General features: G+C 40.8%; 8 protein-coding genes across 9 annotated transcripts; 2 read left to right on the top strand and 6 right to left on the bottom strand.

The window, feature by feature from the left end:
• Positions 1-246: 246 nt before the first annotated feature.
• Positions 247-4,369, top strand: LOC133002421 (sia-alpha-2,3-Gal-beta-1,4-GlcNAc-R:alpha 2,8-sialyltransferase-like). The gene is made up of 4 exons (XM_061072239.1): positions 247-404; positions 1,575-1,697; positions 2,808-3,365; positions 4,084-4,369. The coding sequence occupies exons 1-4, from the start codon at positions 247-249 to the stop codon at positions 4,367-4,369; spliced, it is 1,125 nt and encodes a 374-aa protein (XP_060928222.1).
• Positions 4,370-8,827: 4,458 nt separating this feature from the next.
• LOC133002436 (ras-related protein Rab-27B-like) lies at positions 8,828-10,966 on the bottom strand. The gene is made up of 5 exons (XM_061072252.1): positions 10,814-10,966; positions 10,619-10,704; positions 10,017-10,120; positions 9,680-9,803; positions 8,828-9,017 (listed from the first exon to the last, which is right to left on the bottom strand). The coding sequence occupies exons 1-5, from the start codon at positions 10,964-10,966 to the stop codon at positions 8,828-8,830; spliced, it is 657 nt and encodes a 218-aa protein (XP_060928235.1).
• Positions 10,967-13,594: 2,628 nt separating this feature from the next.
• poli (polymerase (DNA directed) iota) lies at positions 13,595-19,384 on the bottom strand. 2 transcript variants are annotated; one of them, XM_061071351.1, is made up of 10 exons: positions 19,173-19,384; positions 17,997-18,122; positions 17,752-17,916; positions 17,260-17,406; positions 16,841-17,077; positions 16,293-16,471; positions 15,861-15,952; positions 15,636-15,769; positions 15,347-15,561; positions 13,595-14,515 (listed from the first exon to the last, which is right to left on the bottom strand). In XM_061071351.1, exons 1-10 carry the CDS (start codon positions 19,258-19,260, stop codon positions 13,748-13,750), a joined length of 2,151 nt encoding a protein of 716 aa, XP_060927334.1. In that variant the 5' UTR covers positions 19,261-19,384; the 3' UTR covers positions 13,595-13,747. The 2 variants fall into 2 exon arrangements, with proteins under 2 accessions (XP_060927334.1, XP_060927333.1); XM_061071350.1 differs by having other exon boundaries at positions 13,596-14,518.
• Positions 19,385-20,299: 915 nt separating this feature from the next.
• LOC133002022 (RNA exonuclease 1 homolog) lies at positions 20,300-29,176 on the top strand. Its single transcript, XM_061071751.1, has 16 exons — positions 20,300-20,455; positions 21,288-22,754; positions 22,843-22,938; positions 23,457-23,712; positions 24,264-24,580; positions 24,689-24,832; positions 24,913-25,027; positions 25,096-25,167; positions 25,248-25,388; positions 25,555-25,668; positions 25,836-25,909; positions 26,455-26,559; positions 26,913-27,028; positions 27,157-27,295; positions 28,474-28,594; positions 28,805-29,176. The coding sequence occupies exons 1-16, from the start codon at positions 20,300-20,302 to the stop codon at positions 28,891-28,893; spliced, it is 3,522 nt and encodes a 1,173-aa protein (XP_060927734.1). The 3' UTR covers positions 28,894-29,176.
• A 286-nt stretch (positions 29,177-29,462) lies between these two features.
• LOC133002023 (UDP-glucuronosyltransferase 2A2-like) lies at positions 29,463-33,815 on the bottom strand. Its single transcript, XM_061071752.1, has 6 exons — positions 32,868-33,815; positions 32,605-32,753; positions 32,337-32,468; positions 31,901-31,988; positions 30,159-30,381; positions 29,463-29,962 (listed from the first exon to the last, which is right to left on the bottom strand). The coding sequence occupies exons 1-6, from the start codon at positions 33,589-33,591 to the stop codon at positions 29,683-29,685; spliced, it is 1,596 nt and encodes a 531-aa protein (XP_060927735.1). The 5' UTR covers positions 33,592-33,815; the 3' UTR covers positions 29,463-29,682.
• A 4,246-nt stretch (positions 33,816-38,061) lies between these two features.
• On the bottom strand, positions 38,062-43,842 carry LOC133002024 (UDP-glucuronosyltransferase 2A2-like). The gene is made up of 6 exons (XM_061071754.1): positions 42,885-43,842; positions 42,622-42,770; positions 42,354-42,485; positions 40,465-40,552; positions 38,756-38,975; positions 38,062-38,559 (listed from the first exon to the last, which is right to left on the bottom strand). Exons 1-6 carry the CDS (start codon positions 43,606-43,608, stop codon positions 38,280-38,282), a joined length of 1,593 nt encoding a protein of 530 aa, XP_060927737.1. The 5' UTR covers positions 43,609-43,842; the 3' UTR covers positions 38,062-38,279.
• A 5,216-nt stretch (positions 43,843-49,058) lies between these two features.
• Positions 49,059-49,397, bottom strand: tal2 (T-cell acute lymphocytic leukemia 2). Its single transcript, XM_061072404.1, has one exon. The coding sequence runs from the start codon at positions 49,395-49,397 to the stop codon at positions 49,059-49,061; it is 339 nt and encodes a 112-aa protein (XP_060928387.1).
• Positions 49,398-54,124: 4,727 nt separating this feature from the next.
• LOC133002160 (protein shortage in chiasmata 1 ortholog) lies at positions 54,125-66,456 on the bottom strand. The gene is made up of 27 exons (XM_061071922.1): positions 66,367-66,456; positions 65,892-66,018; positions 65,222-65,312; positions 64,905-65,089; positions 64,656-64,818; positions 64,416-64,521; positions 64,070-64,211; positions 63,880-63,990; positions 63,585-63,714; positions 63,231-63,325; positions 62,699-62,944; positions 61,735-62,247; positions 61,161-61,352; positions 60,756-60,950; positions 60,554-60,646; positions 59,866-60,047; positions 59,504-59,576; positions 59,329-59,398; positions 58,572-58,747; positions 58,375-58,480; positions 57,921-58,032; positions 57,201-57,322; positions 57,006-57,093; positions 56,503-56,634; positions 55,723-55,872; positions 54,636-55,377; positions 54,125-54,210 (listed from the first exon to the last, which is right to left on the bottom strand). The coding sequence occupies exons 1-27, from the start codon at positions 66,454-66,456 to the stop codon at positions 54,125-54,127; spliced, it is 4,518 nt and encodes a 1,505-aa protein (XP_060927905.1).
• Positions 66,457-68,686: the final 2,230 nt, after the last annotated feature.

Here is a 68,686-nt window from a genome sequence, read left to right as displayed (position 1 = left end):
AGCAGCAGCAGCAGCAGCGGAGGAGAGCAGCAGCATCAGCCTGGGTACCGGGGAGCAGGCGGAGGAATGAGAGAGGACCGAGCATCGTCCCCGCCATGCAGCAGCAGCAGCAGCCGAAAGAAGCAGCAGCAGGAACACACCAGCACCAGCTCCAGCACCAGCACCAGCACCAGCCGTCCATTTCATCAACCAACATAGGCCCACGCCTCGCTGCAGCTGCGTGCAGGGAATGAAAACGCTCCCAAGATGGTCCGCATCGCCAAGGCCCTGGGGTTGGTTATCCTGTGCGTCGCCGTGCTCATCCTGTCCCTCATCAGCTACGTGTCCCTGAGGAAAGACAGCCTCTTCGCCTCCTCCAAATACTACATGGGAGGCCCGCGGATCATGTTTCACGCAGGATTTCGGTGAGTGGTGATCTGGTGGCCTGGATCCGACGCAGGAGCTTTACGCGGCACTTTCCCTTGAATCTGGGCTGCATCGTGATGCTGGAGCCCTGGACTCAGACTGCAGAATATACATAAAGATACACCTCAATAAATTATGATTTGATGAGAATAACCTGTGTAGAGACATCACGAGATCTACAGCACAGTATCTGAGCTGTCCGCAGCAGCTGCAGCAGCATCACATCCAGCTTCTGGATCAACAGTGGTGGAGAGTAACGGAGTACTTTACTCACTGGAGTATTTCCATTTTATGCTGCTTAATACCTCATTGGGAAATATTCAACCTTTTGGGTTACTACGTTTATATTTACATTTATATTTAAAAACCAATATTCATCAATAATGATGCTGTGCTATGAATTAAATTGGTTTATTTACATAATTGTATTTGATATTATTAATAGATATGAATTGCTACTGATCATTTGTAGATTAAGACACACGTGATCAGCTTTTAAACAGAAAATAATTAAGTATATTTGCCTTTGTATCGTTTGTACTTTAGTATATCCTTTACTTGTACTTTTACTTCATTTAACTTATATATAATTTTTCTCAAAGAGATTCACAGGTTTATTGTACAGTACAGTTTATTAAGTAATTAAACTGAGCTCCACCTTTGCCTGCTGCAACATTAAAGTGATGAGCACACGAACGCATCAATAATTATAACACAGTTGTATTTTGAAACGGGTCACTTTGCATAGTAAATATGTACTTTTACTACATTTAATGATCGGATAAATACCTAACCTTTACTTCAAACTGTGGTATTCCTAAAACAGGTCTTCTTTCATCACTGAACAAACTAAAGAACACAACTGAGGCTAAATGCAGTTTGATGCCAATACTAGAATTCTGAATGCATGACTTTCATTTTTCAACAGACTTGTATCTAAACATTGACACTTGGGCAAAACATCAGTTGTTCCTCCACCACTGTCAGATTTTTGAATTCGATGCAGTCATTAAATTCCCATTTAAATACAAAGAGAGTGGGTTATAAAAAGTTGTGTAGGGTTTATGAATTGTTGCCAAATTTTAACTTAACCTATCAGATCTGCTACAATAAATTTTGATGATGTGTGTTTTAAATTTGTCAAATAAACATGACATTGTTGTTTTCAGGTCTCAGTTCGCCTTGAATTTCCTGGACCCGTCCTTCATACCATTAACCAATGCACTAAACGAAGAGCTGCAAGGAAAATCTGCCAAGTGGAAGTTCAACAAGACGGCTTTTTCTCAGTTGAGGCAAGAGACTTTTAATTTTTTTTTTTTTACTATTTGTTCTCTAGAGTGTTGTTTTTTGGGTTTTCTCTGTCGAAGCTTGACAAACTTTAGCACTGTAGCTGTCAGCAAGTTTAAGGGTTTTTATTTTATAACGCCTCAGGATCGTCTCACTACTTAAACTATTAAGAAAGAAAATACATTTGTTCAACTTCATAATTTCGCTTCTCAAGAAGTTGTCATGTTTCACGTGGACTGTTACTGGTGATTATGAAACCATAAAGGCAAATGAAAAGAACTGATGTAGAATACAATCAGATAGTTTAACTAAAGAAAATAACCAGAATAAACAGATTAGCGCTGCAGCGATTAGCCTGTCAACTATTTTTAATTTGAAAAATCAATGTTTCTCAAGCAAAAATTTAAAACATGGTGAGATTTGATGCTTGTTGTTGTTCACAGGTTTTGTATATTTTATAGACAAAGCAAATAATTGATTAATAGAGACAGTAATTGGAGGATAAATGTGTAATGTAAAATAGTCTTAGCAGTCTTAATATATAATGTATCAGTGTACAGTCATCAAATATTAATAGATTTTGCAGCTTGTTCATTTAAACAAAGGAAAAAGCACACAACTTGAGCCTGGACATCAAATCAAATCAAAGCAAATATGATTTATTGTCCCTATAGGGACATTTTTCTGGGCCAAAGCAGAACAGTACATTGTGTAATAAACAACAAAATACAGTACACAAGGAAATATCAAATAAACTTAATCACACAAAATTACTAGTTGCAGCAGCACTAAGCCTAATCTACATGTTATTTGATAAATTAATCAAAAATCCTTCTGATCTGTCAAATACAAAATGTTAGTTTTTAAAAGATCCATGTTCATATTGCTATGCTCTTTTGCAAATAAGCAAATAAATCCCACACCCAAAAATTACATTTTCTTCAAATCATTTGAAAAGATGATAAATTATTTACAATTTTACAATTGAAAACTATATTGTTCGTGCAGATTGTCGCAATTTTAGATTTTCACTAAGGTTCAGAAATAAGACATATAATAGGCCCACAATATAAAGCTGTGTCTCTTTACTTCTAGAGTGTTTTTCTTTTTTTCAGGAAAGATATCTTCAGCTACATCGACATTCCCAACAACTTCTCCCTCACGAAGAACAGCGTGCGTGTCGGACAGCTGATGCACTTTGACTACTCCAGCCACAAGTACGTCTTCTCCATCAGCAATAACTTCAAATCCCTGCTCCCAGATGCCTCTCCCGTCCTCAACAAGCACTACAGTGTGTGTGCGGTGGTGGGAAACAGCGGCATCCTGACGGGCAGCCACTGCGGCCCAGAAATCGACCAGGCCGACTTCGTCTTCCGCTGCAACTTCGCCCCCACAGAGGTCTACTCCAAGGACGTGGGCAGGAAGACCAACCTGACCACCTTTAACCCCAGCATCCTGGAGAGGTACTACAACAACCTGCTGACCATCCAAGACAGGAATAACTTCTTTCTCAACCTGAAGAAGCTAGAGAGCGCCATCCTGTGGATCCCGGCCTTCTTCCTCCATACCTCAGCCACAGTGACCAGGACCTTGGTGGACTTCTTTGTGGAGCACAAGGGTCAACTGAAGGTCAAACTGGCCTGGCCTGGAAACATCATGCACGATGTCAATAAGTAAGAGCTTTGGTCCGATCGACCATTTGTGCACAATTGAAGTGGCATAAGAATCTAAATTGAAAGTATTTTCAAGGCTGATGTCACAGTATCATTCGTTTACATGCAGCAATGAAAAAACATTTACAGGCTGATTTCAGTACTTTAAGGATCATTATATCACATTTGACTAATTTTATGACAACAACAATGGAAATGCTGTAAAACAGTAAAGTTTTCAGCCAGAAAAGAAGCTAAAGAAGAATTTGAAAGATGTATGTTGCACAGTTGGTTGATAATTAACTTTGGGTTTATTGCTACAAATTACCAGTTTCAGGTACACAAGGCTATTTCAGTTATTTTAAGATATTGAGTTAGAAGTTTTACTTTACAGTTAGGCTCTTAATGTTGGCAATTGTGGAGAAAAAAACAGTGGAACCTGAGTTTCTCGAAGCACCATTTTCTATTTAATAAATTAAATAACTGGGGTTCACAAACCTGAAAATGTATTTTGAACAGAGTTAAGGTTGTTAGTAGGATATGAAGCCAGCTTTCTCAAAAATAAGGGAATTAAACTGAGAATCAGTCGCGTTATTAACTTCCCTAAGCTACTGTAACATTTGCTTCATGGTGAGCTTTTGTTAAAAGGTGATGAATTAATGAGGATAATCTGCACTTTGTAAAAGTGTCAGAATGTAATTTCTTCTTGTGACCAACTAACTTGTCTGTTCCTTCACAGATACTGGAAGACTAAAAACCTCTCTCCCAAACGTCTCAGCACTGGAATCCTCATGTACACGCTGGCTTACGCCATGTGCGACGAGATCCACCTCTACGGCTTCTGGCCCTTCGGCTGGGACCCCAACACGGGCAACGATCTGCCTTACCACTACTACGACAAGAAAGGGACCAAATTCACCACCAAGTGGCAGGAGACCCACCAGCTGCCCAGCGAGTTCAAGCTGCTCTACAAGCTTCACAGGGAAGGTGTGACCAAACTCAGCCTGACACACTGCGCAGCGTAGACACGGTGTTGGATGTTCCTCGAGTCGACTCCAGAGGCCGAACCCAGATACATCAGCTCAGTTCACACTTCTGTTGTGTCCCACAGTGCATGATCAGTGTTGACGTCACGTATGACAACTTCATCCTACAAACACAAATCACGTTGTAGCTTCACATGACGATGTCAGACTCACTTCGGATGTAGATCCCACATCTCATTCAGGATATGGTTGTGTTCGGTACACATAGGATTTTTTTTTTATGCTGCTCTCTTGCCTTCATCACTCTCCTCTGCATGTCTGCTTAACGGCTCGAACAGAGCAGATGTCTGTTTTTGACTGGAGTCTGCAGGGGATTTAGCTGTAGAGTCGGAAGTAGTCAAACCATCCAGTTGTGTTTATTTCAGTATTGACTGATTAATCGCCTATTACAACAGTTCTGAAAATCAATACACTGAAATCACTGCCTAATCTCAGGGAAGGAGTTAGATCAGTGTTTTTTTGTAATCAGATTCAACGCCTCAGAGAGGTGCCGTTCCTTTTTTCAGGCCTTTCCCCTATGAGGTGTGAAGATTTGTTTACAAGACTACGCACACACTTACAAACACACACACACACACACACACACACAAGTGTGTACTTTATTCTCTGCAGAAAGTTTGACCGTCCACACCAATTTTTGGAATAATAATCAACATTCCAACAAAAAGCCATAAATTCATGGACAGAAAGTATGTTGTCATCACAATACAGAATTAAAGAAAGTGGTATCAACCTACATTAGGTTCTGAGAACAAAGATTTTAAGAGTTGAAATATATGTTCTAACAGCTGAATAGCCACGCTAGCGGTTACATTAAAGTCACACGAGTTAGATTTTAGAACAAATCAATAACTAGCAACTTGTGAAAAACCTAAAATGTAATTTAAGAACACTTGCTGCCCTGAAAGTATTTCCAGACACTGTAGCACAGTAAAAATATTAACAATAATAATATTTTTTCCAGTTTCCAAAGTTGCTACTCTTATTTAATGCCTTCATAGTTTGACAATTTATAATAATAATAATAAAAAAACTATCAATAATGTTGAATTCTTCAAATTTGGTTCATGTTACACAAATATGAATTCATGTATTTATTGAGTGTTTGAGGAGTCTGGATTAACTTTCTTCACAGCAGTAAATAAGTTGCATTAAATTACCTTCACGTTTTTTAAAAGTCTGTAATGTAATGGCAAAACATTGGAGCTACAAACTGGGGCTGAGCTTTTTCTGGCTATTTTTAAATCTGCTCCTAAGTTTTTGTGTCCAATCTTTACTAAACTCCAACGAACTTCTAACAACTTTCAAACTAAATCAGGTTGTGACTTCATGGTGTTGACAAAACTTCAGGGAGTCGCTGATTCTCTCCAACAAATTAACACAATCCTAATTCCACTAATTGTCGCTTTTGAACACGTTTTAGTTTTTTGTATAGAGGAAACAAACGAGATTTAAAATGTTGGCGAGCTTTAGCGCTGCTGATCTTGCGACTTTTGGTCTCCGGGCTTCACACTGAATGTACAGACATGATTTTCTCAGATGACTCTCGCAAGAAGAAATGTTTTTCCCTTTAAAACCCAACATCTTCACTAGTAAAGACTTCAATAACGAAGCATAATGCAACGTAAGCAATATATCCCCCAAATGCAATCAACTGTCTTTGTAAAAGTAGTTTGTTCTATCTCTATATGCATACATAGAGACGTTTGCATGTTCTGTAGCATTCATGCACATTAGTTGCAAATCTAATTATGTTAACCTGACTGCTTTAGCTATTTAGTGTAACGGTACGCACATAAAATTCCATAATTTGAACTAATTGCCTAATTTCTTTGTGAAACGCAATTCACATGTTTAAGTTTAATAGTTTGATGAGCAACATGTCAACCAAATTTTCTCGGGCAATCATCTCATCATGCTTAACAGGTTCTCTTCTAGTTGCTCGTTCCGTTATCTAAGCAACCTGTACAACCAGTAAATTCAAGTAACTTTCCAAGGAAACAGGTGCAATTTGGCAGTTTATCCCAAAAATGAGGCAAAAGTGTGAGGTTTGAGGGGAAGGCGACTATAATACGAGCATCTTGTGACCTGTGACCCTGCGCTAGCGTGGCTGAAACACCATTAACATTTTGGACACAATCTATTAAGTCATCTACTACTAACTGATCTTGAGGTTTACCACTATTTCAATAATACTCTATTTAATATTGAGCTTTTTTTGACTGGGGAAAGCTGTCAACTCATTATATAACCATATAGATCCCAATATAAAAGGATTGAAATGCTGCATCTTTAAAAAAAACAAATAAAAAAAAGCATGATCCATTTAAACGACATTGCATGCGAGGCACTAACGAATCTTTTAGGCTAGTTTTATACAACCTTTTCGAGGCTTGTTTTGAGGGCAAGTTTGAGTTCTTTGCGATTGTTTGTATTCCTGATGGTGTTTTCAAATATCACCAGTGTCTTTGTATGACAGACATTTGAAAGCCAAAAAAAAAGAAACCTACTGCTCTATTCCACATGGGACCAAAACCTCTAAAGATCGACTTAAAAATTAACAGTTTTATTTTTTATAAGTGTAGATAATCTAGGGTCTTGAAAGAAAAGCTCCACCCCATCACACCAGAATGAGGCAGACTGGTGTCGGGGGGTTTAGGAGGAGCAGGGCCCGAGCGCCTGAAGCTGGCCCACATGACCGTCTCATGGCTCTGCTGCATTGTGCTTGATCCTCGTCGCTAATTCAGGCTTAGGTTTAACACACAGAGCGATGCAGTCATCGACACTTTTGAAGATGAAGTGTGCGCTTCTGTGCTCGCTCAGATTTGGCGTGGCGAGCATTTTCCCGCCACCCTGTCCCACACAGAGCGCTTATTCTGTCTGTCTCCTGAGGCAAGACGAACACATCAGATAGTAAACTTCCGTGTCTCATCTCTGAATCACAGTGCAGTCGCCACAACCACCACCAACACACCCAAGGTACCAATAGCTGAATTTAGGCCATTTAATTGATGTCATAGTTTCAAATTAATTTTGTCCCCTCATTAGGAATGTTATATATGCACACCAAAGACCATGTGTTTAGACAACTCACACCGAGTATTGTTGTAGAATAAATCGATTGTTTCGTTTTTCAAAGTATTGAATTTCTGCTTATTGTGGCACGGAAAAATTATTTGAAAATTTTATTTTCTGTATCAGCCAAAGTAACGTATAGTGGAATTTATATGTGACTTGAATGAATGTTCTCTTGTAGCTTGACTCGTTTGAAAAATCCACTGCCGCTGACGTGAATGCTAGAACGTTTTCCTTCTCCTTCTTAAGTTTCTTTTAAATTTCAAAGAATGTGTGTCAACAGATGGGGATTGTAATTCCAGTCGGAGCATCTTTCTGTGCGTTACTTTTAAAAATGACCAGACAGTGACAGACATAATCTTAACATAAACTGTCTTTATTCCAAATGCAGCACTATACAGGACTCCAACAACAACCCTTTAACATTATTGTAGTTGTGTTCAATCTGCATGGCGACTTTCTTCCATAACGCATAAAAAAGCTTGGCTGCTTATGTACATGTTGTTTCAAAGTCATAACTCATGTAAGGGACTGTGCTATCTTGGTCGTTCATATATGAAATGTAAACATGTCTTCAATGTTTTTCGATTATACTCCATGGTAAATATACATTATGTGCCTGCATTACTCCTTCCATCAATGCCTCAATGTGTCAAATAAAAACGGTATTTTTCTCTGATATGACTCATTTGAAGATGATTTTGATTTTCTTGCTGAATCACAATCACCGGGTGTTTTTAAACATGGTTCACACAGTTGAGTCTATTCAATACTTTTTAAATATGATACAGTCCAATTTAATACACGGAAAACCAGTGGGGATATATAAATTATATTTCTTTACATCCTAGCAGAATATAACAATAAATACAATGATATTCTCACGTTACTTAATGAGACCTGGATGAACATAATAAATGGATGAATTAACCAATAACAAGTGATTCATTTATTCAGGTTAATTGAAGTTTTATAGTGAATGTTAATGCCAGGCAATTGAAAATATTAAATACCTTTTTTGATTAAATCTGAAAGTGGAATTTATTGCTTCTTAAGACCTGATGATACCCTGGTAAAACATCCCATCATAAGCAGTACTCGTCCCCTCCTTCCTCATCATCACTTAACGTTGCATAGGCTGCAAAAAGATAATATTACAGGGAGGATTAACACCGTCCTAACTGTATTGCTTTCAGTGAAATGGGATATTTTTAATAGTATGACTCATATTTTTGTAGAATTACAGCTGATCTCCTATCTTACCAAAGCAGGCACCTTAGTGAAGCCCCATAAACCAGCAGCCTCTCAAACTACAGTGTCACTCGGAGCAGACGTGAAAACAGTGACTGCTGGGGTTTGAGATCAACAAGCACACGTCCTCCTGACACGAGCCTGCTGCACATCCAGGCTGAGGGCGGGGCCGCCGTTGGGTTCAGAGCTGGGGCCCACGTACGTGCTCTGCTCCATCCTCTTCATCACCAGGCCGAGCAGGGTGATCACTGCCTGGTCCACGTCAACACCCGTCACTGCACTCGTCTCAAAGTAGGGGATGCTGAGGGAAACGGAGAGAGAGAGGAGTCGTTTAGGGAGTGGTGCAGGAAGCTTAAGGTGCTAATACCAGACGCCATTAAGGCCAGCACTGGAAATGTTATAGTTAGGAACATTTACAACTAATATCTTCACATGTTCAAGAGGGTCTGTTACTGATGAAGCTAGAACCACAAAGTTATGTCACAAATATTCAGATTTGTATTAATCTCACCTAATGCTCCATTGAGATTACTGAAGATTAATAGCAGCACATAATTTCCCTGGGTTTGTCAAGACTGTATGTTGATCTCACTACATTTGTTTCAGCTCACCAGCACCATCCTGTGGTGAACTGGTGATTGAAATAAAGTAGGATTTTAGCAAACCAATTTTTCAGGGTTTGTGCGAAGTTCATCAAATTACAAGACTTTTATGATGAAAAAAAAGGGGGGCGGGGGGGTGTTTAGGCCTTAAATATTCCGTGAGCTCATTAAAGTGGCCATATTTTTTGTATTAAGTACATGTTCATAATTCTGATGTTGGAGTTTACTAGAATAGCAGTTCAGTCAGGTTTATTAAATAACTTATAAATTTAACCATAATAAGTCCTTCCTCTGTGAAATAAGTGTGAGTGTAAATCAGGTGTCTGTGGCTCAGATGAGGAGTAAATAAGTGACGCCTCACCCGTATCTGTCGGCCAGCTCTCTGGCCTGTCTGGCATGAACATCCCGTAAATCTCGCTGGTCGGCCTTGGTGCCCACCAACACGATGTCTGGACTATCACAGTACGCGTTGGCCTGTAGCTGACCTGCCCCAACGCAGAGAAGTCATTTAGACCCATCTAGTGCCAATAACAATCTGGCAGGAGGAGTAAACTCAACTCTCAAGTTCAGAAGAGTCAACATTTTAACACTGGAAACAGGCGACTTTGCATCTGGCTCAGAGCGGCAACAGGAGAGGAGACATTGATGGAAAAGAAGTATTGATCTGAAGCAGAGGAAGCTGATGAGATGACACATACTCATCCAGTTCCTGACGTTGAGGAAACTTTGCTGATTGGTCAAGTCAAACATCAGCAGGAAGCCCATGGCGTCTCGGAAGAAAGCTGTAGTGAGGCTGCGGAATCTGAAAAAACACACACACACACACAACACACACACAACCTCTATTCAGTATAAAGCTTTTATGTGCGATATATCACTATGCTGAGGTGGCTCAGTCCAACATCTGGTCCGGACTGAAATGTCTCAGCAACTAATTGATGTGTTGGCATTATATTTTGTAAAGTACTTAATTACTCATCGAAAGTAATTAAGTACTTTAAAAATACTTTAGGTACTTGGGAAATGTTGTGCTTTATACTGCCCTTTTCCATAAAAGAAGAACTAATAACAGGATGTTCCTCTCTGCGCTACATCACATGTGTTTTGCTTGTTGGTCTGTTCTGTAACCGCTCTTTCCCTGGAAGTCGAACAGGCTACAGACCTTTACACAAATTCAATTTGTCTATTCAGCAACATTACCACTAGATGTCACCAAAGGGCATGTTCAACTCCTCCATGAAGAGTTTAAATCAACATGTTTATCATGTAAAATTGAACTTGAACATAGAATAAAATGTACCTTTCTTGTCCTGCTGTGTCCCATAGCTGAAGGTGGACTCTGAAGTTCCTCTCAGTCGTCCCATCAGCACCCGTCCCTGTGTATATCTGAACAAAACCACAAAGGATATTAATCCAAAAGCTATGATAACCTTTATTAATGCACTGGTGATGCGACAATGAAGACCTTGGTCGGATCACGTTAGGCATCACTCACCACTCTCTTTTCCTTGAAGTCGATGCCCACTGTGGTTGTGAACTTGCGGTTGAACTCGTCGTCGGTGTACCGGTAGAGGAAAGTGGTCTTCCCCACACCAGAGTCGCCGAGAGCCAGCAGCTTGATCAGATAGTCGTAGTCCCAGTCAGCCATCGTGCAGATGAGTGCTCAACCTGCCACAGAATTGAACAAAAATTTGCAAACTCAGAACTTTCACGTTTGTTAGGCTTTATAGGCTTTTAGGCAGGGCCTGATTTACCTCAGAGGGGGTCCTAGGGCAAGTGTTTGCTGTTGGGCCCCAAAATGATCACCCACTGTACATGACCCTGTAATTATTCCCTCAGGCACCAAGACTACAACAAATACTTTGGAGCAGAAAATATCAGGTGATTAATCAATTCATCAACTTAGTGAAATAAATTGGCAACTGCTTTGATATCGAATTAATTATGAAAGTCGGTTTTTAATCAAGATGCCAAAAAAACACTTGAACATGCTCCTCAAGAGTGAATATTTGCTAGTTTCTATGAAAGTATATGTTTGATTTTGCACTATTGGTGAAACAGAACTAAAATCTGAATGTTTTTACTTTTGCTTTGGGGAACAATGTGGTTATAAATAGCCTAAACAAATTTTAGAAAATAACTAATATAACATGGTGCTAACAATAGACCATGTATCAGAAACTCAATATTTCATAGATTTTGTAATGATGTTTTTTGAAGTTGCAACTAAATGCTGACATTTCTCCAAGCAAGTAGACTTCAGAGTGATTTTGCTTGAAACAGGAAACAAAGGGTGGATTCAAATTTAATAAAACTTTACAGGAACTTTAAACGAGAGTTTTAGGGTTAGCTAAATAAGTAAGTAATTTATATTAACATTATATTTTATAAATAATAAAACATAAGCTGAAACAGATAAGGATCTTATAACTAGATTCAGTCCCTCTACAAGATTAGGGCCATACGAAAGAGGACTGGTGCTGATTTCAACAGGCCCGGATCGAGACTGCTCAGATTGGAAGGGGGGGCAATAAGAAATCAGTCATTTTAAATTAGTTAAAAAGAACTAGTCAATAAGCCTGGTTTGCTTTAGTAAATAAACAAACTGTGAACACATGGAGACTTTGGCTTGGTCGTCGTCCGAGTAGTGTTTTGTTTATTTGACAGCACCATCGATCTGTCCTTTTTATGAATCGATATCGGATCATTCGAATGGGGGAGAATAAAATAAACGTTATTGGCAGATTCAAATTGTAGAGAATATAGTTGACCAATTGGGTGGGCAGATTTAAACAAATTGCCCTTAATCAAATAATGCAGAATAAAATATAATCCTGGGGTTTTCTGAGGTCAGTGTGAATTAAGGACTGTTGGCACTTGCCCCCTCAGTAATCCGGCCTTGCTTGTTGGCCGAGTTAACTAGAAAAGAAAAGATGAAATTCTTTTCACCTAAGCTGCAGTTTTACGTCTGGGGGGGGGCAGGAGCATCTCACAGGCAGAGCAAGACGTCACAACTCCCCGCTCATTAGGCACTGATCACAGAGGGATCAGCACATGACTGGAGCTGGTTTCCACATGAGCAGTCAAGTGCCTCTCCAGTTTTGCTCTGACTTAGCTGAGCAAAAAAAAACAGTTGGGCAGACAGAACTCCTTTTATTGACTTCTAGGGCCACTGGCAGACAGTTCACCACTGTACGACACCAGTCAGGCCTCTGCAATGCTTCGGTTACACTTAGCAAACCATTAAAAGAAGCGTGGAAATCAGATTGGTTCTGTCCGGGATGGTTCAGAGCTCTCATGTCACCAACGGCCCGCAGTCATACAATTTTAAATATATAAAAAATCCTACTTGCTGGCATAGTGTTGGGATATATGACAACATTCAGGAGATTTTCACTGTCACTCAGAGACACCACTGTGATATCTGAAGTAATTTCCCATGTGCGTGATTAATGGTGTTAGATTCTTTGCAATCAGCAGAGTGATCAAAGCTGACCTACAGTAGTGAGCATTTACCTGACAAAACACATCTCCACGAGGAACACTAGCAAAAACACACCACACTCCAAACACAACAGCTTCCTTTTGCAAAGCATGACAGTGTAACAGAAAGCAAAGAAAGTTCCTCACCAGTTTATCTGAAGCCAATGTCCATTCAGTTTATGCAACTCGTCCTGATTATTCCAAATAATCCCTATCATGATGCGACGGCACATAGTAGATCCTGGAACTTCCTCCCTTCTTACATGTGATCCTTGGGAGGGGTCTGAGGGCAGCAGGACCCGAACGGGGGGGTGCTTACAGACCTTGTGTTTTCTGGTATTTTTCGTGAGGACTAAAAAAAAAAGGCTCTTTGAATAAAGTGTGCCTCTGTGGATTCCGCTGGAAACCGGCCAACCAAGACTTAGGTCCTACTTCTTGAAGCTCAGTAAAGTAATCCTTATTCTCTAGACAGTGTAAAAACAGTAGAAAAACAAATTAACCTAAATCTTAAGTCTTAACTTAGGCCGCTTTAAAATGTGATGATTTACTTTGTCCCATGTTTAGGGAAGTAACATAAAACAGTAAAAGGAGATACAGTGGATGAAAGATAAAATAAAAACCTGAAATAAATACCAGCCTGGTCACACTAAAGCTTTTATTTTTTGGGATTATCAAACGAGTTAGCTCGTTAGCTGTACACATCATATTCTTTTTCATGACAACTTTGGTCCACTATGGTTGTGTTAATTTTAATATACAGATGTGTCACCAAAAAACTGAAATCCTCCACAAATTAGACAAAGTTTCTTTTATTTGTTTCATTCTATATCTTCAGAACAAGAAACAAGAAAATAAATCTAAGGTTAAACAGAAAATTTACATTATTGATGATCAACATTGTCATAAGCGATCTTAAGCAGTGGTAACTTGTCAATTGTTCTGTTCTCTAAGTGGGTTTGAAATATTTGAACAGACTGTTTGCCTGACCTCCTTTCCCTGCGGCCTTTCTGTCTTTGGTCTTTCTCCCTGGTTTCCTGGATGATGGGGTCTTCAGCACCGGCTTCTGCTGCTTCCATTCAGACATCAGCTCCCGTTGAACATCCGGCGGAAGCTCAGAAAAGACCTCAGGGTCCACATTTACCGGGAATTTGCAGTCAGAAGACTCAAGGAATGACAGTCTCCCTTCTTCCTTTACTGGAATTGCACTTGTGGCCAGAGGCCTCTGATGATTCACTGTGGTCGCTCTGCAAGGAGGATCCAATTCGTTTACGGCCCCTTTAATATTTTCTGTAAAAGGCTGTGAAGGTTCTGGTGATGGGGCTTTTTGGATGTGGGGGATATCAGGGACTGGTGCTGAGGAGCTCGTAGAAGTGCTGGGAAAGGAGTTTACATAGGCAGGAGACAACAGTTCCACCTGGACCTCCTCAGGGAGAAGCTCTAACACTTCTGGGTCAACACTCGGGGGCAATCGGTGAGTCACGGTGTTGCTCGTTTCGTCAGAGTCTGACCTTGCTGCGCGGCATCCTGTCTGAAGTGGAGGGTCTTTAACAGCAACAACAGAGCTTTGTTTCCATTTGGATCCGTGTAATGCTGCCTCATAGCTGGCAGGGCTTTCTGTGGTTACTGTCATTTCTGAGGTGTGTTGTATAACCATGTTGTGCATGCTGAACTGATGATCCATGCAGTGACTGTCCGCTGCCTGAGAGGAATCATTCTGCTGGAAAGGGAAAAAAGGAGAAACTCAAATGATTCCAGGAAATTCAGAATACTCACTTTTTCTAAGAAGGGAAAAGTCTGCAGACATGCAATGTTATGTTAGCACGTTAAATAAAACAAGATAATGATTCATGGATTAACCGATTACAAATAATCATTGTAGGGCTGACGCTCAAATATCTTTAATATCAATTGACAGTTTGATTATTTTTTCTTTTAAGTGACTTAAAAAAGTCAGAAATAGTTTAATCAATGCCTGCAGCACTTGATTATAACATCAAATCACTTGTTTTGTCCAAGCAACACTCCCAAGACTTTCATTTTGTTATCACGAGAAAATATTTACCAAACATTTTTGCTTGTGACCCCGATGTGTTGATCAACAAAGTTTTATCTAATCTAATCTAATCTCCAATCATTAATCCAATCAAACCATCAAAAATCAATGAGCTATATGTTTTGTGATATTTAAACATGACATATTGTTGCATCTGAAAAAAAGCTTCACATTGTTATGTTCCCTTCTGAATTTTCACTATTTATTGACTTTTCATTGACCAAAAAAAACAACTGAATATTAGAAGGAATTATTAATGGTTTATTCGATAATCGAAAAATGTCAAAACAACAATGTCAGCTTTAGTTGACTGGTGCATCATCAAGCATCTTGAAATTAGACACAAAACATTTTCTAGCAAACGTTACTGCCAACAGCAGCCAAGAGAAAATATTTAATACTTTCTACAATCTTCTAAGGCCTTTTTTTGAGTATAAGGATTTTAAAATGAAAATTAAAACATGGGAGATTGAATTCTCTGGTGTACGTCACCTGACTTTGTGACAAGCTGGTCTGTGTTTTTCTCGGAGAATGTGAGAAGAAAGATGTAATGGAACCCTTTCCGCTGACAGCTGCTCCCCTGGTCTGCAGGTTACTGAAGCAAACGTTAATCAGGGTGAGGTGGAAGGGGGCGTTGCTGTCCACCATCTTGTGGAAGAGCTTCATGGCCAATGGGACCAGCTGGAGCACAGCATCATCTCTGCTTCCTATAGAGACATTAAAGAAAATGATTTATAAATCCTCTCAGGATGGAAGGAACTGACTTTTTGCAAGAGCTTACCAGAGGGGATCTTCTGGCCGATGTGGTTGGGGATCGGACACTGTCGGCTCTCGCGACTGAACCACTTGTTGGTTGGCGAGTATCTACGGATGGTGAGCCGGAAGGTTAGAGGCTGCCTTCCGTCTTTGTTCATCCTAGTTTTCAAACAGGTGATAAAGGTTAGATTCAGTGGCTCAAGCTTAAAACACCACAGTTTGATTAAAGGGTGGAGAAACTGGTCCTGACCTTTCCACCAGACTGCTCAAGAGCTGTCGAATCTTTTGCAAAACTTCTTTAGTTGATGCCATTTTTTTGAACGAGTCTTCGTCACTGAGAGACTGAAACATAAAGATCGTGGTAAAACATAAACATTTTCACTTTAAAAAAAAAGGTGAAACTGCTGCTATTTATTGGTTCACTTTCAAGATATGCAGAATTTTGTCTCTAGTATCGGACAGACTCCACCAAAAAGCTGCAACCTACATTTCTAGTGATACAACCGGAAACAATGAATAAATGAGTTCCTGCAATTTCCACTTCATTCAATTTAACGCTTAATCGTTGTAATGAGAGAGATTATTACTTGATTATTATTATTGTTTACTCATTTGTTGGCTCCATTGACTAATTCCCAGTAAAACACCCCCTCAAGTAGATACTCTGGATATCCTGGCCTACCTGAGGGGCCCCAGTAGGGGTGACAGGGGAGTCATCAACGGCAATGACCAGATTCTTCAAGCGCTGAGCACTGGGACCTCCAAACTCGCTCACCAAGTCTTTCAATGGGAAGCTCTGTAGGTCTTGGATGCTGACCAATCCCAGGGCTTGAAGTCTTTTAGCAGTTTGGTGACCTATCCCTAAGATGACATGACCAGGCCACAAATTCAGCATCAGGAATACTTGAAATGAGTGATGTGGGTCAGATGTAAAAATATTTAGGTAGCACAGCCATGGATGTATTATGAGACAATGTGCTCCTGTGCATTTGTTTGCAAAAGGCCCCTTAATCTCCCTATATACCAGCAGGCTGTCTAGACTGAAAGAAACACAAACCATCTGCAAATTCCCTCAATGTTTGAAATCTCTTTGGGTTTATTTTCCATTTATTTGTGTTCTTTTGGTGGCTTTTCTGATGGTTCTGTCTCTTTGTGGTCTGGTTTACAAGACGTCATTTCTGCTGATTAACAACACATTTTTGGGGTTACTGTTAAGTCTAACATATATACCTGGTACTTTGCGGAGACTGCTCAGGGAGCCTATGATGTCGCAGAGGTTCTCCGGCAGCAGTGTTGTCTGCTGATTGGGTTTGAAGGCACCAGACACCAGTTTGGCCAGGAGCTTGTTTGTGGCAATGCCAGCACAGCCAGTCAGACCCAGTTTGCTGTGGATGGCTTCTCTCAGCTCTGCTGCAATGTGTGAACCTAAAGCCATCCTTGGGTTGGCACTGGCTTTTACATTTGCACCTGAGCAGGAAAAGATAGTCTGACATTAATATGATCTGAGGAACATTGTGTGTAAAAGGGAAACTGAAAGTGAAATGTAAATATTTTAGTTTCCTAGCGCGCTCATAACTGACTTCCTGTTTACCATGAGCCAGATGTACAACGGTCGATTGCAACACACCAGAGGCACATATGTGACTTACTGATGTGGTTGTAGACATGTCCTGTAAATGAAAAGTTGTTCAGGTCTGGCGTCTGCGTCAGCCGTCGCTCTACCATCTCTGTGACATCCATGAAGTTTTCATCAAATCCAAGCCTCTCGACAAGTGGACAGTAGGACATCAGGAGCTCTGGAGAGAGGAGGATATAGGTAAAGAGAGTTGAGCAATGATAAAATAAACCTGCTGTTAGCTAAAGGAAACATCCACTTCAATCCCAAAATATATTTTTACAAGGTATGAGCTTGTTGCATTAATCTTTGGTTGATTAGAATGTGTCCGTAAATGAGGAAATAGATAAAGATGGCACAGAAAGAGTGTGTCACTGTGGACAATTCTCCAGATGAGAGCATCATTGACAACCTAACTCTCAATATGTTAAAAAAATAAAATGTCATACTACTTTACAAACCACTCCAGTTATTATTAGAACAGAGTGGGGGCCAGCTTTATCTGTTATGTTGTTGCCTTGCTCACCTGTCACCTTATAGGACATTTCTCTGTAGTGTGTCAAGTCTTCTCCTTTAACCAGCACCAGCTGAGGACATTTCTCCTTTGCATCAGTCACAGACATCAGTTTGGTGAGACCCAGGTCTCTTGCCACGTAGTTGCAGGTGACTATGATGTATTTCTGCTGGATACCTGACGACATGAGAAACAAGATTATTCTGAGCTTCAGTAGAAACACACCTGACAACGTTTATTCTATTCCACCAGTTTACCTAAAGGGACTTCTCTAAGTGCTGGGTTTCTGATCATCTCCACCTGAGCGTAGAAGCAGTCCAGGTCAAAATGCAGAATGACTCTGTGTGCAGAGGTCGCTGCTGATGGCTTACACAGGCTTGGACCTGAAACAGAGTTAGTTAAGAGACTCTGAAGAGGACAAAGTATTGATAAACAACATGATTTAAAAATATGATTAGTAAGAAAGTAAGAAGGACTTTCTGTACACATCCGGATTTGCTTATAGCCCCTCCCTGAGAGCAAAAGCTCCAGAAACAAGTGAGCAGAGAGGCTTTAGAAAGCTCTAGAAATCGTCCTTACTGTGTTGAAGAGAACATTAATCATCATATATTTTCATTTCAATTATTATTTTGAGGGTAAATGGCAGTTACTTGCTGGTTCCAGTTTGTCTGGTTTATGGGGCAGCTTTACCCAATTGAATCTGCTGCTTGCCTAGGATTATGATGGCCATAATTATTTATTCACCAACTGCAATTTATGTCGCTTCTAACCATACATTTGACAATGTATTCAGCCACACAGAGGTTGCATCTACTTAAATTATTGTAATGTTGTTAGACAAACACCTGGAAATGGTGTATGAGAATTTGGGATGTCAGAGTGCAACACTTTAAACCCACTTCCACACAACACAGGGTGTTGTCTTCATAAAGCTTGTTCGGGCCAAACCCAAAGACATGCATTCAAAAAGACTTAACACATATAAAAGAAACTGGAAATACAACATGTTTGGCATTTTAACCAAACCCGAAACCGATTCCTGAGTTATTGCAACCACCAAACAAAGTAGGTGAACACATTACAAGAAGTGATGCCACCCTTGATATTGCTCTAAACAACTTGAGGCAAGTATTCAAATCAATTCAGTCTTATTCTTTCTTTCAACTCATCTATTTATCGACTAATCATCGCAACTATTGTGGGAAATATTTTACTTCTCAATACATTCTGGGGATGTAGAAATCTGAATGTTTGACAAACACTGAAGCTGTATTGAAGCTGCTAAAGCACGAGGAAGCTGCAGAAGGAACCAGGTCTCAAACAGGATTGAAATATGAAGCCTGGTGATGAGACAGTACAAATACAATGGACACCATCTGAGTGATGTCTCTCTCTGCTTGTTAGAGAGACTTTATCTGGGCTCAGTGTTTTACCCGGAGCAGGAGCAGCAGGAGCTGAGTCCAGGAAACTGCTCCTCCACTCGGTGTCATCCTCCTCCAGCTCCTCCTCACTGGTCCTCATGTCAAACACCGGACATTTGAGGAGCCAAGTCGTTGTTTTACTAACGCAGAGAAAGGCTGTTGTTATTGTTTTGGTTAAAACTGGAAAAAACTGCACCTCAAAGTGAAACTACTGTTTCTCTGCAGGTCATAGTTCAGTTGTGTACCACAGCGCCACCTGTCGCGTTGGAGTGATTAGAGCTACACAATGAACCACAATACACCACATCAGCTGTTGGCAGGTGTAAATAAAAACAGTTTGTAACTCAGTGTCGTGGGTAGAGTTGTCCCATTTCTCTATGTGATGTAGGGGCAGCAGCGATCTTCAAACATCACTCCAGTGAATTCAGATTATCTGGGACATGGGGTGAAAGATAAATGTGGAGGAAAATAATCTGTCATAAATAAGGCAATGTTGCTAATTGCATGCAAAGAGCTGAGCTTTATCAAATATGATTGATAATGTGGGACAGCCTGCTTCGTGTATTCTGGGACAGTCATTGAATCTCTATAAATGTGGTAAATATGCATTAAGGGAATACGGAATTTAATCAGTAGCTTCTAATGGTTAATTCGGTTCAGTTCATATATTTCACTTCCTGTTTCTTGTGAAACTTACGTCTGGAATTTTATTTAATCATCTCAAGATATTTTAAGGACAAAAAAAGGCAAATTAAAAAAAAATTAAGTGTTGTATATATTTTATTTGACTAAAGCATTTTTATATTCCTGTGTTATATGAACCAGCATCTTTTACACAGAGCCGGACCGGGGTCTAAACATTCAATTCATAATTTAATATAATTTAATCATCTCAAGATATGGACAAAAAAAGGCAAATTAAATGATTTAAAAATAAACATTAACATCTTACTAAGCTCTGATTGGGTGATTTTTTTTAAATTAAGTGTTGTACATATTTTATTTGACTTAAGTATTGTTATATCCCTGTGTTATTTGAACCTGCATCGTTTACACAGAGCCGGACCGGGGCCTATAAAACAGACCAACTGCCGGTCACCGGTTGACTGAACTCCCCGAGGAAGGTCACGTCTCCGCCGATGTTTCGCTCGTCCGGTCTCTTCGCGGATGTGAGGTGTCCCTCCCCGGGTCTCGGGCTCTGTGAGCGGCCTCACTGCTTCTACAAACATGGCTCTCGGCAGCGGAACGTCTCCACTGTCCCCGCCGCCTCCTCTCAACCCTCAGCGGGCCCCTCAGCAGGTCAGTGTCCACAGGTATGCTAGCTAGCTACATGCTACATCCGGTGCAAGCTAGCTGGAGTTTGTGTGTCGAAACGTTTTGAAACTGCATATAAATTATGACAAATGCAGGTAAACTCGAGGTTAAAGTGGCGTACAAGATACTTTAAAAGAGCTTCGAACGAGCTTTGTGACTGTTTAATGCATTTTAATTGGTTAAGTTATACTTTATGGTTAAAACGGGTGCATCATTTGGCTAATTTGTCTGAATCACCATGGTTACTAAGTATAGTACGTAATGCATTATGTGAAAATGTCATTTTAAACTAGAACCACGAACATCAATTGTATTTTTATTTATAAATTATCTGTGCTTCTATTTGTATCATACTTAATTCATCAATTAAAAATCCATGATATTCATGGTTTTTCTTTACACATTAACTGTGGTTTTGTTTTTTTCATACTTAATTTCCCAATTAATCAATTACCATGACTGGTTTTAAAACACAACCCCATACAAACTGTTACTTTACACCTAAAACAACTTTTATCTTTTTGTCCCCAAATCAGCATTTCCCTAAATGACTTATTTATACTTGAACCAGACGGTCTCTCAGTAAAGTTATCACCTCTGCCAAGGCTGAATAATCCTACACATGATCTGAGCTGCATCTGTCCTTTTTATGTGCAGCCACAACAAACTTTAATGGGTTCTTCTCAGGCCCTGTCCCTCTACCAAGTTTAGTAGAAATCCATTTGGTAGATTTTGGCAGACATTAGTGAAAAGTTAACCTCTCTGGTGGAAATAAAATACCCTATCGTGTATTTCGTTTTCACAGAAGTCCAGAATTGCTACCCGTCATTCGTCTGTGGATCCCCAGCGAGCGATGACACCACAGACGACAGTCTCCAAGAGCTGGAGCGTATCAACAAGGAGATCGAAGCTGTGAGGCACGAGGTGGAGCAGGAGCAAAGACGACTGTCCCACTACCAGACCATACAGTCAGACAGCAGAAACTCTGTGTCCAAGTCTGAGACTACAGGTAAACGACTGGACAGACGTTCTCTGTCATCACACTCTGACTTCAAAAAGACATACTCGCGGATAAGGAAGTACGTGGTTGACAACTCAAAACCAAGGACTGACTTGGAGTATGACCCCCTGTCCAACTTTTCAGCTGACTTGCGGTCTTACAGCTCGTCAAGTAAGGAGCAGAAAGTGAAAAATGCACAAGTTATTAACAGAGAGAGAGAAACTGTGCTGTGTGACCAAAAGAAGCCGGTCGCTAAGGCTCCGTTTTCTCAAACGCCATCTCCAGGGTTACTCGAGGACCCGATTGAAGACAGTGTCCTGATTATTGACATTCCTCCCTCACCTGACCAAGCAAGAGGCCAATCTCAGAAACTTGACTGTGTTGCTGGCAGTGCCCAGGGTACAGTCAAACAACTGAAGGAAAAGGTTCCCATTGCACTTGATCTCCAGGTCACATCTCCACGTGCAACAAGGCTAGAATCACTTATAGTTGATAATTGCAGTGTGGAAAACGTACCAGTTGATGGGAGTGTAATTGACCTAACTGGATGTTTAGAAGAACTGGAAAATGAATGTCAGAAAATCTCTTGTCAGGCTGCTGAAACCGAAGGCGACGACATTCCTGAGCCTTTAAGTCCTCCTGCCTCCTCACATCAACAATATCAGAGTTATGACAATCTGGGCATTGCAGAGGAAGAAAATGTGCCTCTGTGTGAGGTATCCTGTAGTGTTGAGGCAATTAATCCACTGCAGTCACATTATTTTCAGACGAAGCATTCGCCTTCATCTACAGCTCCGGCTGCAAACTCAGGGTCACCATGCAGGAAACGCACTACCCAGACAAAAGAGGTGTATGTTCACAACCACCTGTCTCCCAAGCGAAGTTCCCCACCACTTGTTTCAGGAAGCCAGGAAACGTCAGACAGAATACCAGGACAGATTCAGGGGGGTTCTCTCATTAACCAGGCGTCAGCTGTAATATACCAGGAGCAAGCAGAACCAGCTTCAGGCAGCAACCAGTGTCAAAATCAGAACTCTTCATCAACATCGATCAACTCGCGTTTGATGAACAGAGGTGATTCAACATTTGAAACCACTGAGGAGCTTCTGGTCAAGGGAGGTCATGAAGAGGTTATAATAATCTCCAGCTCCGAGGATGAGCAAGAGCTCAACTATTCAGATATGGAGCTGTCGGAGAGTGACCCAATGGAAGAATGCTACAGGATCTTCATGGAGGCAAATAATGAGGATAAAGGAAATAAAGAGCAACCTGATGTGTCTGTAAGTATGCTGTTGATACTCCAAATCCAAGATTAAGACATTTCTTAAAACGTGAACAGGTCTTTTCTTTATACTTTGTCATTTTTAGGTTGCAGCAATGGAAGTGGATACGGCGGAATTGACCACCACACCGCAAACATTACTAGGAAAGAAGAGGGTGGCACATGAAGCCAAACATGCAGAGGTACTTGCTAACACTGAAAATGCAACATATCTCCATTAATCAAATACATAGACTTTTAAAGGGAGACACTATGCAAGATAATATCAAAGATACTATAATCCTGATTTTGGAAATATAGCATTCTTTTAAAATGAAATGCATTTTGTTCACTGAGAAGTTTTTTTTTCAGTTGATGTTTAGTGGGGATTTAAACACAGCAACAAAAGTATATATTTTTTTGTGATATAATTATTATTATAAGTAGTCAATTTATAAAGCATACAATGTAAATTAACTGATACCACGAAGAAACAAAAGGTGGAAGCTGTATAATCAAATAAAACATGTTTTGTGCATATAAGTAAAATAAACAATTATCACAATTTTAAAGAAGATTATCTAATGATTTACAGTTGAATTATTGACCATAGAAACAGCTAAATAATCTCCAGATTGACCAACAAACTCAGATGAGCATTAATATTTTCTTTAATTAAATTGGCTCTAATTAAAACTTAATATGACTTTGCTCCACTCAGCAGCCGCTGGCAAAGACCAGACCTCAAGCCAAGATTTTGATCCCTCTGCGTGAACCAGCAGCTTCAGGATCTGGCTCCCAGTCCTCCATCCCTACAAAGATCCTGCCGGCACAGCAGAGAGCCTCCATGGTGACTGCTTCAGTAAAGGGTGCTCAGGCTTTTGCTTCCTTCTTGTGTCAGAAGAAGCCAGAAACCCAGGCTACTGCTTGTCCTCCTCAGACCCCTGCAAACATACAACCAGCCCCTGTGCAGAATGGTAAGCATCCGTGGTCGGCTATGCTATTAAATTATTACTATTATTATTATTATTACTATTTATAATGGAGTCCAACTACTGCTGAGTTTCAATGTGTTTCAATGTGCAATAATCCAGATCAGTGTCCATGTATCTCTGTTCATTCATTTCACCAAAACCACACAGTTTCACTTCAGTTGCAGTCATGAATCTTTTTCCCTTTAGTTATGACACCAGAATGAAAATCCATACCTCTATGGTAAATAACCTGATTATAATAATAATAACTTGAATTTATATAGTGCCTTTCAAGAGACCCAAGGACACTTTTGTCCCCACTAGATGTGGGGACAAAAAGAGATGCAGATGGGTGACACCTACTGGACAAACTAAGTCTAGAAGCTCCTACAACCAGTAGGACATGTGAAGCCCTGCCCTGTCATCATAAATGTAGATTGGAATATATTTAATGTTTTTGCATGTAAAACTTAAATAGAATTTATTTTTGGGATGTATTGTGGTCTGTTTGCCTGAATGTCTGCCTCTGTGTTTTTTTTTTTCTCATCATACAGCTTACTACCTACCTTTGGGAACTCCTGTGATCCAAGTAGGAAGCAACTTGCACTTGATCCTCCCAGAGGGCACCTTCCCTCTGTCTGTTACTTCAGGTTCCTGCCCAGTTTCTTCCGTGCTGACCCCGGTCACTCAAGTGCACATGAGCACTATGAAACAAACGTGCCATAAAGCTGCAGTAACTCCTGTGCAAAGATACCATCCAACTGCACCTGTGCTCATTCCTGCTCCGACGCGTAAAACGTCCTTGGCCTATGCTACAGCACATTTACATCCTTCTGCCTCCACTACATCTCAACCTACTGCTGCCGCCAAGGTAGGATGTTAGAAACAAAAACACGTTTGGTGAGGTCATTTTAACAGACTGGACTTTTAAAGATTTTAAAATGTTTAATATCTTTTTATCATGAATTTATTCGCTCAGCCAGTGCCTACGAAACGTAAACTGAAGCAGCAGAGCGGGGCCACCAAGGACAAAGTGCCCCATGATGTCAGACAGCGTTATGTCACCATGTTTACTGAGGAGTTCCTCAAAACTACAGCCAATATCAACGAGGCCTTTGAAAAAGTGAGCATATGTCGCTGAATCTCAATCTCACTGTCGTACTGTCTGGGTATTTATTCTTCTTGCTGTTTTATTGTTGATAGGCTGTTGCTGAAGAGGAGTCTGTGTACAACCGCAGCGCCAACAAACTCAAATATCTGAGTGTCGCTGTGAATTCACTGAAGAGGCTGAAGAAAAAAAATTGTGTCTCATCTAAAGGTGAGAATCTCCAGAAAACTGTTCATGAAATCTGAAGCGGATGGAAGATGTTTTTGTTTCTGCTGCAGATGAGAATGAAGTCAACGGCCAAAGATCGAAAGGCAACATACCCTTCAACCTGGAGATGTTTCAAGCAAATGGTGAGAATCGGTTTCCAAATCTTCTTGGTTTCAAATGTCTTTTAAAGGGCAAATTCTCAGTGTATTCCTTTCCCTGGCAGATGATGTGGCTTTGTACGAGAGTTTGAAGGATTATATTTTGACCGAGGAAAGGCTGATTGAGAGCAACTATCCTGTCCAGCATCCAGAGAGGGCCGGCTCTGCTGCTCTTTTTGCCGACAATAAGAAAGGCAGCACAGACCGTAAGTGAACAACCTCACCACTCAGGCTGCACTCAAGCCTCCTCAAAACACAAGTGTATGTTGTTCTCACATTGTGTCACTAGAGGGCACCTGTAACTTGGAGCTGTAGCATCTCAGCACATTTCTCTGGTGATGAGCTTTTTCTTTTCTGTTCGGTTGGTAAAAGCCTTGAAGAGAATCTGCTGTCGATGTGGGGCCACGTACGCTGTTTGCTTAACAGGCAAACACATCCGCAAGGAGGAGTGCAACTACCACTATGGGAAAGTAGTAAGGAACAAAGGTGCGTATTGGATCGCAGGGTTACAACTTATAACAATTTTACACAAATTTTCAGTTATTTTCCTGACTTATTGAGTAATATAAACAACTTTCACAATATGGCTTGAAAAGAAGATGAATTGATCGCATTATTGATGAGTACATTTATTTTGTTTGAAACCGTTGCAGTGCCTGGTGGAGTGGAAACCCGCTACAGTTGCTGCCAAGGAGTGATGGGAGCACCTGGATGTCAGGTGTTTAAGGTAGGAAACAACAATTGGAGTTAAAAATTTCCAGAATAAAGGCCACATACATACTTACTAAGTTTTAGTTTTTAAACCGTATTTTAAAATAACAATCTGTCCACAAAGGTGTTTTTGCTCCATATCAGTAAACCCCATCTGCACTAACACACCTGAAACCGAATATCACGTGACCATTCATACTCACTGGGCAAGTGCAAGTTTGTTGTCTACTCTGCAATCAGTTGGTTAGTTACAAAAATACTATGAAAGAGGAAAAGTGGTGAGAATTAGGGCAGGGATTTCTTTTCTTGTGCCAATGAAGAGGTGCAACTGTCATTTCTGATGTTTACATTTGCACATCATTGTTTCCGAACATCTCCCTCTGTGCTTGACCACATACAACACAGCTCCAGACTTGTTTTCAGAAGAGAAAACGTCTGTTTTAGATGCTAAACAAAGTGTAAACAAGGCAACAGTGATGCATTTTAGAAGAAAAGTTAGTAATATTGATGTAGCTTAAGACCTTCCTAAATGTACTAATTAGTCTTTTTTTTGTCCAACAGTTGCATGTCCATGATGCAATCTCCATGGATGGGTTTGTGTCTACCAAGCCGAGACATCCCATGCATATGAGCTGTCCTGGAGTCTACTCCTTGAATTGTGAAATGGTGACGTCAACTTCTTTTGAGGCGCAGGGTTTTTTAATATTGTCCATATGTTGACCCTGAACTGAATCTTCCAGAAGTTCCACTTGTTGTTGTGGTTTGATTAGTGGTGATTAGTATTCATCTATTTTCCACCATTTGAAACGGGTGATATGCCAAAGAAGTTTTTTGCTCCAACTACCTCTTTTGCTCTGATTTGTATTTGTTCCAAAGTAAATGTACTGCATGAAGATACTTTTAATAGAGATTTTAAGCTTTTTTTTTTGCTGCACAAGAATTTTTTACCTTAAGAAGGATGTGGTTGAACCGTTGGTCTGCAACAAAATCATGAATATTTGTATATTTTGTCTTCATAGTGTTACACTGTTCATGGTCTGGAGCTGTCCAGAGTGACGGTGGTCAACTCTAGTTTGCAAGTCATCTACGACACTTTCGTCAGACCTGATCACGAGGTCATTGATTACAACACCAGGTAACATTAATGGCTTGTGATATGTTATGCAATATATATCGGGCACAAAAGCTGGCTAATAGTCAGAAGTGTTGACTTTATGTTGAAGAACATCTCTTTCGATGGCTTGTGACATTTTACCCGTGTAGATTTTCAGGCATCGGTGATGAAGACGTGAAGAGTAACTACACGTCCGTCCGAGAGGTGCAGGAGACGTTACAGAGCTTCATTAGTGCTGACACCATTCTGATTGGACACGGCCTGGAAGCAGATCTCTGTGGCCTGAAGGTGAAAAAGCTCTTTTCAATTTTATTAACTTTACTTTTGCTTATCGCTTCCAGAGTACAGTCCTCCTCCAATAATTTTACACATGATTTTACTATGAATGTCCGGGAGTGTTTAATGGGGGAACAACATGTGGAAGTCTTATTTTGTTATTTTCCTTTGCATCATTAATATTATCTCTTGTTAGATTAAATACCATGTTTTTATGATAACATTTTTCAAGCTAAGTACACAAACAGTCATCATGGTAATTTTTCCAGACAGCTGGCAGGTGAGGAGTTTGGTGTTTTTTATTTATTTTTGTTGGATTTGGCTCCAAAGACCTAAAGAACAGGATGTTCTATAATCACATCATGAAAAGGAACAACCTGTGGAGTTGGTTTAAACTCATGCTACAGATGTGAGAGGTTTGGGATTTTGGAAGCTAATGAGCATGGTTTGCCAAATGTTGGGATGTTTCTACTGTGACTTTAAAGCATCAGATATAAGAACTGCTTGAATTATGACAAATACAATGAGCAAGATGAACTGTAGTCTAACGTTGAAACTGCTTCCATGTAATGTAAGTGAGCATGCAAAGTCTTATTTTACTCACTTTGGCTGCAGTGTTGGTAAAGTTTCTCTGTAGTTTTCTAATGTCAGAGTTCTCTGTGGCCGTGATGATTTATCTAGATTAATACCAGTGGTGTAAGAAGTACGATCAGAAGTATAAGACGGTGTAGAAATACTGTTCTGGGTTAAAGTCCTGGATTCAAAATCTTGAATCAAATCACAATATTAACACAATGTACTGGAAACACTCCTGTGCAATGAAGACCTCATTGGATTATAATTATTGATGCATAATTATTTGTGTCACAGCAGCTGGTAAAGGTAACATAACTTTCAATGATTATATATATATAGCTCTGGGATTTATTTGTTTATTTTGTATTAATCAAACCTAAAAAGTGTAACAGAACCTCACTTGTGAGAAATGTCATGGAGGACAAATTACAATATTTCCCTCCTAACTGTAGTTGAGTAGAAGTATCAGAAGTGGGATTCATGTACTAGTACCTTTCTCACTTACTTTTCACAAATTAAAGCCAAACTGAAAGTCGAGGTTAATTATAAAGTATGTTTAATTTTCACATTACAATTAGTGCCGACAGCTTCAGATATGCTCCTCTTTGCTCTAGTTGCTCCATGGGACAGTGGTGGACACATCGCTGGTCTTCCCCCACCGTCTGGGCCCCCCCCACAAGCTCACCCTCAACAAACTGACAGCTGAATACCTGCGACGGATCATCCAAGAGAGCGGTGGGTCATCGTGGATACAGCCACCGAACAAATGTCTACAAACTACAACCCATCTCAATTTACATCCAAATAAAGACAATCACAGTCTTATTATTGGTTTGAATCTCAACAAAATATGTATATGACGCACAAAAGCTGCAATTCTGTTACAGAGGATGTAGCTTTCATTATTCGTATGTGATATAAATAATGATTTACTGTTTCTCCCAGTTTGTGGCCACGACACCGGCGACGACGCTGCCGCCTGCATGGAGCTCATGTTATGGAAGCTCAAAGAAAGTGGAAAACTGAAAAAGTGATGGAAATAAAACAAGAATGTATCTCTACACTGTTCAGACATGAAAAGACAGGAGCTGCAGTGCCGACCTACGTGTGAGGTTCTGTCATCTCTGAAGGGCTGTGTATTTATTTAGTTGTTTTTTTAGTTTGATTATATCACATGATCTATGTTCATAACAGTATCCTGGAAGTCAAAGTCGGAATTTCCGCCCATGTGTGATATAAATATTTTTGATGATGCTGTAGTGTGCCGAGAAGACCTGAAGCACTGGGGTCATTTGTAATAATATCTAAGTAAAGGCACAGAACAAATCCCTTGTGTGTTTTTTTGTTTTGTTATTGTGTGTTGCCAATCTTTTACCAGCCAATGAACATCGAGCCTTTAATGGCAAAATGGCGTCAAAAAATAAAAGGGAGGAGCTATGCAAATTGAAACTCACCTTTGAGCAATTCCACTGATTACTGATGAGACACGAGGGAGCAAAGGAGAAATGTGCTCTTGTTGAGGAAAGTAAATTTGTCAATGCAGAGGATTCTTTCTCCTTTCACTACAAGTTACCTCAAAAGTTTCAGTTGAATACTAAACATATGGAGCTTTTTCCGATCTTTATTCAAGAGTGCGGTCAATCTACTTTTTACATGACATTTATAGTCTTAGTCGTGTCAGAAGTTGAGGATCACTCATGGCAAACGCACATCCAGGACATTGTGGGGACACAACGTGCCTCAGACTCGACATGAAAACCTGAGAACTGTCAGTGTTTTACCCGTCACTTCTTTGCAGACTGCGTTTCAAATCTTAAAGTCCATCACTCAGTCTTTTTCTTGCCTCTCCTGCCACAGCACATCCTAAAGCAGTAACGGCAGGTCCCGATGAAGAGGAGTGTGATGAGCAGGACGATGGCGAGGAAGAAGGCCAGGACGTCCAGGCAGTGGTACTGGTACCAGGTCAGCTCATGAGCCTGGACCCTCAAGTGCTTGGCCCCCTTGTTTCTCATGGTGAACTCGATCCAGAACAAGGCCTCATCCAGGGGACTGGTGGGTCTGTCATGGTGGATTCTGGACAGCCGCATGGCACTCTCCTTGTACCTGGATGAACATGGGGCGGTAATGCGAATATTATTGTTTGGTCACTCAATTATTTTTTCCAATCAGTGGTTTGAAATTTTAAAGAAGCTTTAAAATCTTAAATTTGACTTGCTGGAAACCCTGATCAGAAAATGACCAAGTACCTTAGGGTCATTTAAAAGCCTAGAACCGACTTAGAGCAGATAAGGAAACTTACGATTTCTCTTTGATAACAGTATTGATCGCATCTCTCAGGTCCTCATGAGACTTCATGAAGTTTAAGTCCACGATAAGTGCAGCTCCCTTGGCCTTCATGTGGACCATGTTGTCTGGTTGGTCAACGAACAAGGGGATGCCCACCATTGGAACACCGTGGTAGATGGCCTCATAAATCCCATTAGTGCCACCATGGGTGATGAAGGCTCTGGTCTTGTGGTGACCTGATAAGATGCCAAAGATCATGAAACGTGCATCGCTTTTTCCAACCTTTTGCACAACGTACAATTCCCCTTAAAATTACTACCACATTCAATTTTATTCTTATGGAGCCAAATCATAATATATATATCTCAAGGCTCTTTACATAGTAAGGTTGAAACCTTAAAAAGTTGTATAGACATTTCTTAAAAATATTGCAATATTTACAACTATCTTATATTATATATGTCTTTTTTTGGAGAGGGAAAATCAAGTGGAAAATATAAATCCAAACAAAGCATTACACTGAACGTCAGAGTTTTTGATGGATCGTCAGACATCAAAAGATATTAATTTGTTTTTCAACTATTTCAATATTTTTATCGATAAAATAATTGCCAGATTAATGGACAATGAAGTAGTTACTGGATGCAGCCGTATAGCTCTCCTATGATGGAGTGATACCACTTTGGCTGATTATTTCTGTGTATTGATCACAAAAAAACAGGAGTTTGATAAAGCAGAATTATACAATAAATGAGCTCAATGAAAACTTGAAAATTGCTTTGTAAAATCCCTCTACAAGCCTTTGTTATTAATGTTCCTCTTCAGAGTCTTTACAACAAATTTGCCATGTATGTGGACAAATTAATAAAACAACCGAAGCCATTGGGCTACCTGGGCTATTGCCTCCTTGGAAGGTAGCCAGCCTAATAAATGTGAGAGGAAGCTGGCAGCAACACTGATTGTGTTCTAAAGTTACCTTTGTGCACCTTCTCTCCACTTTGCCCTTGTTGGTCCAAGTCCACTGAACAATGTTTGTCGCACCTGATAAATCTGAACTGCATGCGTTCAGTGTATGTTTTGTGTTCACACTGAGAAAGTGACAAAGTAGAGTCTAAACAATCCATCATGTATTTAACCCCTGATTTGTGGGTCTGCTGTTGATGGACGCACAAAGCAAATCACAACGTGAATCAGGGAAATGGCCACAGCGTGAAAAATAGTCTTGAAATGTTGAACTTAAGGAAACAAAAGGATTACACTTTTGGAAAACATATTGTTTTCATTTATTCTGGCAGTGGAAATCCAAATTTGTAGACCAAATTACTACTCAGGGTAAATACCGTATTACCTGTTTGTATAAAACAGCTGTGACCTGGACTCCTGCCAATGTCAGCTGGACTTGGCTCCAACCGTCTTTCTTTTTTAACACTGCAAATACTTTTCTGTTAATTTGATGATACCTGTTTAGATTAAGTGAGCTCAGTGACCTCTCAGCAGCTAATTTGTTCAGCTCATCGTTGTCAAAAAACAGCTTGGTTTTATAAGTTCTGCTTAAAAGTATGCATTTTATGTTGAATTCCTTATGAATTTATAAAACATTAACATTAAATAATAATCCTTACAGATTCAATAGAGCCTCTCACCATTCGGTGCTCGGGCCCTAATAATGAGTTGATATAGTGAAATAGAGGGGAAAGCAAACAGTGTGGTGGATAGCATCTTTCTTTCAAAAGTAAAAGTCATGAAGGTTCTTACCCAGCAGGTCGTTCTGAGGGATCCAGTCATATATTCTGGTGTTATCACCAAGAGTCTCTGGTTTGTCTCCACTGTATCTCCACAGCACCTGTAAACACCCGTTTAGATGAACACAGGAAAATCTTTACATAATATACAGTGTAGATTTTTTAATAATGAATAATCATATCGTATAACTCCAGTATTTTGTTTTGCTGGAAAATGGTCGATCCTTGGTGATTACCCTGACTTCTTTAGCTGTAATTCAAAATCTCGCCAAATGTTTTAAATGTTAAATTTTTCCTTGTGGCCAGTCCCAATATCCCAATTCAACCATTAAAAATGGCAAATCACGCTTTTAACTATGACCCATTGTGTGTTACTTAATAAATCTTTCAGAGGGATTTACACCTCTCCAGGTAGTGATAGTTGGTAGTTAAATCTATACTCTTTGGACCTTTTGTGGGATCTGAGCGAGGGCCGAGGCGATCACGTTCGCCTTCTCTGCAGTGATGTTCTTGACCATGGATCCCAAAGTGAAGACCACGATGCCAGCGTCTCCTGAACTCTGCACAAATTCCTCCATATCCTGCAAGAAGAGAAAAGCCGTAGTATCCCAGTTCCAACCATACGTAACTTCCTGTACTCCTTGTAGCGGAGTTATTGGAATACTGTGGCGGTGTCATTTAAGATTAGTGGGCCTGTAACAATGGAGACAAAACTACCTCTGGCAAAGGTTTAGCAGGTTTGCAGTGGATCCCACCAACGTATTTGAAGTTTGGGAGGAATGGACGAGGGAATTCAAAATCCCAGTAGGTTCGAATCAACCAGAAGTCTGCTTTACTCATTGTCTGGCAGGCACTGGTCGGTTTCCCTGTCACAATGCAAAAGTATCATCAATCATTCAGGTGTCGGCTAATTTTCAAAGTCAAAGCTATTAAAACAACAGAGGAAAGTAGGGTCCAATTAAAACAACTTAGCTGCTTACCTTGAATTTCGGAGTAATATGCATCTAGTTTTTTCCAATAACTGTTGTTCACAATGATGTCATTGATTAAATAGAAGGCAAAGTTCCACACTCTCTCTGAGAAGTCCATCTTGTCTGTCAGTTTGCTCATAACAGCGGGGACAAAGGACGGTGGAGCAGGTAGCTGACCACAGTGTCTCTCCCAGTTATTCACAAAGCTGAAGCGCAGAGAGAAAACCAGAGGGATGCCCAAAATCTCTGCTGTCAAGTCACTGCCGGCGTAGAGGGGGTCAGCCAGGAGAAGGTCATATTTTCCTTCCTTCAGCTTCTTCATGACGGTGTCTGATTTCAGCACTCCGTCCAAATACCTCAAAGCAAACTTCTGGTCGACCGCCATCAGCTCAATATACTTCATGTACATCTGCAAGGTGTTCATTTGATCCATCTCATACATGGTGAATTGAAGAAAGTCGTCAAAAAACGTCTCCATCTCCTCCAGTGAGATGGATACTTCGAAGTTTTCGTACTGAATGCGAGAAGAAATACTGGTGTTCATGAACAGAGTCGTGCTCGGAGCCAGGACGGTGACCTGGTGTCCTCTGTCCATCAGAGCCTCCAGCACAAGCTTCATGTTAATCCAGTGGCTGCCCTCAGTGTACCACACCAGAATGTTCCCTCCATTCGCCGTCCGAGTGGCACAAAGTGCCAGAAGCACACAAACAAAGAGGCGCTGCCTCTGCTCCATAGTGGCTGTGTGTCACGAAGAAAAGCTGCTGGATCCTTTTATATTGTGCTCCTTGGTAAACAATTATTAACTTCACAGAGCTGGGGTCTGGGTCATAGTTCCACTTGATGCATTAGATAACAGATGCACCTTAAACAAATGGTCCGAGGTGAAAGGTAGCGGCAAATATCAAGAATAACCTCTACAAATAGAGGTAAAAAGTCAAAACAGACTCCAGAACGCCCGGCTCTTGCTGTCAGCTGGACGAGATGCTGTGAAATAATGGATAATGACTTCAGCTAAATGGGCATGGACACAATTGCATAATCTGAGGAAGTTGTGAAAGCGTTTGGTGCCTGCAGAAGAATTCCCCGACACACTGTTGAAGTGCTAGTCAAAACATGTCCATAGAAGGGAAATTATTGTATGTTGTAGGTTAAAGATTGTTGGTCTGTTAGCATTTAAAATGCAGACAGATTATAATTAAAATGAACACAATTCAGAAGTAGCTGTATCTTCACCATTATTCCCCTAAAGTTACTTATTCCTACATTAGGCTCAAGGACGGATGTCATGAACTTATGTTCAAACAAACATGGATCCTTTATCGTCCCATAACTTTTTCTTTGCTGCCACCGAGATGCTCAGATTTGTACCTTTTGTGAAATATCACATTCAAACTATTTGAATGATTAACATTAAATTTGTCAGTAGTTCCTTGGAAACTTCTAATGATATATCCCTTGGTCTAGAAATACAAGCAGGTCAAACATTGCACTTATCTAAGAATATATCTCAATATTTCCCAGATATTTTGGCACAAGATTTAGATTCTTCCCAATGTTCCTGGTTCCCACGTGATGATTGACTCTCTTGGGCTCCTTTTCTGAGTGGTCGAAGGGAAATGATTGTATGTTGTAAGTTAAAGATTGTTGGTCTGTTAGCATTTAAAATGCAGACAGATTATCATTAAAATGAACAAAATTCAAAAGTAGCTGTATCTTCACCACTAGTCCCTTAAAGTGAAGTATTCCTACATTAGGGTCATGGCTCAAGGAACAGTGGGTCAGTCCAGTTCCAGACTGGGCAGATTGTCATGAACTTATGTACAAACAAACATGGATCCTTTATCGTCCCATAACTTTTTTACCTTTTGTGAAATATCACATTAAAACTATTTGAAGGATTAACATGAAATTTGTCAGTGGTTCCCTGGAGACTTCTAATGATATAATCCTTGGTCTAGAAATACAAGCAGGTCAAACATTGCACTTATCTAAGAATATATCTCAACACAGGGGTGGACTGGCCATCTGGCATACCGGGCATAATCCCGGTGGGCCGTTGACCCAATGTGGGCCGGTCTGGTCCGCTATGTTGTTGTTTTGTTTTTTTTCTCTTCTTCCTCTCTAAATTCCCTCCAATTGGGCCGGCCAATTGGCTACAGAGGGCTAGCAGTGTGTTGCCAGCATCGACACATATTATTGGTCTATTGTTTTTCATTGTCAATCAATCATGGGCTGACAGGCTCAGAGAGCCCTGACAGTGCTGTCAATCACAACACAAACCGGGGGCGGGGGGGGCGGGACCTCATGGCATTGGCGGGGGGAGTCGCGGGACGGGCTGCTGCTGAGACAGAAACTTAACTTAATGGATAATAAGAGTAAAAAAACGCCCGGGTGGCGCTGAGAAGCATCGGGAAAAAAAGCTGAAGTCTCTGGAGGTGGAGGCTGCTAAATGTGCCAAACTGACGGACCTATGTGGTGCCGGGTTCACCAGCCCAGCAGCAGCAGGTGCGCCGGGAGACGAGCGAGGAGGACTCGACAATGATGAGCGAGTGGAGGCAGACATGTGAGCGCGCATTTTCAATTTTCAATACATTCTCAAAACTGGCTCGTTACTTGAGCAGCGGAGGTTGGCGTCGCACGCCTCTACCCACGGCGCACCTCTCTCTCTCTCTCTCTCTCTCTCTCTCTCTCTCTCTCTCTCTCTCTCTCTCTCTCTCTCTCTCTCTCTCTCTCTCTCTCTCTCTCTCTCTCTCTCACTCGCTGCCCCCTCCCTCCTGAGATGTGCAGGTCCGGTGGCGTGTTTGCCGTTGGGGGGGGGGGGGGGGGTGCAGCGCGAGAGGTTGGTCTATCCCTCCGCAGGTTCACCTTCAGAAATCTTGTTACGACTTTTACTTCCTCTAGAATAGGATAAGAGATAGTGTCTTATTTTGTGTGCCTAGAGTATAGTGGTTATACTGTGGTTTATTAATGTTCTTGGGCAGACATAAGAGGCACTTGTTTATAGTTAATTAGAAGTTCAGATGCACTGGTCCATTACTATTTGAACCTCAGCATCTAGGGTTCAAAATTGGTAAAATTATACATTATATGCATATTGTTGTTGTAATTTTTCAGTCAGTTGAGATAAATCTTGAGGAGAAATATTTTGGGTTGTTTTGTGTCTGCATAGACCTACTATAAAAAGCACTTTGCATTTTTAATTTTAGTTCTTGTACTTTTGATACTTAAGTACATTTCAACACCAGATACTTTTGATACTTAAGTACTTTTAATATGAGCTACTTTAAGACATTTAGAAGACATAAGTTACGTCAATTTAATGGCAGATGTGCTCGGCTAATTATGTGGGCCGGTCTGAGCCAAAAAATGCCCGGGCCGTTTTGTTCTCCCAGTCCAGCCCTGTCTCAACATGTCCCCAAAATGTAGATTCTTCCCGATGTTCCTGGTTCCCAGGTGACAAATGACTCTCTTGGGCTCCTTTTCCGAGTGGTTTTCACGTAGAGAACAACCAAAGCCTTTCAATCGGACTGCGTCGTCTTGCTCACTGAACTGAAACACAAATGAACGGTGGATATTTCCCATGATCCCCGGCTTCCTGAACAAACAAATCCACCAAATTCCAATAAGAATCCTGCAAATTTAAAATGTTTCCTGGCTCAATATTGGAGATAAACGCTGGTTTGAAATGAATTTTTTAATGATCTACATTTCAGCATCACTCTTTAACTTGCTGGAGCTGATTCGGACAATTTAAGCGGCGACTATCGGCAGTGTTGTGCATGAATGAGTTCAGAAGAACGAGTTCATTGAACATGTTCATTTTTATGAGAACGATGAACTGAACGCAACTTAATGACAAATAATAAATTTGAACGGTGAACACCTTCATATTGTAGCGTCCTCGCTTATAGACGACAGGAAACTTCTCTCTTTATGTGTATCTTTATTAAAGTCCAACGAACACGACACACTTCTTGTTGTAACTCCAACACTCCTAACATCCACCACCGTATTCTTCACTCCCCTTCCTAATTCATCCTTGACCCGCCAACTCATCAGCCAATGAGAGCCTGCCATCTCACATACCCCCACAGCCATTGGTCTAGAACTGTCACGTGCCCCACCCCGACCTGTTCACTGACCCTCAGGACATCTCAATACTTTAACATGGTGTAGTTAGCTGGACATAAGTCATAACAAACACAGAGCAGTCAAACAGAACATAAACCTAAATACCAGTCCGTTACAATATTATCTGAGTTCTGGCTAAAACTTTTATGGAATGTTTTCTTTCTCCTCAGGAGAGACGCTGTCTAAATCGAATGCTTGCACCATGTCGTTGCTCAATGCCTGTAAACTGTCTGCGGTGTAGCCTAACCTAAACCAACTAACTCGACTTCGCACTACGTTACCCATGATTCATCGCACACGAATGTAGATCAAACAAGCAACATATTCCAAGTGTTTTTCTTCTCTGGCCAGTGTCTAGGCTCCGAACTGTAGTTGGGAGCCACTGTTACTGTTTCTCCCACTTTGTGGCCACAACACTGCCGATGACGCTGCCGCCTGCATGGAGCTCATGTTATGGAAGCTCAAAGAAAGTGGAAAACTGAAAAAGTGATGGAAATAAAACAAGAAACACTCTCTACACTGTTCAGACATGAAAAGACCGGAGCTGCAGTGCTGACCTACGTCTGAGGTCATCTCTGAAGGGCTGTTCATTTATTTAGTTGTTTTTTTTAGTTTGATTATATCCAATGATCTATGTTGATAACAGTATCCTGGATGACAAAGTCTGGATATCCGCCCATGTGTGATATAAACATTTTTGATGATGCTGTAGTGTGCCGTGAAAACCTGAAGCAGTGGGGTCATTTGTAATAATATCTAAGTAAAGGCACAAAACAAATCCCTTATGTCTTTTTTTTTTGTTTTTTTTTTTGTGTGTCCACAATCTTTTACCAGCCAATGAACATCGAGCCTTTAATGGTAAAGTGGCCTCAAAAAATAAAAGGGAGGAGCTATGCAAATTGAAACTCACCTTTGAGCAGTTCCACTAATTACTGATGAGACATGAGGGAGCAAAGGAGACATGTGCTCTTGTTGAGGAAAGTAAATTTGTGGTATTTGTAAATGCAGAGGATTCTTTCTCCTCTTTCACTACAAATGACCTCAAAAGTTTCAATTGAATACTGAACATATGGAGCTTTTACCGATCTTTATTCAACAGTGCGGTCAATCTACTTTTTACATGACATTTATAGTCTAAGTCGTGTCAGAAGTTGAGGATCACTGATGGCAAACGCACATCCAGGACATTGTGGGGACACAACGTGCCTCAGACTCGACATGAAAACCTGAGAACTGTCAGTGTTTCACCCGTCACCTCTTTGCAGACTGCGTTTCAAATCTTAAAGTCCATCACTCAGTCTTTTTCTTGCCTCTCCTGCCACAGCACATCCTAAAGCAGTAACGGCAGGTCCCGATGAAGAGGAGTGTGATGAGCAGGACGATGGCGAGGAAGATGGCCAGGACGTCCAGGCAGTGGTACTGGTACCAGGTCAGCTCATGAGCCTGGACCCTCAAGTGCTTGGCCCCCTTGTTTCTCATGGTGAACTCGATCCAGAACAAGGCCTCATCCAGGGGACTGGTGGGTCTGTCATGGTGGATACTGGACAGCCGCATGGCACTCTCCTTGTACCTGGATGAACATGGGGCGGTAATGCACATTTTATTGTTTTCTCACAATTATTTTTTCCAATGGGAGTGGTTTGAAATTTTAAAGAAGCTTTAAAGTCTTAAATTTGACTTGGTGGAAACCCTGATCAGAAAATGACCAAGTACCTTAGGGTTATTTAAAAGCCTAGAACCGACTAAGAGCAGATAAGGAAACTTACGATTTCTCTTTGATAACAGTATTGATCGCATCTCTCAGGTCCTCAGGCTTCATGAAGTTTAAGTCCACGGTAACTGCAGCTCCCTTGGCCTTCATGTGGGCCATGTTGTCTGGTTGGTCACCGAACAAGGGGATGCCCACCATTGGAACACCGTGGTAGATGGCCTCATAAATCCCATTGGTGCCACCATGGGTGATGAAGGCTCTGGTCTTGTGGTGACCTGATAAGATGCCAAAGATCATGAAACGTGCATCGCTTTTTCCAACCTTTTGCACAACGTACATTTCCCCTTAAAATTACTACCACATTCAATTTTATTCTTATGGAGCCAAATCACAATATATATCTCAATGCACTTTACATAGTAAGGTTGAAACCTTAAAAAGTTGCATTGACATTTCTTAAAAATATTGTAATAATTAACAACTAACTTATATTATATATGTCTTTTTTTGGAGAGGGAAAATCAAGTGCAAAATATTATACGAAACAAAGCATTACTCTGAACGAGTTTTTGACTGATCGTCAGACATCAAAAGATATAATTTTGTGCTTCAGGGGAGACTGATGGCACTTTTTCAACTATTTCAATATTTTTATCAATAAAATAATTGCCAGATTAATGGACAATGAAATAGTTACTGGTTGCAGCAGTATAGCTCTCCTATGATGGAGTGATACCACTTTGGCTGATTATTTCTGTGAATTGATCACAAAAAAACAGGAGTTTGATAAAACAGAACTACACAATAAATGAGCTCAATAAAAACTAAAATAGTCTTAAAACTTGCTTTGTAAAATCCCTCTACAAGACAAGGATTTGTTATTAATGTTCTCCTTCAGAGTCTTTACAACAAATTTGCCATGAGTCAAATTATGTGGACAAATGGCCCCTGGGCTATTGCCTCCTCTGCCCCATTGGAAGGTAGCCAGCCTAATAAATGTGAGAGGAAGCTGGCAGCAACACTGATTGTGTTCTAAAGTTACCTTTGTGCACCTTCTCTCCACTTTGCCCTTGTTGGTCCAAGTCCACTGAACAATGTTTGTTGCACCTGATAAATCGGAGCTGCATGCGCTCAGTGTATGTTTTGTGTTCACACTGGGAAAGTGACAAAGGAGAGTCTAAACAATCCATCATGTATTTAACCCCTGATTTGTGGGTCTGCTGTTGATGGACGCACAAAGCAAATCACAACGTGTATCAGGGAAATGGCCACAGCGTGAAAAATAGTCTTGAAATGTTGAACTTAAGGAAACAAAAGGATTACACTTTTGGAAAACATATTGTTTTCATTTATTCCGGCAGTGGAAATCCAAAGTTGTAGACTATATTACTACTCAGGGTAAATACCGTATTACCTGTTTGTATAAAACAGCTGTGACCTGGACTCCTGCCAATGTCAGCTGGACTTGGCTCCAACCGTCTTTCTTTTTAACACTGCAAATACTTTTCTGTTAATTTGCTGATGCCTGTTTAGATTTAGTGAGCTCAGTGACCTCTCAGCAGCTAATTTGTTCAGCTCATCGTTGTCAAAAAACAGCTTGGGTTTATAAGCTCTTAAAAAAATATGCATTTTAAGTTGAATTCATTTTGAATTTATAAAAAATTAACATTAAATAATGAGTTGATAAAGTGAAATGAAGAGAAAAGATAATATTGTGCTGGATAGCATCTTTCTTTAAAAATTAAAAGTCACGAAGCTTCTTACCCAGCAGGTCGTTCTGAGGGATCCAGTCATATATTCTGGTGTTATCACCAAGAGTCTCTGGTTTGTCTCCACTGTATCTCCACAGCACCTGTAGACACACATTTAGATGAACTGTTAGGTTTTTGTGGAACCACAGGCCTTCTCTTTGGCCTATATGTGTAGTCAAAAGCCTGAAAGCACATGTTCTCTTTGTTCCGGAGATCTACTAAAAAGCCAAGGAACTCAATCTCCCAGAATGCCGCATGTCCTTTTGTTCCGGGAACTTCACCCAGAGGTGTGAAAAAGCCACCAGGGTCAACTCCAATTGGTCACTCTGGCCCCATGACCTGTGATGTCACCGGGCCAATACAAGAACAGGACCCCAATTCTCTCTCTCTCCCACCAACCTACTAAGGAGGCAGGCGGCCAGCCTTTTCTCCTGCATCCCCGAGGAGAAAGCCAGGCTGCTCCAGCTACATCTCCTCTTCCCATCAAACGAGGGTGCAGCTTACAGCTCATCTCATCAAGGAAACGGCCTCTCAAACCAAGCTCTACAAACTCCAACAGCGACTCAATGTCCTGCAGGTAAGATTCGACCAGCATCTGAGCTGCACAGCTCAACAGAACCCAGAAGACTTCACACAACCAGCGAGACGAGTTCACAGAACTACGAACTGAACTACAACTCCATTTCCCCTTTCCAAGGACTGGTAACATAATCTGGGCTTAATAATGATACAAGACTTAGCAAGACTGTTTATTTGATTCTGTGCGGTGTTTATAAGTTTGATATATGTTGTGATATTGTTGTTTTAAGTTAAATGAAAGTTAATGATAGGTAGGCTCTTCACAGGCTTTCTCTCTCTGAATCTTTCATTATCTGATTAACATTTACACAGACACACGCAATTCTCTACACCTAGTTATCTCCTTCCCCACTTCAGAAGAAAAGGGGGGGGGGGGCTGCTATCTTTAGGGGGTTTGCGACCAATTTGCAAGCATGCTGAGGAAGGTGTGAACGTTTGGTCAACCACCATCTTGAGAGAACCCTGATTTACATACGCACACACACAATCACATACACATCTTTGTTTTGTTAATACTTTGTAAGTAATTTGTGTTTTTATACTTTATTATATTCACAATAAATGTTTTTCTTTCACAAATGTTCTTTCATTAATGTTGCATAAGTGAATTTTGCCAACCGCTACACTGTCCAGAACTCTATAACCTACACTGTTCATTATATAATCTTTAGTAGTAAATATTGAGATTTCTAATTGAACTAGATCTAAATGAGACTTATCTTAATCAATAAATTGGCTATCTTTTCATTCCTTTGAAGGGTGGTGCGCAGAGGTAACTTTAACCAATTTAAGTTATGATTTATATTAATATTTTAAATATTAATGTTTTATATTTTATTCTGATAACCAAATTTATTGAATGCCTAAAGGCACACCATTCTATGGTATCACTTTTTGAAGCATTATTGCACAACAGAACACAGGAACATTTTTCTCCACGGTATCTCCACAGCACCTGTAACCACACGTTTAGATGAACACAGGAAAATCTTTACATAATATACAGTGTCGATTTTATAATAATGAATAATCATATCATTATATAACTCCAGTATTTTGTTTTGCTGGAAAAGGGCCGATCCTTGGCGATTACCCCGACTTCTTTAGCTGTAATACAAAATCTCGCCAAATGTTTTAAATGTTTACATTTTGTATTCTCTTTTCCTTGTGTCCAGTCCCAATATCCCAATTAAACCATTAAAAATGCCAAATCATGCTTTTAACTATGACCCATTGTGTGTAACTTAATAAATCTGATCTCAATCTTTCAGAGTGATTTACACCTCTCCAGATAGTTGGTAGTCAAATCTATACTATTTGGACCTTTTGTGGGATCTGAGCGAGGGCCGAGGCGATCACGTTCGCCTTCTCTGCAGTGATGTTCTTGACCATGGATCCCAAAGTGAAGACCACGATGCCAGCGTCTCCTGAACTCTGCACAAATTCCTCCATATCCTGCAAGAAGAGAAAAGCCGTAGTATCCCAGTTCCAACCATACGTAACTTCCTGTACTCCTTGTAGCGGAGTTATTGGAATACTGTGGCGGTGTCATTTAAGATTAGTGGGCCTGTAACAATGGAGACAAAACTACCTCTGGCAAAGGTTTAGCAGGTTTGCAGTGGATCCCACCAACGTATTTGAAGTTTGGGAGGAATGGACGAGGGAATTCAAAATCCCAGTAGGTTCGAATCAACCAGAAGTCTGCTTTACTCATTGTCTGGCAGGCACTGGTCGGTTTCCCTGTCACAATGCAAAAGTATCATCAATCATTCAGGTGCCGGCTAATTTTCAAAGTCAAAGCAATTAAACAAACAGAGGAAAGTAGGGTCCAATTAAAATAACTTAGCTGCTCACCTTGAATTTCGGAGTAATATGCATCTACTTTTTTCCAATAAATGTTGTTCAAAATGATGTCATTGATTAAATAGAAGGCATAGTTCAACACTCTCTCTGAGAAGTCCATCTTGTCTGTCAGTTTGCTCATAACAGCGGGGACAAAGGACGGTGGAGCAGGTAGCTGACCACAGTGTCTCTCCCAGTTATTCACAAAGCTGAAGCGCAGAGAGAAAACCAGAGGGATGCCCAAAATCTCTGCTGTCAAGTCACTGCCGGCGTAGACGGGGTCAGCCAGGAGAAGGTCATATTTTCCTTCCTTCAGCTTCTTCATGACGGTGTCTGATTTCAGCACTCCGTCCAAATACCTCAAAGTATACTGCAGGTTGACCGCCATCAGATCAATAAACTTCATGTACATCTGCAAGGTGTTCATTTGATCCATCTCATACATGGTGAATTGAAGAAAGTCGTCAAAAAACGTCTCCATCTCCTTCAGTGGGAGTGATACTTCGAAGTTTTCGTACTGAAAGCGAGAAGAAATACTGGTGTTCATGAACAGAGTCATGCTCGGAGCCAGGACGGTGACCTGGTGTCCTCTGTCCATCAGAGCCTCCAGCACAGGCTTCATGTTAATCCAGTGGCTGCCCTCAGTGTACCACACCAGAATGTTCCCTCCATTCGCCGTCCGAGTGGCACAAAGTGCCAGAAGCACACAAACAAAGAGGTGCTGCCTCTGCTCCATAGTGGCTGTGTGTCACGAAGAAAAGCTGCTGGATCCTTTTATATTGTGCTCCTTGGTAAACAATTATTAACTTCACAGAGCTTGGGTCTGGGTCATAGTTCCACTTGATGCATTAGATAACAGACGCACCTTAAACAAATGGTCCGAGGTGAAAGGTAGCGGCAAATATCAAGAATAACCTCTACAAATAGAGGTAAAAAGTCAAAACAGACTCCAGAACGCCCGGCTCTTGCTGTCAGCTGGACGAGATGCTGTGAAATAATGGATAATGACTTCTGCTAAATGGGCATGGACACAATTGCATAATCTGAGGAAGTTGTGAAAGCGTTTGTTGCCTGCAGAAGAATTCCCCCGGCACACTGTTGAAGTGCTAGTCAAAACATGTCCATAGAAGGGAAATGATTGTATGTTGTAGGTTAAAGATTGTTGGTCTGTTAGCATTCAAAATGCAGACAGATTATCATTAAAATGAACAAAATTCAAAAGAAGCTGTATCTTCACCACTATTCCCTTAAAGTGAAGTATTCCTACATTAGGGTCATGGCTCAAGGGACAGTGGGTCAGTCCAGTTCCAGACTGGGCAGATTGTCATGAACTTATGTACAAACAAACATGGATCCTTTATCGTCCCATAACTTTTTTACCTTTTGTGAAATATCACATTCAAACTATTTGAAGGATTAACATGAAATTTGTCAGTGGTTCCCTGGAGACTTCTAATGATATAATCCTTGGTCTAGAAATACAAGAAGATCAAACATTGCACTTATCTAAGAATATATCTCAACATGTCCCCAAAATGTAGATTCTTCCCGATGTTCCTGGTTCCCAGGTGACAAATGACTCTCTTGGGCTCCTTTTCCGAGTGGTTTTCACGTAGAGAACAACCAAAGCCTTTCAATCGGACTGCGTCGTCTTGCTCACTGAACTGAAACACAAATGAACGGTGGATATTTCCCATGATCCCCGGCTTCCTGAACAAACAAATCCACCAAATTCCAATAAGAATCCTGCAAATTTAAAATGTTTCCTGGCTCAATATTGAAGATAAACGCTGGTTTTAAGTGACTTTTTTAACGATCTACATTTCAGTATCACTCTTCAACTTGCTGGAGTTGATTTGGACAATTAAACTGCGACTATCGGTCAGTTCCACGCTTCTCGTACCCACTCACCAAAGTTACGTAGAGCAAGAACAGACAGGGTGAGGAGTGGAGAGGCTCCACTATCATGAACCTTTTCTCTTCAACAAGTCATGAACCATCAAACAAGCGCTGGAACTGATCTTGAGGGTAAAGAATTAGCATTGTGTTGCTTTAAATCCAGTGCTGCTAGCATGGATGTTGTTTTCCTTTTAGAGATGTATCGTGCAGCAGAATGAAGCAGCTGATTTCAGAAATCTGCTCAGGCCAGGGCGCTCAGCTTTGCATGAATATTTAGGAGGCGGGGGTTTTGTGGTCCGTGCCTTTAGGAATCGATGGCGCAGAGGCCCGCGTTGTTCTCGGGGAAATGTCAGGTCCAACTGTTTGGACGTCTGAAATCTTAACTCTGGGTACTTTAGGCCCCTCATTAACATTGTAGATTCCCTTTTGACACCGGATTCAGGAGCGTCTGGAAAAACAATACGCATTTGAATACTGAATTCAATGCCCTGCTGAGGGAGCTGGTGGCCATTCAGAGTGTGTTAAGTGAGCGCTGCTCCGTCCTCAGACCTCCGCTGGCGGAGCCGAGGACGCATGCGAGGAGCTGCTGTGAGAGTGTCCCACACAAAATTGATTATGATGGTGAATTTTGCCCTTGTGCTTAATTTTCTCAGGAATCCAACCATCCTCACCTCCCTCTCCACATTCCTGCTGCCTACTCGCAATCCTTCCTTCCCTCCTTCCTTCCTTCCTTCCTTCCTTCCTTCTCGCTCTGTCTTCCCACCACAGGGTGAGGGTTACAGCGCATTGCTTTTTGAAGTAGACATTTGCATAATCAGATTAGAATGCTTGATTGTCAGTGGGCTCCCCCATCAGAGGGTGCTCCAGAGAAGAGAGGGTGCTGTCCAGCCCAACAATGGGGGACTCCCCTCCTCTCTCTCTCTCTCTCTGTCTCTCCCTCTCCTCTCTCCCTCCCTGCACCTGCATCCCACCCACCAACCCACAGCGCACTGCGGGTCAGCTGCGGCGGCAGTCCACACTGGGACTTGGAGCCGCATTGGGGTTAAAGGGAGAGAGCGAGAGAGACAGAGAGGAGAGGCAAAGAGGGAGGAGGGGGCTCGAGTGCATGACGGGAGTGGGAGGGCAGGGGTTGAGCTAAGATATTTAAACATGCAGAGTGTGAATTGGCTTTAAGGGGATAAAGAGCTCAGGGCCTATCAGTTGGCACCCAACTCCAGAAATTCTTTTTCATGGGCGCCTCACCCGGGAGAGCGAGGGGCTGCCTGCACTGATCTGGCCCATTGTGATAACGGATTCAGACAGTGTGTTAGACGCTGATAAGGAAATGTGCTCTCAATAGACGATTACCCACATACTTGGGAGAGAATAGTCAATCAGGCAAATACACTTGGTCGAGGGAAAGAGAAGCGTACAGATTTATTATTATTTTCATCGTGGCGTTTCATAATCCTGCTCGAAAGCCGAGGTCAGAGTAATGCTCATTCTGTGATTGGGCGATTTCTGTAAATAAGGTGTATCAGCAAAATGCATTTCACAGCCCGGCTGCTTGTTTGCAAGAAGCCGTCATGTGCACTTCCTCTACTGTTTCATAAGGCGCCTGAACAATCGAGCGCGAGGGCGTTTGACTTACACAGAAACATCTCACACATGAAGAAATAAACCGTTTTTAATATTGCTTCTCATATTACCAGGCAATTTCGCTATTTATAACCACAGTAGTTTTATTTAGTATTTCAGTTGCCTGTGAAATTGCAGAATTCACCGTGAAATTGCAGAAGTGGTAAATAGCTCTTAAATTCATGTTGTGTGAGAGGAAGGCTGCTGCTGCTGCTGCTGCTGCTGCTGCTGCTGCTGCTGCTGCTGCTGCTGCTGCTGCACAGTCGCTGTCCCAGCACCGTAATATTTATCTGGTATTTCTGCAGCGTTACAAAGAGTCACCTGTCGGTTCCCACAGGCCTCCAGTCAGTGTGGCCAGCTGCCCTCTGCTCCGTTTACACACCATTAGCCAGAGTTTAACGGCCGGGGTGACAGCGCCCAAAACCGTCCCTGTGTTTGCTCTTCAGCTCAGTCGGTTGCAGCTTTTTTCGCCCGCACATTTTCTACAGTGACAAAAGACGATTAGGCGAGTAAACGTCTGACCTGGGTTTAAATGGCAGGCAAACACGGAGACGGCTGCAAAACAAAACCGCTGAAATCGGAACCTGAGCTAAAAACAAACAGTTTATCCATCATTTTGATGATTGACAGAAAAATGAAGCAGTAACTATTATTTGTTATTGATTAATGTTTTTAATATGAAACCTGCAGCCAGAAACGTGGGATTGATGTTTGACAGCAAACTTTCATTTGGAGAAATACATGAAATATTAAATAGTGTTTTTAATCAGTTAAGATCGGGTCTTTTCTCTGTCGACCATCATCATCAATGCTTTTATTTAATCTCAGATTATTTTTATTCCCTGATTTCATCATAACAGATACACGTAGCTTAATAATCGTAATAATAATTGTTTGTTATATCAGTTACTTCTAACATGTCCCTTTAGGTTCTGGGACGTTATTAAAGGCATTCATCAGTATTTTAATTTGGAACCTAATTGGAACTATATCAAATTTTCATCCTTGTCTTTTATCAGTGTATATAAAAAGCATTTAACACAACAAGATTGATCGAATGGATTTGAGTTTTTAGACGGATGATAAGAATTTATTAGAAATGAATCGCTGAATCCTGTTACTTCTGTTGGGTCTTTGCATGCGATGTCTTAATAAACTGAGAGCAGCAGCAGCAGCAACACACTGACCAGCTTCCTCAACTCCATCTGCGTGTTGGTCAACTGGTCAGTGTTTGACTTCGGAATGACCTCTGACCTCAGGGGTCACAAGTTAAGCTGTCATTTTCAGCGCTCTTCACTCAGGCCTGTGGTCAAAGGACGGAGCGCTGCGGCCAGCTTGTGTCCACACGGTCATCACAGGACGTTTGTAGGTTTGTTGACCACGAACAAAGAGCGTTTGTTCTGACGCTGAAGCTTCACTCTTAAATTCACGTCAGTCGTGTGAAATAGTATCACTGTAGTCTGATGCTGGGCCTGGGTTCCTCACTACTCACTGTTTTCAAAATAAAGGTCGGATGCTGCTGTACTTATCATACTAAAACATTTTATTTAGGAAATGATAGCAAAGTGCTTCTCCAAAGATTTATAGATCAATAGATATTAATTTATTTGCTTGTTTTTATTTTTTACTTAAGCTTTCTCACCACCATTAAAATGTGGTTTGCCCCTCCAGATATAAAAGCACAGTCTCTGAACTATTTCGTGAAATAACGTCTTCGTTCTAATGAGAGAACGATGTGAATGAAAAGATTCAGGAAGGTTCTTTTATTAACAAATCATTTAATAAATAAATAGTTGAAATAAATAACATAATGTATATTCACAAGAAACCAGAATAACTTACAAAAGAGGTATCAGAAGATCATTAGCACACTCTTCACAGTAGACAATCAATTCATAATCTTTGGCCATATGACATGTGCATTTCACAAAAAAAACAAAAACTCAAACGTTAAGAGGTGTAATTGAGAAGATGTGCGGTCAATTATATAAATACTGAAGGAGGATTGTCAGTTTGACTTCAGTCCAATCCTAAACACCACAAATCAACCAGCACTGAACACGGTTGTAGACAAATATGAGAGAAAGAGGAAAAGTCCTTCTGGGAAGTGAATCTTCAGACGTCACATAACCTTGATAATTGAAAAGGGGTCAGATTTAGTCTTCTCAAGAAAAAAAGAAAAAACCCAGCATGTCGATTTAAATAAAAGTGCCCTTGGCTTTTTGAGATGATTGCAGCCTGGAGAATTGGCTGAGCCATTATCTGTTCCAATGCCTCGTTGAATCTATTGCTTTAAATGAGAAACTCCTTAATCCCCTCCATTTTCCTCATTGGCAAAACATCCTCTTATTGCAAAACTAACAAGGAATATTAACATGGAGACATGAAGGGAATATTGTACATCCAGGGTTTACACATCCATGCAGAATACAAATTCAATTTTCACCTGCAAATCACATCGTTACACCGACCAGCGAGGAGGCTGCCACATTTGGAGTCCACCAACAAAAAATAAATCACACAGTATTGCATCTTCTGACACACGAGTCACACACAGGTGACAGATGGGGACAAAAAAGAGCTGTGGGAAGGGACCAGATCAGTTTTTAGACCCAGGAAAAGGGTCAGAGTTCACTCAGGAGGTTTATTCTTTATCTTCTGGATGTGTTCCTACCAGGCCTCCGTGCTGTCACAGCTGGATCCTGGTGACGGAGCTTCGGTGTCACTGGTCAGGTTCCAGGTGTGCGGAGGTGACTGCAGCTGCTCCATGTTTCCTTTGAGGAAGGTGAGCAGGGTGTTGGGGGAGTGGCTGGCCGGCTGACCGCTCTGGCTCTCCAGCAGCTGCACCAGGAAGTTGATGTAGCGCATGGCCAGACGCAGGATCTCGTTCTTGCTCAGCTTCTTCTCCGGCGGATGAGTGGGGATGAGCTTGCGGAGCTCGGCGAAGGCGGTGTTGACGTTGTGCTGGCGCCAGCGCTCCCTCGTGTTGGTGAACACCTTCCTGGTCATGGTGCTGAGTGGAGCTGCAACGATTAATCCAATGACAGAAAATTAATTGACAATCGAATGATGGATTCAGTCGTTAAGGTTTTCTGCTCGACTGTCGTAAAAAAACAAGATATTTAAAGAGGTCAGCAGCGGCATTTTCCTCCACTATTTGATTTCTACATTTTATACACGATGACCTGAGAGACTGACAGTTAATCAATAATAAAAATAAACCGACTACAAGGTGGAATTTCAGATAATTTGACACTTCTGAAAACACAAGTTTCTTACACAAACAGTAGTAATTTATATAAAATAATTTCTGAATATACAACAATGTTTATCAGATTTAAACATTTAAAATGTATCTTTCTGCAAAATAAAATCATGTTTTTTGGGCCCATACCAGGTCTTTATTTTGAATGTAGATTTATTGGAAGTTGAAAACCAAATTATATATATGATGATAATTATAATGATAACGTTAGTTCTTATTATAATCAGCTTTTATTTAACCAGACATAATTATTATTAAACCTCCATATCCTGCATTCACACGCAGTGTATGAACCTATAATGCTTTAAAATGTATTTATAAGCAGATGTATTTTCAAATGTATTCGTTTCACTAACTCGTCCTGTTGATATAAAATGACAAATCATAAATCACGGGTATAAAAATATGTAATAAATATTCGCAGGAGCGGTTTGAATTACTGAATTATCGATATGATCAACAATTTGTGTGTGTGTACGGCTCATAAATGGTAAAAAGGAAGAGGGATGTTACAGTATAATGTGAGTGAATTAGAGTAATAGAGACTTTCTGGTTAGATTAATGCTGATGTACAAAAAAAATACCTGTTTGAATTATTAATGCAGTCTCTCGTATAAACACACATTATTTATTTACTATAGCACGACAGCTGCAAAGAGAACACTTGTATTACATCCTCCTTTTGATTAATTATTTACGTGACCTGAGTGGAAACATGTGGCCTCAAGGGGAAATAATCCTTCACTTTGATATAAACATACACACACACACATATATATATTTGCATTGACATTTAAAGCGCACATATGTCTCACCTGTGTTGTGTTTGCAGAAAGGTAGAGAAATGTCAGTCGCAGCGTCGGCAGGTCATCAGCGTCCAGGGTGTGTTAATGTCCACTCAGCTGCGTCTCCTCATTCCCACTGATGGATCCTTATGAGCGAGAGGGAAGGAGCGGGTGAGAGAGAGAGAGAGAGAGAGAGAGAGAGAGAGAGAGAGAGAGAGAGGGAGGGATGGAGGGAGGGATGAGAGTTAGGGGGATGACTGCTGCATGCTCGCATCCCACATTTTATAGCAGGGTGAACCCTATTGTGTGACGTGTGCAGTGGAGGAGGATGGTGTTAAACCCCCCCCCCCACTCCTGTTTATCATGTCGACCCGATGATTTCAGGATCACATTGTTCACGAATCTTCTCTGTGAGTGATTCTCAGGTGTTTCCGTGCAACATTCGAGGCCATTTTGTGTCGCGGGTTGTTTTTTTTTAAGCCTCCGCGATTCAACAGCTTGTTAAGTGACTATTTGTGCTGCTTTTTATGATTCATTGCTCGTTTAATCCTTGAAGGTTAGCACTGAAGGGGACAAATAAATTCCCCATTGACGTGAAACTGAGACGTGATCCTTCTCTCACTGCCGCTGACACTTGTTCTTTTCTGTTTCTGTGACATTAGGCACGAACAACCCACCGTCCTCTACACCGTGGAGAAGACCTTGATATCGCTGGCTGCTCCGCTATACAATTCAGCCTGATTGGGCCACAGAAGGTAAAAATACCATATCCAGATTGACAGAGGAACAATATGGGTTTTGTTATGACTATGGTAATCTTGTTGAGCCATTCCAAGGGGACACACATAAATTAGAGAGGAAACGGGGAGAGCACAGCGTCCTGACTCACCTCTCTCCAGCCACACCTCTCCCCTCCTCTCCCTCCCACTTTAAACCTCCACATAGATACAACAACAAAAAAAGAAACGAGTCTAGTTTAACCAATTGTCATTTTTCCTTTTACACCCTTCAAGTGTTGTTTCAAAGACGCAGCCTTCCATAAAAGTCTGTGCGTGGAGTAGGAATTTACATAATCCGATTAGGGGCTGGGATTAGCCCCGGGCCTGGAGAACAGGCCCGATGGGGGCCCTTTTCTGAATCGTCCATTCATGGACCCTGCTGCACGTCCAAGAGGCTGCACCTGCAGGACAGGCGCCGCCGCTCTCCGGCTCCATCCAGCCCCCGCTGCAGGTCTGCAGACACACTCGGCGCAGGGCCGGCTGGTCGGTGTGTTGACTTTATTACAGCCACGAGGCCAGGTATTGAAGGAAGAGCGACAAGCAGAGACAGAATTATACGACTCATGCCTGACAGCAAAGAAAGCTCATGACAGAAGTCACTGCCGCGCAACAACACTGTTCACGAGCTTAAATAAAGACAAACACCGACCTCCTCATGGTTCACAGCTGAATGTGACTTTCATAAAGTATTTGAAAAGCAGAGGAGTTGATGCAAAATGGTGAAAACACTTTGTCTTCACATCATCACGGGGTCGTGCTTCGACTCGCCCGAGGCACAGTGTTTCTAGCTTGTCCATCCATCCTGTTTTTAGTGAATGTGATAACACAGGATCAGCCGGAGGGAATTTCTTCAACCCCGACGATAGAGGTTCACTTGGACTCATTAGAATTCGGTAAAGGTCAAAGGTCAGGGTGACCTCACAAAACATGGTAGTGGCCACAACTCAAACATTCAAGCTAATTATGACAGAATACTTTTGATATCTTGTCAGCAGGATTACTCAAGAGCCACTAAAGTGATTTCCATGAAACTGGTGGAAGGATGATATAGGACATAGGCCAAGAGAGGAGCCGTAACGTTTTGGGGTAAATCAGGAGAAAGGGTCAGATCCAGGGTTTGTGATAAGGAGCGTTTTACTCATTTTCCCAGGAAGTAATTCATGGATCTTCATGAAAGAAAATCAGGCACATTTAGACGACTGATATCTATGAGTGTGTGAAATTTTGTGTGGTTTCATTAAATTCAAGGTTACTGTTAAGTCCCCTTAAATTAACTAAGGTCTTGGCCGAGGTCAATTCTAGTTTTTATATGCATATTATCAACGAATTTATTTCTGCCCAGTAATGTTCTTTTTTTTGTTCAGCTCATGGAATGAATTTGATTTTAAATGATTCAGACCCACTTCCCCTTAAGTGTTAAATCAAATATTACTTTATCAAATCTATTGAATTAATAGTCTTTAAGTCCCTTTATCAAAATATCTCCTAATTTAATTAGCATGGTGTTTTTTAGGCCATTTAAAAATGTTGTATTATGGATGAAATGGACAGGGGAAAATACAGTAAAATGATTAACGTATTTTCTTCTAAAACGTAAAATCTTGTCATCGCTCTTATCTATCTCACTTAACCAAAAAAATAGGACTCAGGAAAGCGGCCTGATTTACGGAGGAGAGGAAACACACAGGTGACTCTGAACAGCTGTGTGACCTTTGCAGCTGTGGCCAAGTGTAAAGAAAAGCTTGGGTTTAAACAGCCTGTTAATTCCCACAGTATCTCTCCTGTCCCATTCAGACCAGGGCTAAAGTAACAGTCAGAGGCAATTACTGCACCATCACGCTGCTGTTTACCGAGCTCCATACAGGTTCTCCTTTAACCACCCTGTCCACCGCTTTTGTTACTGAGCCATTAAAAAACACCATTTTCTCTTTGTTTGTCCACTGCTTGTTAGAAGCCAGAGAGAGAGAGACAGAGGGAAGTGTTGCGGAAAGTAGAAAAAAAAGCTGCTGGCGGGTTATTGATGGTGGGCAGCCAGTGCTGGGTTTGGCCGTCCAGAGGCAGGGAGGCTTGTAGTCAGTGTCCCCGGGGGTCGTCTTTGTCTGGGGATCATTCCTGAGGGAGCTGGCTTCACTCTGCTGGCTCGTGAAGATAAGCACTCTCTCCACATGCTGAGAGACGATGATAAGGGGATTGCTTCACTAAATGAAAGCGGGGAAAAAAACCGCACCACCATTGGAGCTGCTAAAATGAGAGACTTTATCAGTTCAGCTGGGAAAGACCCCCGATCCGACTCCTCCAACCATAAATCACAATTTGTTTTCCACTACTGAGCATGCTCTGTGTGGACGAAGGGAAAAGTAAAATGTGCACACTGCTGTAATCTTTATCTTTCATCTCGTTTTGTGAAAACAAATTGCTCCCCCTTATTTGACTTAAGACTCGGCATATAAACACAATGGTTTAAAACACATAATGTTGTTTTAAGGTATTTTTAAACAATAACGCTGCAAATCAAGACGTTTTTTAAGGGAATAACTGTTATATTAACATTTATTATCTGTTTATAAATGAACAATGAACAGGAGAGGTTACAGGGTGCAGGACACTTAAAATAAAGAAACATTTAAATAAATAAGAAACTGTTCTATGTTTTAATTTATAAAATCACAAATAAGTACATTCGTGCTGTGAAATGTAAAAACGTAGAGTGTTTAATATATTAGTATTTTAACATTTTGAAAAAAAACAGTGCTGGTTTTAAAATGTAGATATTTGATGCAAAAACTAGTTTGCACTGAAAACTCTATGCAGTCTATTTAAAGTGTAATTTCCTCTGAATTAAAACTTGGAAGCTAAAATGCAACGAACAGCTTGAATTTAACAGAACTGTAACCAAATCATTTATATTTAAAATAACTTCAGCCTGGTCTGACCGTCACTCCTGCCGGGAACCCTCTCGTAGCTCAGCCTTCCCTTCTTCAGTGGAGTCAACACTGCAAAACACACAAGGAAATATTTTTAATCTGTTAAAATAAAAAGATTCGGAAACAAACAAATTCTCAAACATTGGCTTAGGCCTTTATTTCTAATTGCTTGTTCCTCTGTTTATACAAAATCTTCTATCTTTTTCTAACCTTTGTGCAGCCTTTTCTTCTTAGATATTAAATATATAAATATATAAGTATTTGTAAATTAATGTGTTGTTCCCTGAAAATCAATTAGTACAGATTACTCATTGAAAAGATAATCACAGTCCTAATTACTCATCTCTTTGGAGCAGGAGATTCAGTTTAAATCACATGATTCTTGTACATCATGATTAGTTTTTGCTGTAGGGGTTTTATTTAATTATTTATTATCACTTTGAAGAAAATCAACAAAGTCTTTGCCCAACTTTTGCTTGCACTTGAATCTTCACCTGTTCCAGCCAAACCGGCAGCCTCTCCACTCCTCTTCCTCTCTCGTCCAATCAAGCATCGGGAGCCGTACTGAGGTGAAGTTGCTGTCATCCCTCCGATGCTGGAGACGTAGTCGTCGTTGCTTTCACCTCTTCCCCACGGTGTGACCCCTGCAGTGGGGGGGCTCAGACTGCAGGTGTTGTGAAGGTTGTTAGGATGCTGGAAGTCGCTGCAGACTGTAGAGTATGCAGATATTTGAGTGCTGACGTCAGGTGGTTGCTGTGGGCTGTATCTGAACGTGGAGTCCAGTTTGAGAGGACTGTCGTCAGCAGTGTGGAGGTAGTTGGTGAAGCCGCTGTGGTTCGGTGGAGGCCCACGTGTCCACTGGTCGTTTACTCTCCTCACAACCCTCCCCACTGCTCCGGCTCGGCTTTTTAATCCAGAAAACGTCCCCTCCTCTCTCCGCCGCTCCCTGCCTGTCCAGCTGCTCTCCAGGTGAACATCTGTGCTGCCGAAGGAACAACTCAGGTCGAATGTGAAATCGGTGCTTTCATCCTGCACCGTCGGGTCTGGGTCTCGTTCACAGAAGCTGGTCTCTGCACTTTCAGCTCCAAACAGGAAGCTGGTGGTGGTTTGGCTGCAGAACGCCTCTGGACCAGGGGGTGTGGGGGGTTGCTGGTTAGTCTCAGTGACGACTGCCTGAGACTCAAGGAGGTTCGGGTCCGTGGTCAGTGTGAACAGGGAGGTGGTGTCACTGAAAAGCTAACATCCAGAAGAGAAAAGAAAATGAGCTGCCACAGAGAATATTTAGTTTGCCCTGAAAAAAAAAAAATTAAGGAATTCATCAGGAGAACATTTTTAAAAAACTCAACAAAGAACTCTTCATGCACAGACTTTGTTCTGCCTGTGACAGATCAGCTGTAGATTGAAACATGTAATTTCTGTAAGGTTGTTTGACTATTTTTAATTACTTAGACATTTTAAAAATGAATTCAATTTCAAACGTACTAAGATAAAATATTCTCTACCCATAAGAGAACTGCATCGAAGACTAAACATACAATTTATTTTGAGCATATTTGAATGAGGTGGTGTTTTCTGAATCACCTTGAGGACTTTATGTGGCACCTCAGGGAGGAGCTCACTGAGCTGAGGCAGAGAGGCCCCCAGGAGCCACTGTAGGGATGGAGCTCTCCTCAGCATCAGCTGACTCACCAGAGGGTTAACACATGGGAACTGCAACAGACACTTTTCCCCCTGTCGAGAAATGAAAGAAATATTAAAGCCACTCAAAGCAGCAAACTCAGACTCATGGCAAGAAGAAAAGCTGTAAAATGTTAAACCAGATACATGACACAAAAATGATAAAAAATATAATAAAACATGTTGAAAAAGGTAAACATTTTCATAAAATTACTGACTAATTACACAGTTCAGGTGCCGGGACAGAAACAAATTCCTTTAGTTGAACATCTCAACTTAAGAACACGGAGAAGAGATTTTACAGCTGAAAGTGTGAAAGTTTGCACACTTGTTCAGAAAAGTTTAGGAGATTAGAGACAGATAATTTAATTCTGTATTCAGGGAGAAATGGGAATTGAACTAAATGGACTTGATGTCATTCTTTTTACATAGAGAGCTACAGTTTCCACATGGGGAGAAATAAATGCACGACTTTCTCAAGATTGATGGAAAACATCTATATAAGATCTGTATAACAAATAACTCAAAAATTCAGCAAACTCCTCTTCAACAAGATAACAAAAACAATATCTGAAATCCGACGTAGATGAAAAACTAAAAATGTACACAGCTGTAGCTCGGCTTCCAGAAACTTTCTCCCATGGTTTTCCCAGTGAGGGTTTGATTTGGTGATGCTGTTCTCACCTGTGAAGGGATCACAGTCAACCAGTCTCTGTTCAGGAAGCTGAGAGGATCCCTGTCACTGGACATCAGGCTGTGGAAGCAGATCTGACTGATCCACTTGGCCATTTCACAAACCTCGGACACTATCAGCACCTGGAACACAGGGTTAGAAACTAACCGCTTTCCATCAGTGTTCAAAGTAACTTTGTACACTGCACCATTACTTCCTACCACCCTTTACTCCACTACAAAACAGAAGCAAGTATAACCACTGCATTTATTTGATAACTTCAGTTACTTGCTCATTTGGAGATTAAAATTAACGATAAAAAACCAACATTAAAATGATTCATAATAGGAAAAGGAATTAAAAATAGCTCAAACTTAGAGAGAGATAACAATAGATGTAAGTGACCCCCCTCTCAACACAGCTACAGGAAAGGTAAAATACCAATGTGGCCAATAAGAGTTGATGGTCTTTTATCTACACTTCAAGAGTTAACTTTGAATTGAACTTGTCCTACCTTGACATCTAGGTCCTTGGACTTTGTTCCAAACAGCACCAGAGACGAATAAACCAACAACAAGTTGCTGAAGGCTTCGCTGGAAAATCTGTCATCACACAGACCACAGGCAGTAATGGAGTGTCTCTGTATGACATGAATATTCATGAGAGTGTGTGTGTGCGTGTGTGTGCGTGTGTGTGTGTGCAGTCTGACCCTCCTCCCTGGATGTCCGGGCAGTGCAGGATCACCCAGCAGCAGTTATACTGAAGACAGAGAGCAGTCAGTCTCATCACCAGTCCCTCACTGGCTTGTTCCTGATCCAGTTCATCCTGATCCTACACACATGCAAACACACAACTACAATTGCTGAAATAGAACTACATTTTTTTAAATGTTAATTAATTTTTATATAAAAGCAGATATTCAAACCTTACCTGGCCCAAACCCATGCTAGGTTAATAAAAAAAAGAAACATTTGCATGGTAAAGTTTGTATAATGTACTAAATCATTCTGAAGAAAATTAAAATAAAAACTTTTCAGACAAAGTCATTCAAATCATTTGTTTTTGAAGCTACTGTCAACAAACTTCTTGATTTATTTCTTCACACTAATCGCCTCAAGTGAAGGCTGAAATTCCTTTAATGTGAAAAATGAGGATGTGCTAAATTTTACAGCTTTAGATTGAGAATTGTTCAGAGACGATGGTGAAGTGAACGACTTCATGTGGAGTGCCGATGAATCAGAGCTGTGGAATTGGATCTGAGAGTTTACGGTAAGTTGTCGCTGCCAGAACACAGATATTTTATTTTTAGCATCTCCATGGAATGCTCAAGAAGCTCAGTAGCAGGCGATGAAAACACAAGAGTTAATCCAGCATTGTTACAGCTAAGTGTCATGTGAGAGAAGCAGCAGGTTCCTCTGTCCCCTGGTACCTGAATAATAATGGCTGTACTTTCATCCACTGTGATCACAGCATAGTGATGAGTCCCTCCGAGCATCTGCAGGGATGGACAGTGACTCCTCTCCAACACAGTTATATTGAACCTGTACATCAAACCACAACACAGACGTATCTCACCATGTTGAACTGCAATGAAAAATTATGTTTGTCTTATTAACATAATGAAGAATCTAATTAACAACATGTCTTGCTGTGATTGTGTGGACACCTTTTTGCCCGAAACCATGAATGTGAGGACATTAAGGCAGAACCTCACAACTTCAATGGTTTAAGACCAGTGATGTTGAGAATCTTGGAACTTCAGTTCAGACTTCCTCATTCCTAGTGAGGTGATGTCTTAGGTCTAAATCTGAAATCCACACAACCACTCTTACTAAGCTGGATATGATGTTATTAGACTTGATTGGATGAACGGGAGAATTTACTTTGACTCTAGCGTCTGCAGCAGCAGTGGACGGTTAAGAAACTCCTCAGTCACCAACACAACATAAGGAACGTTGTCTTCCAGGCACCAGGGGTCTTTCCCCTTCTCTTTGAGAACAAACACAAACCAATATTTAGAACTAAGTAGTTCGTTAATCATGATTAATGAGTGAATAATATGTATTTGGTGGCAACAGACCAGAGTCAGAGATGCTGGTGTTGAAAGAGAGGTGACTGATGCTCCTCCCTCTGCAGACTGTGGACCATGGAGACTGACCTGGATGGTCGAACTCCACCACCAGACAGAAACTGTTCCAGGGGAAGTCGGGGCCTATATGCTGCTCATACACCACTACACACACACTGTCACACACACTGGTCAAACAGGATGGGAGTGTTAAAACAACACTTTGTTCAACACTGCTCAGCAGCTTGAAAATATTTCCTTCAACTCTGTGAAAACAAGCAACAGTTACTTCAGTGTTACTTTTATATAATGAGATGAGAGCCACAGCCTAGTCTCAGATTTGGGGTTTGACATAATATTCATAAGATAAAATAAACAATCACTGCCACAAAGAAACTGATCAGCACCTAAAGAAGTGCCCGGATATGGAATTCAATTATGATCATTCAACCATTTAGAATCTAGACTCTGAACCTAACCAGCACCAACGCTGGTCCGAGAGCTGGTATGAACATTTACCAAATCAACAGGGGTGGATCCTTATCCTTATTCAGCCATTTATTATTTGTCATCTGATATATTTAGCTAATTGTTCCTCAACCTAGTCTTTGTTTATGTGTTGTTGCTGGAGAACAAATATTGTCTCTGTGATTTATATGAATGTTCTTCTTCTTATTATTAGTATTATTAGATTTTCCTCTGTATCTGCTTATTAACTAATCAAATGAATTGACGAATAATTGATCGTCATGCTGCTGTTCCTGATTACCTGCTGACCACGCTGGCACCAATCAGTTTGGTTTTGTTCTCCTTAGGACAAACTGACGTTACAGCTGTACCTGTGAAATAAAAAAGCATGAACACAGAAAATGTAGCTAAAGGGGGTGATGCCAGTGGTTTAGTTCATATAATTTAACGGCTGAAGGAGGTTGAGAGATGCTCACCGGCCACTTGGCTCAAGCTGTTGATGATCGTGGATCTGCTGTCGTCAGAGTCGACTGATAATATGACAAGAATCTACAGACAGAAAACCAGGGTCATATCAAGGGTTGTACAAATAAAAACTTAATGTGTGTGTAACAAACACAAGTAAATTAAAGTTTGGATTTGCTGGATGGAAAGTGTGTCACTGTGGAACAATATAAGTCAAGTGCATTTTATCTATTTATCTGACTTTGTGTTCTTGATTAACTGAGTCTACAGTTTACAAATCAACATTTACACATTTCAGTAAATAAAATACAATACATGACACAATTAGTACAATTTACTATGAAAAATGAAGCAGTATCTCTTGAGAACTGACTTTGTCTACGTTGTTGTGTCCTCTCCTGCTGTGCAGCCATTCAACCAGCAGCTGCTGCAGCTCCTGCACTTTGAGGTTAGGCTCCTGGTTCTTGTGACTGAGGAAGAAGATGATGTGCATCCTCTTCACCAGCTGCTGCAGAATCTGCTCCGAACATGTCTCAGCTGCCTGAGTCAGGTACGCTGTCGAAAATAAGGAGAAGGCTTTAAATATCACAGTATGGTTTATACTGTTCACCAAGTCAAATTTAAGACCTGATCGCTCAAATATTTTATCTTTATGACTTTTTCTGTAGCTCAATATAATATATATTTTACACAACCTTGTCCAAATACAATGGATAAGTGCATTAACCATTAAAAAGTAATTTATCAATTTTTGTTCATTAACATTTTTGCTGAAATTCACATTTTCCCATAATGAGAGGATATTTTTTTCCTTACTGCTGCTGCTAATACCATAACACCTTGTAAGGCATTTTGGCTTAACTTATTTTCAAGACCAGCAGAGTTGAGCATTATTTAAATTAAATTTCAAAACGGTCCTTCTAAAGCAGATTTTGCTGAGTTTTGATCGACAAACTCTTCTCTTTTTGAGGAAATGATGGCAGAGAAAGAATTAAGATTCTAAACCAAGTATTTAGGAGCTTTGAAGTCACACTAGAGGAATGATAGCAGCACAAACTGACCCAATCCAGTACTGAGGTCGCACTTCAGCAGCAGCTCCTTGAACGACACCAGCACATGAATCAGAGCCACCTTGCTGAAGAGTAGCTCCTGATCTGAACGGAACACAGTGGAAACATGCTTGAGAGGGGATGTACAGTTTAAAACCCAAAACAAACAACATATTTTTTATAACAAAAATATAAATTATATTCAATTTCCCACCTCTGATCAGCTCTGTGCTCTGTGCATGCTTTCTGCAGAGCACCCTCTCCTGCTGTTTGAGGAGGAAATGTGTTCGGTCAGGGGCCAGGCAGCTGAAGTCTCCCCACACCAGGAAGTTGAGCCCCAGCTCTCTGGCAGAGTTCAAACAGGGCTGAGCGATGGTCAGCAGCTCAGAGTATGCCCGCTGCTGGCTGTCTGCGAGGGAACAGGAGGACAGAGGTTCAAAATAAAACAAAGCCCTCTGAGACATCTGATCCACCATAACTACAACACTGAAAATTTACTACAGTAATGAAGAAATTGTGTGAAAGTTAGCTCAGTAAAAGTTTTCAATTGGAAACAAAAAAATAAACAGTCTACTGTTTATAGTATATTTCAACTCGGGTTGTTGTAAAGGTCTTGTACCTGTAGCTTGAACCTGTATCACTCTGCTCTCCTGAGCCACCTGAGGGTCGGACTGGCTGACAGGATGACTGATGACTTGACCTTTCCATTGACCAGCAGCTTCCTGCTCTCTGGTAACATTTCCTGACACAGAACCGCTCATATACGGAGTATGCGGCTCAGACGGTGGAGTTACCCGGTCCACCTCTGGTGCTGAGAAAAGGGGAACACGACAAGATCACATACGTATACAGATTAATTTCTCAGTTTATCCATTTGCTATCAGCAAGTCCCCTGAACCCATTTTAAAACAACCATTTAGTTTTCCAAACAAAAAAATCTAATCCTGCTTTATATATACATATTGCTATTTTGCCCCAAAAATAATAAATTAATGAAAAGCTTACAAAATTTTAAAGGAAGGAAACTGGATCATTCTCTAGAGGCCAAAAAGGCCAAAATCAAAACTATGGTTGCAGGACTATAAAAGGTGTGATGAAAATAATCTCCAATCTTTACAGGAACAACTGAAAAAAGCATTATCTTTTCAGTCATAACCACATTAACACATTTCCACAACAGCAGCAGCGAGTACCTGGAGAACTGGCTGAGCTCTGAGGCGCTGCAGTAACTGGCGCCATCTGCTGGGATCTGAGTGCCATGAAGGTAGAGAGAGGGTCAAGTTCCTTCTCTGGAGGACGTCTGGTAACCTGCTGATGTCTGTGGTTGTCTCTGATAATCGGTGGTGAGAACAGAGTCTGCTCAGGAGTTTGGAAACTCTGCTCGGTCTCACAGTCATATCCGCCTGTGTCTCTGTTGTTCTTACGAGCAGAAGACAGGGCAGCGACTTCAAAGAACCTGACATTGGAAATTTCCTCCTTGGTGTTTGAGACAGCGGCCAATTTTGAAAGTGTAAGTGTTGCAGGTTTTACTTCCTTGTTGTTCATGTTGACATTGTGCATAAGGAGTTTGTTCTGAGATGTGTCAGCATGGTTTTGTTGTTGCAGAGGAAAATCATCTGTGGCAGCTTCAGTATGGGGAGACGTTTCCTGTTTCTTCGTGTGAGGTGACTGAGTTTTGTTTGCAGGACTCTTCAGGAAGGTTCGAACTGTGACTGAAACCAGTGGAGATTAGAGAAAGGACACAGATGTGTAAATAAATCATCTGCTGCAATAATCTCACATGTTAAAGCTCTTAAAGAAAAAATAATATTTTGAAGCGATTCACAACATAAACAGTACTAACAATTATTTTCAATATTTATTAATATGCTTAGTATAGATGCTTAGAATAAGTCAGTAATTATTTAAATGTTCATCACAGTTCACTACAGCCGTCTTCTTTTGTCTCAACATGAGTCCAAAATGCAAATATATTCAATTTACTATCCTTAATTAAAATGACAAAACAAAATGTACAATGGTGGCGGGACATTTAACTAAATGATTATTTTTTCATTAAAAGCCTCTTCACCCTCTAATTAAATGCCCACATTTTTGACAACAAACACATTCACTGCTAAATAAAACTGATTCAATGACAAAAACATCTCTACTCACACAGCTCATGGTCGGGTGACACCTTTTTAAAGTCTTCCATCTTCTCGTCTCTGGTGGAGGGAAGCTCGGACCTCAGGCTCTCAGTGACCTCACAGTTGCTGCACAAATACACCTGTGAGGTTCCTTTGCTCATCTGTGACCTCAGTTCAGCAGCAGCAGTGACAAAGCTTTGCTTCTCTAATTTAAGGACTTTTACAGCCTCAGATAGCGGCTGGAAGCCCAAAGCTGGTTCAGGTGTTTCAGGCTCTGTAATAAAACACAACAGATTTGATTTCTACAAACACTGTATAGATTTATTTACAGTGTAGGTCTGATAAATATACATAAATATTCATACAAGTAAGAAAGTAGAGTAAACTAAATAGGATTATCATGAAAAATAAGCTAAAAAAGATGCAAATGTGTATTTGATTTTTATTATGTACAGGGATATCCTAACTTTTAGTCCTTTAGCCATTATCAGTCATCATCATCATTTGTCTTACCCGTTATCCTATCTGTTAAATACTCAAACACTAGACCTTGTAATTACCTGTCAACAAAAATCCCACCACAAAGGTTGGATGCTTCTCTGCTTTCCAAAGAGCCTTCTCCATCTCGGTGTGAGCTCTCACTGACACTAAAGACCTAAACATCAGAGTTACTGAACAGTTTACAACACTGTGCACTATCAGTATTCTTTCTTACATTACTGTATATATTTTTACCGATATCTTTGAATTGTGTTTTTATTTCAGCTCTGTATTAATCTATTATCATTATATTGTCTGATATTACTGTGATCTCACTTCAGTTTTGTATCCAGTCATTGTGTGAAAAATAAATGTGACCACATATTGGTAACTGATGCAGTTTAACCTCAGCTTGATCTGGTATCGTCACTCACCGGCTGCAGAGCGGTGACAACTCTTCCTTCTCGAGTTCAGAAGTGGACGGACACAGACGGATGTGACTGGTCTTCGGAGACAGTGTCAGAGACACGTCCAGCTCCAATTCAGTTGGAAGCATCATACTTTCTATAGAAACATTAAATGTAAGCAGGGGTTCAAGGAAACCACGTTTACAAACAAGCATGTTGTCACTTCTAAAACAGAAAGTACTCAGTAAGACAGACACACTTACAGTAGGATTAGTACATCTAACAGTTTACACTTATTGTGTGTGTTCTCTGTAACTTGTACCTATGAGATCTGAGTCCATCAGGCCTTCATTCCTCTTCCCTTCTTGTTTAAGCTCCTCTGGTGAGTCGCACTGGAATTTATCCACTGACAATGTTGCATCTGAAAGGGAAAATGAAGAATATGAACCAAAATCCTTTTTTTTTTAAAACTGCTATGTATTTAATCTGAAACCTCCTTATCTTGTCTTCACCTTGATGAAGCATATCGAGGACTGGAAGTTGCTCATCCAATAGTTCAGGAGCAACATCTAAAAGACCACAAATGCTTGAAAAGGAGTCGTAGTATTCTGTGGTCAATTTATAAGTGTCCACAACAACCGGTAGGAGCAGAGACTGTGGAGGAAAAACAGAAGAAATGTATTTATTTAATGCAAACAGTGGCAAGTAAAAGTGAGAACTGGAATTATCTCCATTTATGTACAAATTTCTCTAAAAATATGTTAAAAATTAGTTTAAAAAAAACAATTCCATAGAGCTCATATTCTTTTTATAGCCAAAACAAAATAATAAAGCACTTATCCTCTTCATTTAAATTACCTCTTCCTTCATGAGCAATTCTTTGGCAAAGTCCTCATGTATGTTTGCACACATGTGAGCGTCACTGGCACACGAACCAGGAGCTTTTTCATAAGACGCACATCTCCTGGAAAGGTTGTAATCCAATACATTTTAATATTACAGCTACTACATGAATCAGAGCCAATAATGTAACTTTTATAGGCAATAGTGGGCAGGATCCCATATGGAACAACCACTCTGAACTATACATGTTTTCACCTGAATATTGTGTCCTCAGAGATGGTGTCTCCCGCTGAGCTCAGCAGAGGGTCGGCCACGGGAAGCGTCCTCAGTCTGGACAGTTTGGTTTTCAATGTGGGTAATTCACTCTTAAATTGTGGCAGGTAGTCAACAGCAATGAGCTCTTCAGGCAGGAGGAGATCTTTGGCAGATGTAAACATGTTTTTTAGTGGGAAACAATAATCAATGTCAGAGTCAGAGCAGTCATTCTTACGACTGTTGAGTTACCTTTGTTCTGATTTGTAGGTTTCATCTGGTCAGTTGTCAACTTGAAAAACATTTCGTGACATGCACCATTGAACTGTGACTCTTTAAAATTGCAGACAGCCTCATCCTCAGCTTCAGGTGAGTCAGGATTAGAGCTGGGTATCTTCTCCACATCTTTGTTCGCCTCATTTAGAGTCACATTAAATCTGGAATGTGACAAAAACATTCAAAATCAATATCATCCACCTGTGACATCAAAAAATGTAATTAATATTTAAATGATGATATAATAACATCCTGGAGGGGCAACATGTTGCAGAGTGAGGAGGTTACATCACCTCTCTGTAAAATTCATAGGTTGTTTTGTTCTTCCCAGGTCGTCAAGCACGGAACCACTGACAAAGAGTTTGCAGGTGGAGATCACCTTTCCTGTCAGGTGCATCAGAACACAACATAAAAACAAACCCTATTGTTGACAATCACTCTTAACATAAATGTATTAAATGCAGCAAGTAGGCCTCCAGTTATTTCTGTGTGTAATGTGTTATCTTTGAAGTCAGGGAGCCGTGACTGTCTAAGTCGAAACTGTAATAATATGATATTCAACCAGAAGGAAACCAGGCTCCTAAACCTGCAGTCAACTTAAGACTAACAATCCTTTGCTTATCTGTTGTACTGCCTGTTTGCACTTTCTTTTGGAAAAATGTGAAACAACTGATACACAAACAGTGCAAATATACACACAGTTAAAGTTGTTACTTAATTTGTAATGTCACACTGCACCTTTGAATGTATATAGTTTTAGTTTTGAATTGTATTGTATTTGACTTTTTTGTAGTAAGCTCTTTGGATCTTGCTTTTATTGTAATTTGACTATTTCCCTGCTGAGCTGACCGGTTTCTCCTCGTCCGACACCTTTCATTCTCCTGTCGACCCTGTGTTAACTTGCATATGACAAATAAAACTTGAAACACCAACAGTTTAAGACACAAGGGGCCACTCTGTCACCTCTGATCCACGGTGTCCTGTAGGTGACTTCAGGCAGTTTGCCACTGTGAGGGTACTGGTGGGTGTCGGGCAGGTAAGGCGCCGGCAGGGCCAGCAAGTTCATCATGACTTTCAAACTGGTGGTCGTCTGAAATAATAATTATAATACTTCATGGCACCTTTTTTAACACTCAGAGAAGTCTTACAATACATAATTTACAAACAGTCTGGACAGTATGAGGTTGATACTAAGTTGTATTTGGAAATAAACACAGAAATGCTAAATGAATGGAAACACAGGAGATTCTGCTGGTCCATTTGTTGACTGTATTGATATAACATCATTAATGATTTAGATTTTTCACAGATTTCACAATTATAAGTGGTGCAAGACGTTTTATCACCTTATTCCAGGAAAGCTTTAACATTAATTAATTAATAAAACCCAATACTGTAAATTAACAAGATATTCCAGTGGTAAAATGATGAGACTCACCTCAAACACATAGTCCACAGCTTTATATCTGACAGTGGAGAAGATGTGAGGAGGTAAACAGCCGCCATGTTCACACCTGTAGCGTGACATTAGCATATTTTAGTAAACATTAATTTATAATTTCCTGTTTTCTCATCGCTATCTGAACTACAGCTTTAACCAGACCTGTTACTTTAACGTCTGCTGTCACGCTTAACATGTATATTTAACTTAGTTCATAGAATACGTGTGTTTAAATACACAAAATGAATATCACAAGCTTTTTTCTGTTAGCTTGGTTAGCTAGCTCTCCTCTCAGTATGCTATGCGGCTAGTTTGCTTTCTTTTTCTCCGGAGTCGAAACAATGTCATTTAACTACAACTTCAACCCAACAAAACTTAGACTTTAAAGTTTGGACCCCGTAAGTTCTATAAATTGAATATAAAGTCACGTTGAACTTACATGGTGATGCGTTGCTCTGACGCGCTTTTTGAACAGAGTGGGTTCATGCCAAAGATCGTCTATTGAGGATGGACCATGGGACGAACCCGCTTCTTCTAACAGAGGGGTTTCGTGTCAAAGATCGTCTAGTGAGGATGATCCGGGACGAACCTGCTTTTTCTAACAGAGTGGGATATATATCAAAGATCGTCTACTTGGGATAAAACAGCATTCTCTTTGTACATTTGAGTCTCTCTCTCTCTCTCTCTCTCTCTCTCTCTCTCTCTCTCTCTCTCTCTCTCTCTCACACACACACACGCGCACACACGTAAATAGAAAAAAACAGCAAAGCAAATGTTTCCAGGGAACGCAAAAAAGTGCTGAAGCTGACTGTAGTTCAATGCTTTGTGAAGGTATATCACCACTGACGAGTAGAAGACTTCAATAATGTCAAATTGATGAAGAAGTTTTATAAAATGTCATGTGCTTTATTATTTAGCAGGTTTTTACTGAGTGTGCGATTTCATTGGGGTTTTCTCTGTAGATCTTTGTAGATTTCATTATCGATAGGTTTATGGCAAATATAAGCATTTGGCCATTTATGACGGTCACGGTGCAATAAATGAAACATTCTCTGATGGAGTTCAACATCAGATCATTTGTGTCGTTTCTATTTCAAAGTTCAGCCAGAGGGAGGCAGTGTGGAGGTGAAAATAAAACATCTGTTTTTGTCTTATATATAAACTCAATCAAGCAAGACAGACAATAAGAGACAAAAAGAGAGCAGGAAAAAAATGTGTGTCCTTTGCAATAAAGACTTCTCATGATGGTTGATCTTTCAGCTTTCCACAGGTCAGTATTGTGTTCCTGCATTTCCTCAGAGTCACTATTTTCATATTGTTTCAGTGGATCTGTGCAGATAACATATGCAAGTCCATCTGTTTCTGTTCAGGTTATCAAATCCTACACATTGGATAATATTTTGGTATCAGACAGTAGAGTTTTAAATGACTAAATCACACAACAAGTGGTGAGAGTTGTGTTGTGACACAGTCTGACTGCTGTCTACTGTGTGTGCTGGTGAATCCTGTGTCATGGGACCGACTTCTAAAAGTTAGTGAGAAAGATCCCTATTTGAGTTTTACTACACTGCTCAAAAAAATTAAAGGAGCACTTTTTTATCAGGGTATGGCATGAATTCAATTGCACTTTTTTGATAATTATCTGGTCAGTTAAGTAGCAGAGGGGGTTGTTAATCAGTTTCAGCTGCATTGGTGTTGATGGAATTAACAACAGGTGCACTAGAGGGGCAACAATGAGACTACCCCCAAAATAGGACTGGTTTTGCATGTGGAGGCCATTTCAAGTTTCTCCCTCTTGATCACTTCGACTGGTTTTCCATTAGTGTTGGCTTTAGCTGGAGTCATTATCTCTACTGGGAGCATGAGGCGATTTCTTAACCCTACAGAAGTTGCACAGATTGTCCAACTCCTCCAGGATGGCACATCCATGCGTGCCGTTGCAAGGAGATTTGATGTGTCTCCCAGCATAATCTCCAGAACATGGAGGAGATTCCAGGAGACAGGCAGTTACTCTAGGAGAGCTGGACAGGGCCGTAGAAGGTCCTCAACCCATCAGCAGGACCGATATCTGCTGCTTTGTGCAAGGAGGAACAGGTTGAGCACTGCCCGAGCCATACAGAATGACCTCCAGCAGGCCACTGATGTGAATGTCTCTGCCCAAACAGTCAGAAACAGACTTCATGAGGGTGGCCTCAGGGCGCGACGTCCTGTAGTGTGCCCTGTGCTCACTGCCCAGCACTGTGGAGCTCGATTGATATTTGCTATAGAACACCAGAATTGGCATGTCTGCCACTGGTGCCCTGTGCTTTTCACAGAT

The sequence above is a fragment of the Limanda limanda genome, chromosome 5 (assembly GCF_963576545.1).
Source record: "Limanda limanda chromosome 5, fLimLim1.1, whole genome shotgun sequence".
NCBI classification, from domain to species: Eukaryota; Metazoa; Chordata; class Actinopteri; order Pleuronectiformes; family Pleuronectidae; genus Limanda; species Limanda limanda.
The sequence above is the reverse complement of the archived record's forward strand: the minus strand, read 5'-3'. Positions and strand labels throughout refer to the sequence as shown.

What these genes read in the sequence shown, in the direction of transcription:
- LOC133002024 (XM_061071754.1), bottom strand. Translation starts at nt 43,608, where the DNA reads ATGGAGCAGAGGCAGCACCTCTTTGTTTGTGTGCTTCTGGCACTTTGT. An exon ending in ATATTACTCCGAAATTCAAG is followed by an intron (nt 42,771 to 42,884) that starts GTGAGCAGCTAA and finishes GCATTGTGACAG; the next exon opens with GGAAACCGACCAGTGCCTGC. An exon ending in TCGCTCAGATCCCACAAAAG is followed by an intron (nt 40,553 to 42,353) that starts GTCCAAATAGTA and finishes GTGTGTCTACAG; the next exon opens with GTGCTGTGGAGATACAGTGG.
- LOC133002023 (XM_061071752.1), bottom strand. Translation starts at nt 33,591, where the DNA reads ATGGAGCAGAGGCAGCGCCTCTTTGTTTGTGTGCTTCTGGCACTTTGT. An exon ending in TCGCTCAGATCCCACAAAAG is followed by an intron (nt 31,989 to 32,336) that starts GTCCAAAGAGTA and finishes GGGTGTTTACAG; the next exon opens with GTGCTGTGGAGATACAGTGG. An exon ending in ACTGTTATCAAAGAGAAATC is followed by an intron (nt 29,963 to 30,158) that starts GTAAGTTTCCTT and finishes ATGTTCATCCAG; the next exon opens with GTACAAGGAGAGTGCCATGC.
- LOC133002436 (XM_061072252.1), bottom strand. Translation starts at nt 10,966, where the DNA reads ATGGCTGACTGGGACTACGACTATCTGATCAAGCTGCTGGCTCTCGGC. An exon ending in ACTTCAAGGAAAAGAGAGTG is followed by an intron (nt 10,705 to 10,813) that starts GTGAGTGATGCC and finishes GGTTTTGTTCAG; the next exon opens with ATATACACAGGGACGGGTGC. An exon ending in CAACGTCAGGAACTGGATGA is followed by an intron (nt 9,804 to 10,016) that starts GTATGTGTCATC and finishes GCGTTGGGGCAG; the next exon opens with GTCAGCTACAGGCCAACGCG.
- LOC133002022 (XM_061071751.1), top strand. Translation starts at nt 20,300, where the DNA reads ATGTTTCGCTCGTCCGGTCTCTTCGCGGATGTGAGGTGTCCCTCCCCG. An exon ending in AACCCTCAGCGGGCCCCTCA is followed by an intron (nt 20,456 to 21,287) that starts GCAGGTCAGTGT and finishes ACAGAAGTCCAG; the next exon opens with AATTGCTACCCGTCATTCGT. An exon ending in ACGGATCATCCAAGAGAGCG is followed by an intron (nt 28,595 to 28,804) that starts GTGGGTCATCGT and finishes TGTTTCTCCCAG; the next exon opens with TTTGTGGCCACGACACCGGC.
- poli (XM_061071350.1), bottom strand. Translation starts at nt 19,260, where the DNA reads ATGAGGACCAGTGAGGAGGAGCTGGAGGAGGATGACACCGAGTGGAGG. An exon ending in TCCTGCTGCTCCTGCTCCGG is followed by an intron (nt 18,123 to 19,172) that starts GTAAAACACTGA and finishes ACTCTGTTTCAG; the next exon opens with GTCCAAGCCTGTGTAAGCCA. An exon ending in ACATGTCTACAACCACATCA is followed by an intron (nt 17,078 to 17,259) that starts GTAAGTCACATA and finishes TTTCCTGCTCAG; the next exon opens with GTGCAAATGTAAAAGCCAGT.
- tal2 (XM_061072404.1), bottom strand. Translation starts at nt 49,397, where the DNA reads ATGACCAGGAAGGTGTTCACCAACACGAGGGAGCGCTGGCGCCAGCAC.
- LOC133002160 (XM_061071922.1), bottom strand. Translation starts at nt 66,456, where the DNA reads ATGTCACGCTACAGGTGTGAACATGGCGGCTGTTTACCTCCTCACATC. An exon ending in CAGCTTGAGCCAAGTGGCCG is followed by an intron (nt 59,399 to 59,503) that starts GTGAGCATCTCT and finishes TTTATTTCACAG; the next exon opens with GTACAGCTGTAACGTCAGTT. An exon ending in TGACTGTGATCCCTTCACAG is followed by an intron (nt 55,873 to 56,502) that starts GTGAGAACAGCA and finishes ATTTCTCGACAG; the next exon opens with GGGGAAAAGTGTCTGTTGCA.
- LOC133002421 (XM_061072239.1), top strand. Translation starts at nt 247, where the DNA reads ATGGTCCGCATCGCCAAGGCCCTGGGGTTGGTTATCCTGTGCGTCGCC. An exon ending in ATGTTTCACGCAGGATTTCG is followed by an intron (nt 405 to 1,574) that starts GTGAGTGGTGAT and finishes TGTTGTTTTCAG; the next exon opens with GTCTCAGTTCGCCTTGAATT. An exon ending in ACGGCTTTTTCTCAGTTGAG is followed by an intron (nt 1,698 to 2,807) that starts GCAAGAGACTTT and finishes TCTTTTTTTCAG; the next exon opens with GAAAGATATCTTCAGCTACA.